This window comes from Indicator indicator, chromosome 15, assembly GCF_027791375.1.
Source record: "Indicator indicator isolate 239-I01 chromosome 15, UM_Iind_1.1, whole genome shotgun sequence".
In the NCBI taxonomy this organism is placed as follows: Eukaryota; Metazoa; Chordata; class Aves; order Piciformes; family Indicatoridae; genus Indicator; species Indicator indicator.
The window spans coordinates 22024247-22095702 of record NC_072024.1 but is presented as its reverse complement, the minus strand read 5'-3'; the positions used below and the strand labels follow the sequence as shown (position 1 = coordinate 22095702).

The 71456-nt window shown below is 45.7% G+C and overlaps 1 protein-coding gene across 1 annotated transcript; it reads right to left on the bottom strand.

Annotated features, from left to right (window-relative positions):
• Positions 1-18176: 18176 nt before the first annotated feature.
• On the bottom strand, positions 18177-47865 carry PPARG (peroxisome proliferator activated receptor gamma). The gene is made up of 6 exons (XM_054387232.1): positions 47646-47865; positions 43545-43678; positions 41627-41765; positions 34822-35012; positions 29586-30036; positions 18177-18424 (listed from the first exon to the last, which is right to left on the bottom strand). Exons 1-6 carry the CDS (start codon positions 47863-47865, stop codon positions 18177-18179), a joined length of 1383 nt encoding a protein of 460 aa, XP_054243207.1.
• Positions 47866-71456: the final 23591 nt, after the last annotated feature.

Here is a 71456-nt window from a genome sequence, read left to right as displayed (position 1 = left end):
GTACTAACAGTACCCAGACCATGCCAATCTCCCACCTAGGATGGAATCCTGTTCACATTGGGTACTAGCAGTACCCAGACCATGCCAATCTCCCACCTAGGATGGAATCCTGTTCACACTGGGTACTAACAGTACCCAGACCATACTAATCTCCCACCTAGGGTGGAATCCTGTTCACATTGGGTACTAGCAGTACCCAGACCATGCCAATCTCCCACCTAGGATGGAATCCTGTTCACATTGGGTACTAACAGTACCCAGACCATACTAATCTCCCACCTAGGATGGAATCCTGTTCACATTGGGTACTAACAGTACCCAGACCATACTAATCTCCCACCTAGGGTGGAATCCTGTTCACATTGGGTACTAACAGTACCCAGACCATACTAATCTCCCACCTAGGGTGGAATCCTGTTCACATTGGGTACTAGCAGTACCCAGACCATACTCCTCACTCACGAGCTGTGGGCAGGCTGGCTGTCTGCAGTGAGATGTGGAGCAGTTGGGGAAGCCCTGCACACAGTGCTACCAGCAAAGAGTGCCACAAGTTGAGATGTACTCCCCAAATCTGCTCTGGCCTGCTTGCAGAGTAGTTCTTTATACATGACTGAAGAGTGAGTGGTGATGGTCAGAAGCCTGAAACTGGTTATTGCATCTTCTCTGGAGGCCATGCTACAAGCAGTCCTGGTTCAAAGGTGATGCCCTGGGGGCTGTGCACTGGCAGAAGCACTTTTGTGAAGAGAAGCAGAAGTGAGCAGGGACAGGAATATTGTTAAAAGTGATATATCTGCAGTTGTTCTGCCTTGTGCCCTCTTCTTTCCTAGCAGACTCTAACCAATACTCTGGAGATGGATGGAAATGCAAGAAGGGATGGAAGATAAGGAAACATCCAACTGAGGCTGAAGACCTGATTCTAGTGGTGGGTGAACTGAGTGTGCCCAACTCTGAAACACTGAAGCCAACTGGCATAAAACAGTCCATGCTCCACCTGCAGTGCTGAGTCCAGCTCTGGAGCCCCAAGCACAAGAAGGACATGAAACAGTTGGAGCAGGGCCAGAAGAGGCCACAGCAGTGACAGGAGGAATGGAAGCTCCCTGCTGTGAGGCCAGGCTGACAAAGTTGGGGTTGTTAGAATGGAGAAGAGAAGGCTCCAGGGAGACCTTAAAGCAGCCTGGCAGCATTTGAAGGGGGCTACAGGAGAGCTGGGGAGGGACTTCTTACAAGGTTATGGAGTGACAGGATGAGAGGTGATGGCTTCAAACTGGAAGAAGATGGATTGAGATTAGACATTAGGAAGAAATTCTCCCCCAGGAAGGTCATGAGGCACTGGAAGAGGTTGCCGAGAGAAGCTGTGGAGGTTCCAAGCTTGGAATTGGTCAAAGCCAGGTTGGATGGGGCTTTGGGCAACCTGTTCTGATAGGTGTCCCTGCCTATGGGGGGAGGGTTGTTGATCCTTAAGTTCTCTAGATGATCCTTAAGTTCTCTAGATGATCCTTAAGTTCTCTAGATGATCCTTCAGTTCTCTAGATGATCCTTCAGTTCTCTTAGATGATCCTTCAGTTCTCTAGATGATCCTTCAGTTCTCTTAGATGATCCTTCAGTTCTCTTAGATGATCCTTCAGTTCTCTAGATGATCCTTCAGTTCTCTTAGATGATCCTTCAGTTCTCTAGATGATCCTTCAGTTCTCTTAGATGATCCTTCAGTTCTCTAGATGATCCTTCAGTTCTCTTAGATGATCCTTCAGTTCTCTTAGATGATCCTTCAGTTCTCTTAGATGATCCTTCAGTTCTCTAGATGATCCTTCAGTTCTCTAGATGATCCTTCAGTTCTCTAGATGATCCTTCAGTTCTCTTAGATGATCCTTCAGTTCTCTTAGATGATCCTTCAGTTCTCTAGATGATCCTTCAGTTCTCTAGATGATCCTTCAGTTCTCTTAGATGATCCTTCAGTTCTCTAGATGATCCTTCAGTTCTCTTAGATGATCCTTCAGTTCTCTAGATGATCCTTCAGTTCTCTAGATGATCCTTCAGTTCTCTTAGATGATCCTTCAGTTCTCTTAGATGATCCTTCAGTTCTCTAGATGATCCTTCAGTTCTCTTAGATGATCCTTCAGTTCTCTAGATGATCCTTCAGTTCTCTAGATGATCCTTCAGTTCTCTTAGATGATCCTTCAGTTCTCTAGATGATCCTTCAGTTCTCTAGATGATCCTTCAGTTCTCTTAGATGATCCTTCAGTTCTCTAGATGATCCTTCAGTTCTCTTAGATGATCCTTCAGTTCTCTTAGATGATCCTTCAGTTCTCTAGATGATCCTTCAGTTCTCTTAGATGATCCTTCAGTTCTCTTATATGATCCTTCAGTTCTCTAGATGATCCTTCAGTTCTCTTAGATGATCCTTCAGTTCTCTAGATGATCCTTCAGTTCTCTTAGATGATCCTTCAGTTCTCTAGATGATCCTTCAGTTCTCTTAGATGATCCTTCAGTTCTCTTAGATGATCCTTCAGTTCTCTGAGATGATCCTTCAGTTCTCTTAGATGATCCTTCAGTTCTCTAAGATGATCCTTCAGTTCTCTAGATGATCCTTCAGTTCTCTTAGATGATCCTTCAATTCTCTTAGATGATCCTTCAGTTCTCTAGATGATCCTTCAGTTCTCTTAGATGATCCTTCAGTTCTCTTAGATGATCCTTCAGTTCTCTTAGATGATCCTTCAGTTCTCTAGATGATCCTTCAGTTCTCTTAGATGATCCTTCAGTTCTCTTAGATGATCCTTCAGTTCTCTAGATGATCCTTCAGTTCTCTTAGATGATCCTTCAGTTCTCTTAGATGATCCTTCAGTTCTCTTAGATGATCCTTCAGTTCTCTTCCAACCCAAGCCAGTCTGTGCTTCTCTGATTCTATGTATCAAGGATTCAATGATTCTATAATTCTGTGATTCAAGGTGCTCAAGACCATTGTGTGGAACATTCCTTATGAAGCTTGCACTTGCAAGTCCAGTGAAGAAAAGAGGAAACTATTAACTGCTTGGTAAATTAATACCTTTTCACGTTTATTTCTTTTGCAGTTGTTAGTGGAGAGAGTTAAAATGTACCAAAGAAATTAGAAAAGGAAAATTAGGTTAGTGTGAGTTTCTTACCTGCACTTCTGGGGGGACTCTACACAAAGTGATCATTGCATTTATCATTGTCATGCAGAGGTCCAGAGCCTGCTTGGCAGTGGGATTCAGATCTGCTATAATATTATTAAAGATAATGGTTTCATGCCAAAATGAAATCACAGGGGATGAAATCCTAGAGTCATAGAATCAGAGAATTGTCAGGGTTGGGAGGGACCTCAAGGATCACCCAGTTCCAACCTCCCTGCCTGTGGCAGGGAGGTTGGAACTGGGTGATCCTTGAGGTCCCTCCCAACCCTGACAATTCTATGCCATGGGCAGGGACACCTCACAGTACTACATCAGGTTGCTCACAGCCACATCCAGCCTGGCCTTCCAAACCTCCAGGCGTGAGGCTTCCACCACCTGATGGACTTGAAAAACACAACAGGGTTGTGAAGCTGGTAGGTAGGAGGGATTTAGATAATGCAGGTCCTGAGGAGGGTACTTTGGCACTTTGGAGTAGAAATCCTCTAGTCATAAAGTGCTTGTTTTCTGGTGTAGCCAATTTTGGGGTCCTCAGAAGCATCCCCTTTAACTTGCTCTTAGCAGGAGGCTGTGAGGAGCTTACCTGCAAGGCACAGGAGGAGTGCAGTGCATTTCTACCTCGTGCTGCCACAGTCAGCTGCCATTATTTGAGGTTACACAGCTTCATCTGCATGTTATGAGGGAGGAAACAATGGGCTGTAAAGCAGCCACTTAGAATGTTGATGAGTAGCCTTGAGGTTGCCTCTTCACTGCTCTTCTGTTTGTACACAGCAGAGCTGTGTAACCTTAATTACCAGCAAGCCAGTTAACCAGGTTGTACAGAGTGTGACTGACAAACTTCTGAACCCAAGGGAAAAATGGCCAGATCTGACAGCCAGCCTCACACAGAGCAGCTGTTTGTGTTCAGAGAAGAATCACACTTGTATGGTATGACAGGAGCTAAGTGCTCCTGGGTTGGATTCCAGCAGCTCTCAACCAGACAAGATTTTGAGTTTACTGAAAGGGAATCATAGACTCATAGAATCATAGAATTGGTTCAGAATGGATGGGACCTCAAAGATCATCTGGTTCCAACCCCTTGCCCTGGGCAGGGACACCTCCCACTAGACCACATTCCTGGTGGCCCCAGCCAGCCTGGCTTTCAACACTTTCAAGCTTGGAACCTCCACAACTTCTCTGGGCAACCTCTTCCAGTGCCTCACCACCCTCCTGGGGAAGAATTTCTTCCTAATGTCTAATCTCAATCCATCTTCTTCCAGTTTGAGGCCACCACCCCTCATTCTGTCACTCCATAATTTTGTAAGTAGTCCCTCCCCAGCTCTCCTGTAGCCCCCTTCAAATGCTGCCAGGCTGCTCTAAGGTCTCCCTGGAGCTTTCTCTTCTCCATGCTGAACACCCCCAACTCTCTCAGCCTGGCCTCACAGCAGAGGGCTTCCAGCCTTCCCAGCACTGCTGTGGCCTCCTCTGGCCCTGCTCCAACAGCTCCATGCCTCTGCTGTGCTAAGGACTCCAGAGCTGGCCCCAGCACTGCAGGTTGGGTCTCAGCAGAACAGCGCAGAGGGGCAGAATCCCCTCCCTCCATCTGCTCCTAATGCTTCTGAGGAATCAGCCCAGGACATGGTTGTCTTTCTGGCCTGCAGGAAGTCCAATATGAAAGTCCAGTGTTCCTTGAAGCTGGCAGCAAGGCTCTTGTTTGCTTTATGGTAACAATACAGAGACCCCAAACACAGGTTTGCACCTTCAGCTTTGTGTGCAGAGTCTGGAAGCCCAAGAGCCTGCATCCCATTTTATCTTCCCTGTAGAGCCCAGCTGTTCTGTGTTTGATTGCCTAGCAGGCTGGAATTGATCTGGCAAGAAACCTGCTCTTGTAAAATGCAGAAAAATGTGAAAACCACGGAAAAAGGAAGTATAAAGATGCATGGAAATGTTCAGCTGAAGAGCTACTAGATCTTGTGATTACGTTTCAGCTGAGAGATAGTGATTGCAGGCTGAATTCATAGAATCACAGAACTGTCAGGGTTGGAAGGGACCTCAAGGATCATCCAGTTCCAACCCCCCTGCCATGGGCAGGGACACCTCACACTACAGCAGGTGGCTCACAGCCACATCCAGCCTGGCTGCAAAAACCTCCAGGGATGAGGCTTCCACCACCTCCCTGGGCAACCTCTGCCAGTGTCTCACCACCCTCATGGTGTAAAACTTCTTCCTAACATCCAATCTGAGTCTATCCACTTCTACTTTTGCTCCATTCCCCCCAGTCCTATCACTCCCTGATACCCTAAAAAGTCCCTCCCCAGCTTTCTTGTAGCCCCCTTCAGATAGTGGAAGGCCACAAGAAGGTCTCCTCAGAGCCTTGTCTTATCCAAACTGAATAGCCCAAACTCTCTCAGTCTGTCCTCATAGCAAAGCAGCTCCAGCCCTCTGCTCATCCTCATGGCCCTTCTCTGGACACCTTCCAGCACCTCCAGATCCTTCTTGTACTAGGGGCTCCAGAAGTGGATGCACTACTCCAGGTGGGGTCTCAGCAGAGTGGAGCAGAGGGGAGAATCCCCTCCCTTGACACAGTGCTAGGAGACTGGTGGCACATCAGGGGGGACAGCAGGATCCACCTGTGACTGCATGGCTCCAAGCACTCCTTTCCTTACCATGCAGTCTGCTGTGAGGCTGAGCTGTGAAGAGCTTTTGTGAGACAATCTTCTTTCTAACAGGACCTCTCCATATAAATATGGGATTTCAACAGCTTTGCATTTCTGTGTGGGTCTGCAAAGCCAAGAGTTTGGAACTCTGCCTCCATGCTTTGGGTCTGGATCATAGAATCATAAAGGTAGGCACAGACCCTTAAGATCATCAGATCCAACCATCAACCCAACTCCACCATGCCCACTAAGCCATATCCCAGAGTGCCATGTCTACAGTGTGGAACACCTCCAGGGTGATGACTCCACCACCTCTCTGGGCAGCCTGTCCCAGTGCCTGACCACTCTTGCAGGAAAGAAATTCTTCCTAAGATCCAACCTAAACCTCCCCTGGCACAACCTGAGGCCATTTCCTCTTGTCCTCATACAAAAGAAGAAGGAAGCCTAGCAACCAAAGAACAGCTGGGTTGGGGAGATTTCATTCAACAGTTCTCTAATAGCGCCCTAAATCCTTTTCCTTTTTCTTTTTTTTTTTTCTTTGGGTCTAGAACCCAAACCTTGCCCTTGCTCTCTGAGCCAACTCCTTTGCTCTGCTGGGATTTTTTTTTAATTATTTTTTATTCATTATAACTGGAAGCAGAGAGATCTCCTTTGCCAGCAAGCAGAGCTCCACAGAAACGATTTTATGAAGGGATCAATTGCAAAATCCCTCCTCGCTGCAAGGCTTTGCAGAATCAGATGCCCTCTGTCCTTCCTCCCAACCCCGAGCTCAGTGGCCAAAACTTACATCCAAAATTATTGCTGTAACGTTTTATAGTCACTGGGAAAAAAAAAAAATTAATCAATAACAAAAAGAAAGAAATCCATTTGGTCTTACAGAATGATGTGAAATGAATCTCTGGGCTCAAAAAGAAAAAAAAAATTAATAAAATAGAAGTCTATTAAAAGCAGCTCTTTTTTTCCCCTCCTTCCTCTCTCTCTCCCAGGCCCCTTTCACTCCCCTCCCCCCTCCTACCCCCCTCACCCCCCCAAAAAAATAAAGGATGTTTTGGAACAGCCTTTTCAGGAAACATTTCCCCAGCAAAATGCAGCATCATTTATAATATTTCAAGCTACATTTTTGTCGAGATGGCTTGGCAGGCTTCGCTTGCAAATCTGGCAGGATATGGCCAGCTGAGAGTTAGCACTAACAAACTGAGGAGATGCTGACACAACAGAATGCTTTAATCATCATTGCAGCAAGCAGGACAAGATCTTCCCCTGCACTGCCAGCTCTTCCCAGTGTGAGAACCAATGGTGCTGCAGATTTCTCCTTCCCTCCCCTGCCTCTGGAGAGTAGAGTTTTCCCTTGCTGTTTCCACTGAACTAAAACATCCTTGTTGGGTAACAGCAGCTCATGTAATGAGCAATGGATATCCCTCTTGGCCAAGGCTGTTGTGAAAATGCTGCCCATTCCAGCACGGTAAGGAAGCTTAATAATTAAAAAGCAAAGCCCTTAAACAATCTGTGTCTCAACACAAGGGCTATTTCCCTTTGCAGCTGGAGCCCTTCTTCTGCTTTACTCTCCCTGCCCTTTCCAAAAGCAGAGCTGGAAGTTCTAGGCAGTTAGCAAAATGAGAATTAGAAACCTGTGCCGTGTGGGAGATGAGGACTGATCTTAGCCATCTGCAGAAGTCTAGTGAGGTAAATCAACTTGCAAATCACATTTAAAAGAAGTCCTGAAGAATGTAACCCTGAAGATCATAGAACAGTTTGGGTTGGCTGGGACCCTAAAATCATCTTGTTGTAAATCCCCCCGCCATGGGCAGGGACACCTTCCACAAGCCCAGCTTGCTCAAGGCTTCATCCAACCTGGCCCTGAGCACCTCCAGGGAAGGAGCATCCACAACCTCCCTGGGCAACCTGTTCCAGTATCTCCCCACCCTCACCACAAAGAATTTCTTCTTCATCTCCAGTTTCAATCTCCCCTTTTCCAGCTCAAAGCCATTGTCCCTCATTCTATCACTACAACCCTTTCTCAAAAGTCCCTCCCCAGCTTTCTTGTATGTCTCCTTCAGGTACTGGAAGGCTGCTCTAAGGTCTTCCTGGGCCCTTCTCTTCCCCAAGGCTGAACAGACCCAGTTCTAATACACTGTCGTGAGCAGGGTTTGCCCGGAGAGTTCTGGCTGTATGATCTGGGTAAGCTACAGCACAGGGACTGGCTGCTTGCAATAATTTAGCACAGGATTTGATACATCAAATGAGAAAGACCTGGGTGATGGAAGAGGCTGTGAACTGAACTAAACATTCATATAGGGCAGCAGGTCAAGGAGGGTTCTCTTCCCACTCTGCTCTGCCCTAGTAAGGTCACATCTGGAGTACTGGGTCCAGTTCTGGGCTCCACAGTTCAAGAAAGTCAGGGAGAGAGTTCAGAGGAGGCTACAAAGATGCTGAGGGGCCTGGAGTGTCCTCTGTGAGGACAGAAGGCTGAGAGCCCTGGGGGTGTTGAGCCTGGAGAAGAGCAGCCCCAGAGGGGATCTGAGCAATGCTCAGCAAGAGCTAAAGGACCTGTGGGGGAGCTGGTAAGAGAAATGGGACCAGACTCTTGTCAGTGGTGCCCAGGGACAGGACATGGGGCAATGGGCACAATCTGGAACCCAGGAGGTTCCATCAGAACAGGAGGAGAAACTTCTTTGGTGTGAGGCTGCTGGAGCCCTGGAGCAGGCTGCCCAGAGAGGTTGTGGAGTCTCTTTCTCTGGAGAGATTCCAAACCCACCTGGACTTTGTGATCCTGGGCAAGCTGCTGTGGGTGCCCTGCTTTAGCAGGGGGGTTGGACTGGGTGATCTCCAGAGGTGCCTCCCACCCCCACCATGCTGGGATTGTGTGGTTTTGGGAACCTATTGTTGTCTAGATGCTGTTCACTGGCTTTGTTACACTAAACCATCTTGCAAACCCCAAGTGTCATGAGACAGTTGGCTGTTTCAAAGTGGAAATGTGACACTTGCTAAAAGGCAGCCTAAGCACTTGGGTTGAGTACTGAGCTGGGTGTCCTTGCCTGGGTCCTGACAGCCTGCAACTCACTTACTGCTCCCTCCCCTCATCTGCTTTGTCTTGCTGCTTGGAACAGTGCTGGTGTGTGTAAGGCCAAGTAGAGCAGGACTCTCTAATCTCATTTAGGAACTTTAGGTGCCTTGCATACAAAGCAGTGTGATTAGGATGTGTTTCCAAGTCCATCTTGGGAAGAAGAGTAGATATCTTCACAAGTGTGTTGCTCTTCTACAGAACACCAAGGTCCAGAGACTAGGACACCATGAACAGGGATACTCTGTTACAGTCCTGGAAACAGCAGATGGATTTGCCAGGTCTGAGGAATGTGCAGACATAGTACAGCTATGCTATCTCCATATCCCAAGCTCTGGCTGCTTGAACCTTTCTCCAACCCCACACTGAAACCTGAGAAAATATCTATCAGACAGAAGCTCACACAGAGGAGAAAGCCTGCTGAATTTACATGGCTTGAAAGTGTGTATTTAAAAGCTATCTAGGTCTGGTGCTCAAGGATATGGTGTGCTAATGGCCCTGAGAGAGTTAGTTTATGGTTGGGAGTTGATGATCTTTAAGGTCTTTTCCAGCCATAAGAAGGAGGGGACACAGTCTCAAGCTGTGCCAGGGGAGGTCTAGGCTGGATGTTAGGAGGAACAGAGAGAGAGATTTGCCATTGGGATGTGCTGCCCAGGGAGGTGGTGGAGTCACCATCCCTGGAGATGTTCAAGAAGAGACTGGATGAGGCTCTTAGTGCCATGGCCTGGTTGATTGGATAGGGCTGGGTAATAGGTTGGACTGGAGGATCTTGGAGGCCTCTTCCAACCTGGCTGATTCTATGATTCTGTGAGAGCAGGTGCTGGTGAAAGAGAAATGAGAAGTAGTGGCAATGCAGGTGGGTCAGAAGCTGAAAAACTTATATCTAAATATGACAGAATCACACAGACTCAGAGAACTCCTTCAGTTGGAAAAGACCTCTAAGATCATCATGTCCAACTCTCAACCTGAGACCACCGTGGCCATAAAACCATGTCTGGAGTGCCATGTCCATATCCTATGGATGTGTATTGGGGCAAATCTCCAAATGTCTGAACAAAAAGATAACAGAGAGCATCTACTTCTTACTGCCTGGAGTTCTCTCACCCACAGATGACTAGGAGTGCTTTGTGACTGGGGATGGTTTCTGGCTGGGGATGGTTTCTGGCTGGGGATGGTTTCTGGCTGGGGATGGTTTCTGGCTGGGGATGGTTTCTGGCTGGGGATGGTTTCTGGATGGGGATGGCTTCTGGATGGGGATGGCTTCTGGATGGGGATGGCTTCTGGATGGGGATGGCTTCTGGATGGGGATGGCTTCTGGATGGGGATGGTTTCTGGATGGGGATGGTTTCTGGCTGGGGATGGTTTCTGGATGGGGATGGTTTCTGGATGGGGATGGTTTCTGGATGGGGATGGCTTCTGGTTGGGGATGGTTTCTGGCTGGGGATGGTTTCTGGCTGGGGATGGTTTCTGGCTGGGGATGGTTTCTGGCTGGGGATGGCTTCTGGATGGGGATGGCTTCTGGATGGGGATGGCTTCTGGATGGGGATGGCTTCTGGATGGGGATGGCTTCTGGATGGGGATGGCTTCTGGATGGGGATGGTTTCTGGATGGGGATGGTTTCTGGATGGGGATGGTTTCTGGATGGGGATGGTTTCTGGATGGGGATGGTTTCTGGATGGGGATGGCTTCTGGTTGGGGATGGTTTCTATCTGGGGATGGTTTCTATCTGGGGATGGTTTCTGGTTTGTGTAGCTCTACTGTAAATGAATGTAGTCCCTGTCCTTGCCTGTGTGCACACACACATATATAATAATGATATTATTATATTATATTATTGAATCATAGAAGCATGGAATGGTCTGGCCCAGAAGGAACCTCCAAAGGTCATCCAGTCCAACCTCCCCACAGCCAGCAGGGACATCCTCAACTAGATCAGGTTGCCCAGAGCCCTGTCCAGCCTCACCTTGAATATCTCCAGGGAGGGGGCCCCACCCATCTCCCTGGGCAACTTGTTCCAGTGTTTCACCACCTTCATAGTAAAGAATTTGTTCCTAACACTCAATCTAAATCTGCTCTGCTCTAGTTTGAAGCCATTGCCCCTGGTCCTGTCCCTGCAGGCCTTTGCAAACAGTCTCTCTGCAGCTTTCTTGTAGCCCCCTTCAGGTCCTGGCAGGCTGCTATGAGGTCTCCCTGGAGCCTTCTCTTCTCCAGGCTGAACACCCCCAGCTCCCTCAGCCTGTCCTCAGAGCAGAGCTGCTCCAACCCCCTGATCATTTTTGTGTCCTCCTCTGGACCCTCTTCATCAGGTCCATGTCCTTCCTGTACTGAGGGCTCCAGAGGTCTCATCAGAGCAGAGGACAGTGGCAGAATCACCTCTCTGGCTCTGCTGGCAGCACTGCTTTTGATGCAGCCCAAGCTGTGCTTTGCCTTCTGTGCTGCAAGCTCACACTGCCTGCACATGTCCAGCTTCTCATCCACCAGCACCCCCAAATCCTTTTCCACTGGGCTGCTTATTGTTATGTTACGTTTATGTTTAGTTATGTTATGTTATGCTATGTTATGTTATATTATGTATGTTATGTTATGCTGTGCTATGCTATGCTAATGGTATGTTATGTTAATATTATAATATATTATCTCACCTGAAGCCTTGGAATCTCCTCCTTCCTTCCTTCCTTCCTTTTGTTGCTGGGTCAGTCACTGGCTACTGACTTCTCTGGAAGCCAGCGAGCAGTATTTAAGACTTGCTCCTTTGCCACTCTAATTTCATAGTTATCCTCTGCGGAGCAAAATAGAAACCCAGAAACTGCTTTTCCTGCAGTTCTCCATGTCCCAAGGCCTAGGTAGTGCTGCTCAGTGTGCCAGTGTATTGCTGGAGTCATCTAGCTGGAGACACACCTCTGCAGCTGATCTTTAACCACCTCAAGCAAGGCAGCTGGAGTGGGAGGGGCTTTAGATCAGGCCCAGAATTTTTTGCTCAAGCTTTGGAGAAAAACCTGAAGCATCTGATGGGTGTGTGATTGATCTGCTGATCCAGGAAGCTGCTTTGCTGGGATTTTTTTTTGTTGTTGTTCTTCCCTAATTTTCCTTTTTCTCCTTCTATAAATCTCTAAGCTGCAGCTTTGTGTTGCTGTGTGTTTACAAAGGTGATGCTCCCTCCTTTCAAGGGAAAGATATTACTTCTTCATTCAAAGGAAGAAGAACCATTAAATTGCACTCAAACTTCAGGACAGAGTTTACAATGGCAAATCAAATACTCATTCCTGATCTCCCAGGGCTTAACTGTACGAATGGTGGATTGAAAAGCAGGGCATGCATGGTAAAATACAAGGGCAGGGCAGGCCTGTGTAAAGCTTTGCAGCACAAGTCAGGGCAACAACCATCAGGAAGTTCATTTTTTAGGCTTGGGTGTTTTAGATTGCTGAAGGGCTGTCTGCCTTAGGAGGAGATTATGTTGGGAACACAGAGCTCAGCTGCTTCCTTTCACACAGTCAGTTACCTGCATTAGGAGAGTAAATAGTTTTTCCTTGCTGTGATTAAAACAGGCTCAGCTGCCCTTGTTATAAGAGTGGTGGGGCTGGAAATCTTGTCCTCTCATCTAAGTTTTCATTGGAGCTCACTCACAGCAATATATGCTCTAGAAGTGGTCACCAGTGAACTTTGTTTGAAGGCAATTTTTTTTTCCTGTTAAAAAGAGACCTCTTGGCTTCTACAAGAAACATTTTGATAACCAGCTGAGGCTTGACATGCTGAGGGGAAGATGCAGGTAGTTGCTGGATATGTGCAGGAATACCAAATGATCTTCCCTGGAGGTACCCATCTGAGGAGACCTCAGACTTCCTCTAGAAGCCTCTTCTTTGGTTGCTAACTAACAACAGGACAGTGGCCTCTGACTGCACTATGGGAGGTTTAGGTTGGATCTTAGGAAGAATTTCTTTCCTGCAAGAGTGGTCAGGCACTGGGACAGGCTGCCCAGGGAGGTGGTGGAGTCATCACCCTGGAGGTGTTCCACACTGTAGACATGGCACTCTGGGATATGGCTTAGTGGGCATGGTGGAGTTGGGTTGATGGTTGGATCTGATGATCTTAAAGGTCTGTGCCTACCTTTATGATTCTATGATCCAGACCCAAAGCATGGAGGCAGAGTTCCAAACTCTTGGCTTTGCAGACCCACACAGAAATGCAAAGCTGTTGAAATCCCATATTTATATGGAGAGGTCCTGTTAGAAAGAAGATTGTCTCACAAAAGCTCTTCACAGCTCAGCCTCACAGCAGACTGCATGGTAAGGAAAGGAGTGCTTGGAGCCATGCAGTCACAGGTGGATCCTGCTGTCCCCCCTGATGTGCCACCAGTCTCCTAGCACTGTGTCAAGGGAGGGGATTCTCCCCTCTGCTCCACTCTGCTGAGACCCCACCTGGAGTAGTGCATCCAGTTCTGGAGCCCCTAGTACAAGAAGGATCTGGAGGTGCTGGAAGGTGTCCAGAGAAGGGCCATGAGGATGAGCAGAGGGCTGAAGCTGCTCTGCTATGAGGACAGACTGAGAGAGTTTGGGCTATTCAGTTTGGATAAGAGAAGGCTCTGAGGAGACCTTCTTGTGGCCTTCCAGTATCTGAAGGGGGCTACAAGAAAGCTGGGGAAGAGCTGTTTAGAAGGGGTTGTGGAGATAGAAGAAGGGGCAATGGTTTGAAACTGGAGCGGGGTAGATTTAGGCTGGACATCGGGAGGAAGTTCTTCACAATGAGGGTGGAACAAGTTACCCAGAGATGCAATTGAGGCCCCATCCCTGGAGACATTCAGGATGAGACTTGATGTGTCCCTGGGCAGTCTGATCTAGTTGGAGGTGTCCCTGCTGATTGCAAGGGGGTTGGACAAGATGACCTTTGAGGGTCCCTTCCAACCCAAGGCAATCTGTGAAGACATGGCACTTTGGGTTTAGTGGTTATGGAGGTGTTGGATGGAAGGTTGGACTTGATGATCTTAGAGGTCTTTTCCTACTTAGTGATTGTATGATTCTGTGATTTACCTCTGGAAAAAAAAGTAGACTTGTGTAAAGTATAAGTCAGAATAAGAGTTCAGATGTTTTAAACCTGTGGAACTGTGCTGGCATCTCACTCAGCACATCATCTCTGGAGATGTTGCAGTGTTGTGAATGGATGACTGAGGAAGGACACTGAGACACAAGCAAAATGAAGCTCTACAAAGGCAGGCACATAGCAGCCGGTTCTGTTTCTGAGCTGTCAAACGGGTTTGAAGTAGCATTGAAGATCAAACCCCCAGTTGTTCATTTAGGGCACATGGCCCACCCTAACCAAAACTCCAGAGAGCCTGAAAAGATTGCTGTCTACTTTTAAACTCCCATTAGCAAGACTTGGTTTTGTTTGTTTGTTTTTAATAAATAAAGTCTCATAGAAACAAGGAAGTATTTACAATTGATGAAAATTCTGCATATAATTCACCAGAGAGAAAATGCTATTTTGGTTGGTTTTGGTTTTTTTTTTTTTTTTTGAGCAAATGTTTTCATATCCTCAGAACAGTCATTTGTTCTAAATTAGTACAGAGCAATTGTCCATTAAATGAGCATTTTCCCCTCAAGATCCATTCTTGTCAAACAAGCATTTTAGGCAAAGCCTCCTAACTGTGATGTAACCATTTAGAATCAGAACATTTCTGTGATTAGTAATTCACACACACACAAAAAAAAAAAAACAACAAATAAACAACAGCAACAACAAAAAAACCCCAAACCCAAAACAACCCCAAAACCAACCCCCAAGAAGACCATTTTCCATGGCTTGAGGGAAACACACTGAGTAACTATCAAAATGTAGTAGCAGACAGGCTGTAGGGTGAACAATATATTTTATTAGAGCAGCTTATACATTTGAAAGAAAAGTGTAGGCTTTGGGGCATCCAGTCCCTGCATCCCAGGGGAAGGATAACATCTGGTCCTGCAAAAGTGTCTCCTCTTTTGTCCTTAGACCATTGTGACAACCATTACACTATCACTCTCAGATTATGTGGGCTCTCTATGTCCACATTGGACTGAATCACAGAATCATATAGAATCACAGAATGGGAGGGGTTGGAAGGGGCCTCTGGAGATCATCCAGTCCAACCCCCCTGCCAAGATAGGTTCAGCTTGAGAAGGTCACACAGGAACATGTCCAGGTGGGTTTGGAATGTCTCCAGAGATGAAGACTCCACCACTTTGCTGGGCAGCCTGTTCCAGTGCTCCATTACCCTTAAAGAAGTTCCTCCTCACGTTTAGATGGAACTTCTGATGTTCAAGTTTGTGTCTGTTACCCCTTGTCCAGTCACAGGGCACCACCAAAAACTGGCCCCTGGCACCTACCCTTGAAGTACTGATCAACATTTATGAGATTCCCCCCCCCTCAATCTGCTCTTCTGCAGGCTAAAAAGACCCAATTCCCTCTGCTGCTGCTGAGCTGCCACTTCCAAAAATACTGCAATGAAGTCAAACTCAGCTCTTTCTTTGAGCTAATTTGCTGTCTGGGTGCACAAAGTAATGAACTTGATTTCTTTGTCAGTGCATCTCTTCCACCAGCCTTCTCTCAAGTGAATGTCGACATTACTTACATAAGAACGGGCCCTAGAATTTGTCTGTATTTAAAACTGATGCTGAACTCCCATTTCTAGCAAAGCCAGGGGGAAATTGGATTGGATAAGGAGTTGGACTGCAAAGGCAGGCTCAGAAGAATGTTTTTTTCCTGTGTGTTACTGTTGCAGGAATTCAGTGTTGGAGCTGGGCTCCTTCTCAGTGCCAGTTAATCTTTGTTATGTCCTCCCTACAGAAGAGGATGAACTCAGTGATTAAATAGAGGTTCTCCCATCTCTTGATAGGTGGCAAGCCTTCAAATGGCCAGTGGCCAAGTGGAAAGCAACTGAACAGAAGAAGAGAGAGAATATTGTCTTGTGAATTGTAAGCCCCACAAACTGGTGTGTGAGATCCCTGTCACAACCAGATGCCCAGCTTGGGGTGATGTGTCCAGCCTGGACTGTGCAGGGAATGTGCAGGCTGGAACATTAACCTGCAATACTCCCTTTGCTTTAGGGCAATCATCTGTGAGTTACCTGAAATGATCTCATTGTGAACCTGGTGAGGATCAAAGCTCTTCACTTCAGCCTCCTACTGACTTCATTCCAGTGCAATTTCACCTCTCAGCTGGAGACCTGAAGGCTGAATGATCCACTCTACATCTGCATGAAAGGAGGTTGAGGTGAAGCCTGTGCTGGCCTCTTCTCCCAAGTTACTAATGGCAGGACAAGAGGTAATGGCCTCAAACTGTGCCAGGGAAGGTTTAGGTTGGATATTAGGAAGAATTTCTTTCCTGAAAGAGTGGTCAGGCATTGGAACAGGCTGTCCAGGGAGGTGGTGGAGTCACCATCCCTGGGGGTGTTCAGGAAACCAGTAGATGTGGCACTCTGGGATGTAGCCTAGGGGCCATGGAGGCGTTGGGTAGAAGGTTGGACTTGATGATCTTGGAGATCTTTTCCAACCTGAATGATTCTATGATTCTATGATCCAATTCTCCAAACTTCCTGGTGCCTTACTGACCATAGAACAGAGGTTAGCTGAAAGAAGTGGCAGGAAACATTTTTAGGTGTAGAAAGCGTGAGCTTAAGGGTTGATTTTCATAGAATCATAGAATTGTTTTGGTTGGAAAAGACCTTCAAGGTCATCAAGTCCAACCATTAGTCCAACTTATTTGCCTCCCTCAGCCTCTTTATTGCATCATTTGCACCAACCTAGGAGTCAGGTCAGTTTATTCTTCCTGACAATCCAGCTTACTCACACAGACACTCACACTGCCTGCTGGCCCACTCCCCTGTCCCCACTGCCCTTGCCTCACCAAGGGTAAGGCACATGTTCTCCTACAAAAAGGAAAAGTAGCCACATGGAAGAAAATAAGGCCATGTGATTGAGGAGTGCTCCTGATTTCAATATGGGTGTTACAACTAGTGGCTTTTCCCCCCACAACGTTCCCTCTTGGGGCCCACCAGCTTGACTTTGTCAGGGGTCACAATCACAAGCTGTAAATGTGGGCAGGCTGAATGCCAGTCTAGGGGACCCTCAGAGCAGGACTGACACACCAAGAGAGGACAGTGTAAGTAAATTTACCTTCTGGTGAATTTATTCACTCTCTCATGTTTGGCTCCCTTAGGTGACATTGGAGGGCAACTTCTATAAGAAAATGAACAGTCTTTAACAGCAGTGAACATCTCCAAGTGTTCTTGTTCCCAGTGACCAACAGAGGAGGGTATCCATGACAGGTTTAGGTCTGAGTGGATGAATTCAGACCTCACTTTTGTTCAGAAGGAGCCACGTTCTTCCAACTTCCCAGCCCATTTTGGCATGGAAACATGCTGACCAATGCTAGTTCAGCAAATAATTTGGGAAGGTCTCAGGCCAAGTGGTTTGTATAAACCTATCCCAGGTGCAGACTCAGTGGAGTGCCTGAAAGCTTTCTCAGCACCAGTTGCTGTGGCATGTGCCTTGGAGGCCATGGCAGGAGCAGCTGCCTCCAAGTTGCATGAGCAGAGTAACCAAAAAGTCTCTGTTTCCTGAGAGTGAGGAGAGGTTCATATTCCTTACCCAATGGATTCCTGGAATGGCAATTTGGACCTAGTTCTTACTTACACCAAGAGCATTTCACAGAGCTCCATCAGTGTACAACAGGCAACAGGCACAGATCTCCTCAGCTCTGACATTTCTAACTCCTGCCTTCAGACTAATCTGTGATTCACTTTCACTGCTATTTTGCTGCTGCCTTGGGGGGGAAGCAAAAAAAAATCAAACATAATACTTCAAAAGTTTTCCTGGAATTGGGGTTTTGGGTTGTGGTTTGGTTTTTTTATTTTTTTTTTTTAAGGAGAAAGATTGGGGTTTGGTTTTTTTTAATTATTATTTTCCCAGTGGAGAATTTAACTGCAACTTGAGGGAAGCATCGATCCTGTCAGACAGGCAAGCTGAAGAAATAAGATAGGTAAAAAAAAAAACAAAACAAAAAAAAAAAACAAAAAAAAAACCCCAACCCAACAACACAACCCCAAATTAATTCTGAAAATACTGCCAACGATTTCATGAGATATAGATAGAGATATATATATATTTTAATATTAAAAGTAAATTGTAAATGTGTCTTTATAAACAATATGCATAAAATATATCTGCTATACTAAGCTCTCTCTCTCTCTTCCTCTCTCTTTAAATGCTGTTTCACAGTAATTTCTTAGGTATGCAAAGTTTTCCCTCCAAGAAATAGTGCAATCTGAAGAACATACATCATGTCAGCTGATCAGAGCTCCTGGGGTCCCTAATATAAGTCTTTGTAGATCTCCTGTAGGAGTGGATGCAGGCTCATGTCTGTCTCGGTTTTCTTTATGACTTGCAAGAGCTGCACGTGCTCTGTGACAATCTGTCTGAGGTCCGTCATTTTCTGAAGCAACTTTGCAAACAGCTGTGAGGATTCTGGATGGTTCAGCTTTAGCTGGAGCTCCAAGGCTTGCAACAGGTTGTCTTGGATGTCTTCAATGGGCTTCACATTTAACAAACCTGGGCGATCTGGGAGGGAAAGTAAAGGCAAGTTGTGAGGAGTATGGAAACATCAACCAGCTCTGGTCATAGAATCATAGAGTTGTTTTGCTTGGAAAAGACTTCTAAGGTCATTGAGTCCAACCATCAGCCTAAGACCACCATGGCAACCATCAGCCTAAGACCACCATGGCCATCAGACCATGTCCTGAAGTGCCAGGGCCACAGGTTTCTTGAACACCCCGGGACGGTGCGTTCATCACCTCCCCGGGCAGTCTGTTCCAATCCTTGACCACTCTTGTAGGAAAGAAATTTTTCCCAATATCCAACCTAGACCTCCCCTGGCACAGCTTGAGGCAATTTCCCATTGTTCTATCAGCTGATCCTAGGGACCAACCCCCACCTCACTGCAGTTTCCTGGCAGGGAGTTGTAGAGAGCAATGAGGTCTCCCCTCAGCCTCCTTTTCTCTGGAGTGAACACCCCCAGGTCCCTCAGCTGCTTCTCACCAGCCCTGTTCTCCAGTCCCTTCACCAGCTTCATTGCCCTTCTCGGGACCTGTTCCAGCACCTCAATGTCCTTCTTGTAGTGAGGGGCCTAAAACTGAACCCAGTCTTTAAGGTGTGGCCTCACCAGTGCTGAAAATTCCTTAAAGGTTTCATAGGATATTGAATGGCACTTCCTGAGAACAGTTTGACCATTCCTTGATGTACTTATTGGGAAGATTTTACTAGAATGTTCTCAGTTTTAGATCTAGTTTCAGAAACAGTTCAAACATTTGTGTGGTGCAGATAAGGGGAGAGGTTTGTACGATACTACAGGGCTTGCTCCACAGTAAACTGGGAGTAAACAGGGAGTAAACAGGGAGTGTTTATAGAGAAGTGGGAGATCTGTTAGGGGGATAAACAGCATGTATTGGATAATTCACAACACCTACTCAGGTGGAACTGCTTGTGGTTTGTCCCATTAAAAAGGTTTCCTTCTAAGCGGGATGCTGAACTATCAAAATTAAAACAAACAACAAAAAAAAGCAGCTGTAAATTCAACTCCTGCAGCCACACTATCCTGGGTTTGGTTCCACTCCACATCCAAGTTCCACTTGCCATTAAGAAGTCTCACAATAGCTTTTGGCATTGGCTCACCAGCTTAGCCACAGAAGCTTATGGCAGCAGAGGGCTGATAGATGTGGCTCATGTAGAAAATGCCTCTTCTGGGCTCATGCCAGCAGAGAGTTCTCTGTATGGAGGAGTCTGGGCTGAATCTCTACAACCAAAGTCATCACTGCCACAGCTGTGACAGCCCAGGATTAGCTTTGGCATATCTTGTTCCTCAGCAAGAAGCAAACCCCTTCTTTCTTAGCCACTGCTATCTTGCATATTAATGGCTCTTCTGTTATTTCTGGCTGCCCCCCAGATACCTCCTTTAGCAGTTGCAGTTAGCATTTGACATAGTTTGTCACATTTGTTTTCTAACTTGAGGTGATAAATTATTTGCTTCTACAGCTGTGAAAGTTAATAAAATTGCTTAACACTGCTCAATCCTCACATGTGACAACAGCCATCAATAATTTGGTACTGCTAAACTGTTGTTTTATACTGGGTGACACATCCTGATCAGCAGACCAGGCCAGGAGAAGAGAGTCAATGCTTTAAATAACATTTGCTGTGTAGCTATGAAATGACTTTCACAGGTTGATAAGAATAAGAATAAGAATAAGAATAAGAATAAGAATAAGAATAAGAATAAGAATAAGAATAAGAATAAGAATAAGAATAAGAATAAGAAGCAGTGCCTCCAGCTAAGCCTTTGATTACTTCCCTAAGGCAACATTTCTATTTCAGAAAGGAGAATTTGTTGATATGCAATGATTCTATGATCTCTATTAAAAATGTAAAGCATTAAGATGTTATTTCCTCTGATCTTGGTAACCTTTCTGTGCAGCCACTTCTAACCCAGCTTGGCTTGTGCTTGAAAACAGGCTGAGAGAAGACAAAGCTCTTTGTAAATACACTGAGGTTTTGCTTCAAGCAGGAAAATATTGCAGTGTAAACTAAAAGGCCAAGCTGGCTGAAAACCGAGTGTACCCAAGCCCATGACCATGTCTTGATCACCTGACTGGGAGAGGGGAACTCTCCAAGAGGTGAGGTCTAGGCAGAGGTGTTCAGATCTAGGAATAAGGGCAGGTTGCAATGTTGATTTGGGGGTGCTGGTTGATGGCTGGCTGATTAGGAGCTAGGAGTGTGTTCAGGTGGCCAAGAAGGCAAATGGTATCCTAGCTTGCTTCAGGAGTAGTGTGGCCAGTAGGTCTAGGGAGGTGATTGTTCCCCTCTACTCGATGTTGGTGAGGCCACACCTCAAACACTGGGTTCAGGTTTGGGTACCTCACTCCCAGAAGGACATTGAGGAGCTGGAGCATGTCCAGAGAAGTGCAACAAAGCTGGTGAAGGGGCTGAAGAACAGGTCTGGTGAGGAGAGGCTGAGGGAACTGGGGCGGTTTACTACGGAGAGGAGGAGGCTGAGGGGAGACCTCACTGCTCTCTACAACTCCTAAAAGGTGGCTGGAGCCAGGTGGGGGTTGATGCCTTCTCACATGCAGCAAGTGACAAGGCAAGAGGAAGAAGCATCAAGTGGTGCCAAGGGAGGTTCAGGTTGTGTATAAAAAACCAATTTCTTCATAGAAAGGGTTATCAATAGTTGGAAGAGGCTATCTAGGGAGGTGGTGGAGTCACCATCCCTAGAGTTATTTAAAACCTGTGTGGATGTGCTGCTGAGGGACATGGTTTAGTGGTAGTATCTTAGCAGTAGTGGTGGGATTGTGAGGTCTAGGTGAGCTGTTGGACTCGATCTCAAAGGTCTCTTCCAACATCAACAGTTCTATGATTCTATGATTCTGTGTGTATGGAGCTGGGCATCTGTTTGTGGGTTTATGAAGTGGGTGCTCTCAGTCTCAGTGGTTGGTGACTGGACTCAGTGACCCATTTGCCCCCTCTTTCCATTTGGTGTTTCATGCTATCAAGCTGTGCTTGCCTTGCAGAGACCACTTCTTTACCCCACTCAGCTGATAAAGCATAAAATATGGTTCAGAAAGCCTGTAAGCAAATATCTGCAAGCAGAAAATCATTTCCAAGCAAACATCTCCTTTATTAATTCCCTTTGGCAATATTATCTGCTAATCTTTAAGATAAATATTAGATATTCATTTTTAGATTACCAAAACGCAACTCATGTGCTGCAAAATCCTGTTGCCTTCTTTCTGTCTTTCAGAGACTTCCCAAACTTCACTACTTCCAAGCTGGTTATAATTTTTGTCTTTGGGTTGTGCTAGCTTTAAATGTTACTTCTGTGCTGCAGATGAACTCTGAACTAGCTGGGTATGACTCAGTGCGCAGTGAGATTGAAAAAAAAATCCACAAGCACAAAGACTGTGGCCTTGATTTCCTCTGAGATTAATCTCCAGTTGCCCCCTGCTTCTTTGATGGTGGGAATTGCTAGGGTGTGAGTTGTTCAGAAGTGAAGCCCAGATGGGTACTGAGCCTAGAACTTCCTGAGGAGCACTTCAAATTTGGGTGCCCGAGGTCAGCCGAAGTTCAGTGCAACTCAAGCGCCTCAAATCCTGAAACTCCCTTTGAAAAACCCCAGGCTGATGGTTTTATAATGACCCAGTGGAGCTAGAGTCAGAAAAGATGACTCTGACAAAAGCCTAGGAGCTCATCAGATGTTATTTTTAAAGAAGCCAATTCAAGAGAAAGGAAAATTCCCACTGAAGGCAAAAGGGATTTTTCATGAAGGGGAACTTCAGGATATGGAAGTTATTTCTTTTGGGTGTTGACAGTTTGCTAAATTTTCTCAGTAACAATTTCTAACAGAAAAAAAAAAAAGGCTGGTTCTGGTCCAATAAATTTATCTAAATCAGAAAAAAAAAAAAGAAGAAGAAAAAAAGGAAATAAGAAGCAAAAGCTTTAAGGTAGAGGTATTGTGGTATAGACCGAATTGTCCAGATGCTCTTAAATAAATACATGCTCCAGGCTCCTTGGGTTACTGTACCAAAAAGGTATATTTTGTGCTGTAAAGAGCTCCAGAGAGATGTGGCTTGTAGAAGAAAACACAAGGCAAATAATTAAGTAATGATTAAGTTCTCAAGTAAGCCTGGAGAAAAAAAAATGTACAGAATAGGAAAGAACAGAAATAAGAGTGACGTAGAAGTGATGCTTGGCTTTGGAGAGGCTAAGTGAGGCAGAACTGCTGTTTGAAATCCCATGGAGAAAACTGCAAAGGGAACTGCCTGATGAGGGGAGTGAGGAGGAAAAGAAATGGTTGTAGCAGGACATGCTTATGACAAAATGAAATTGGGCTAAAAAAGGCCAAAGGAAGGAGAGCTGCAATGATTAAGGTGAGAGATAACTCGAAGTGAATTGGACTCTCACTCTCTGATACAGAAGATTGTTAAGTGAAGATCAGCTTTTTCATGTGCTGTTTATCCTGCCTTTTATCCATTCAGACTTTTTATTATGCCTTTATTTGGGTTTTCTTTAGGTTTCCATTCATTGTCATATGGGTGTCTCATTTGGGTAGAAAATTCTGTAGGAGGCTGTTCTAAGTAAGGAAATGTTCACAGTGACCAGGAAAGGTGAACAACCCTTCAGTTTTGTCACAGAATCCCAGCTTGGTGGGGTTGGAAGGGACCTCTGGAGATCATCTAGCTCAATCCCCCTGCCAAAGCAGGGTTACTCTGCCCAGGATCACAATGGCTAGGCTGGTTTGGAATCTATCCAGGGAAGGAGACTCCACAATCTCTCTGGGCAGCCTGCTCTGGGGTTCCAGCACCCTCACACCAAAGAAGTTCTTCTCATGTTCAGATGGAAACACCTGGGTTCCAGTTTGTGGCCATTGTCCCTTGTCCTGTCACTGGGCACCACTGAAAAGAGTCTGGCCCCAGCCTCTTGCCCCCCCACCCCTAATCTCTTGCTGAGCACTGATCAGATCCCCTTCTCCAGGCTCAACAGCCCCAGGGCTCTCAGCCTTTCCTCCTCACAGAGATGCTCCAAGCCTTTCAGCATCTTTGCAGCTTCTGCTGGACTCTCTGCCTGTCTCTCTAGCAGCCTACAGTCTGGCTTTGTGTAAATCAATATTCAATGCTGTCTCACAGAAACATTTTTGTTTCGTTTTGTTCTTTACTGACAGATTTGGATGCTTCTTCCATGCTAGAAATAATTACAATTTCACCCCCCCCCCCTTTTCCTCACACATGAAATTGCCATCTGCATGCCTTTACCTTTACCTGTATATTTTAGTATACATTCTAAAATCTTCATGTGGTAAAGCAGACAAAGCTAGGGCTGACTGAACAAATGTGCTGCTCCTTTTGCTGAGGCAGATGTGACTCAGCAGTTTGAGGTTTTTCTTCTGAGAGTGTCACATGTACCACAGTCACCAGGCTCTGGGTTCAAAGCTCACAGTCATCATCTGCAGCTCTTGGTCTGATGACAGTGCATTTCTTTGTTCCAACAGGTTTGCTAAAGCAGGATTTGAAACTGCTTCTTGGTCCTATGCAGTGGCATCACTTCAAATTTCCCTGGTCGGAGGTTGTGGCAGATCTATTGACCATAGTGTTTGAACAAGCAGCAGTGAGCCATGGCTCAACACTTGCTGTAAGGAACACACTCAGAAAGCAGAAAAAGTGCAGGTAGCAACATTTCTGTATTGCAATACTGGCTTGACTGTGTGTTCACTATCAGAGTGTGGGACTTTGCAGGCAGAGTCTGCTACAATTGCCAGACACCACTATATCCTGAACACCATAGAAGATCATATACAAAAGCTGAAGTCCATCCATGATACATAAAAGTGCCACAAAATTGCTTTCTGAGCCTATTTTTGATTTGACAAGAAGCTGCTTGAGTGAGTTTGCTCTGTTTAGAAATGTGGGTTATCTCTAGCAGGACTGGACTCTCAACTTCCCTGCCCCAGCACAGTTCTACTTAAACCTTCTCCTTATGATAGACTTCACTTTCAGCTCAGGGAAACTCTGTCCAGTTCTGGGCTCCCCAGTTTGAGAGAGACAGGGAACGGCTGAGGAGAGTCCAGAGGAAGCTACAAAGATACTGAGGGGCCTGGAGATCTCTGTGAGGAGAATAGGCTGAGAGCCCCAGGAGAAGAGCAGCCCCAGAAGGGATCTGATCAATGCTCAGCAAGAGCTAAAGGGTGGGGGGCAAGAGGCTGGGGCCAGACTCTTGTCAGTGGTGGCCAGAGACAGAACAAGAGACAATGGACACAAACTGGACCCCAGGAGGTTCCATCTGAACAGGAGGAGAAAATTCTTTGGTGTGAGGGTGCTGGAGGCCTGGAGCAGGCTGCCCAGAGAGGTTGTGGAGTCTCCTTCTCTGGAGAGATTCCCAACCTGCCTGGCCATTGTGATCCCAGGCAAGCTGCTGTGAGTGACCCTGCTTTAGGGGCAAGGGGTGTTGACTAGATGCCACCAGAGGCCCCTTCTAAGTCCAACCATGCTGGGATTCCATGATATATACTACTTTAGTAGATACTTCCAGTTCTTCACCATGTATACCACAGCACTCCATCCTGGCTGAGGATATGGCTCAGTGGCACAAAGTAATACAACAGGCAGGAAAAGTATTTACTTAGGAAAAAAAGAAAATTTCCCAGAGCACAGTCATCAAAGTTACCTTATGACTGTCTCAGTCAGACAGTTTGGCATTGCTGTTCATGGCATAAAGCATTTCTTCTGTACAATCAAGGCTACTCACACACACAGACTCCCTGCTTCAGCAGCACTGCCCTAGAATTTGTTTGCCATTTACTGTATTGTTTTGAAGCACAAACCACCAGCAAATGGAAATCTTCTGCTTGGTCATCATGAGTTCAGCTCTGTAACGTTTGGAATCCTTGAGACACAGAGGGAGGCTGCAGTGAGCAGCTCAGAAACAATGAAAGGGGCGAGTGTGGAAGTGGGAGTACTCTCATTTTGTTGCTGTTACAGTGACTGATCACTGTGAAATGAGCATTTGCCCTTTTCACATGTAATGCAAAAGCAACTGTTCCAATATCCAAAGGCTGATTCCTGGCAAATTCCAAACACTTCACAATGAGAAGCTTTCTACATGTAATATTCCAGCTGGAATTACTTTCTCTTTCCCTTCTGTCTTCTGTTCAGAGCTGCATAGGAGCTAACAGAGTTTCACTAGGGAATGACTGATTGATTCACTTTGATTTTTTTTTTTTCTTTTTAGAATTAGACTTTTAAAAGGGCTTGTAGTGATAGGATAAAAAGGAATGGATTTAAGCTGGAAGAGAGGAGATTTGGACTGGAGATTAGGAAGAAATTCTTTACAGTGGGGGTGGAGAGGCACTGGAAAGGGTTGTGAGTCCTCCCTCCCTGGAGGTGTTCAAGGCCAGGGTGGATGATGCCTTTGAGCAACCTGATCCAGTGGGAGGTGTCCATTCTATGATTCAGTGATATGATTCCATGAATTAGAGCCTTTGGGTAGGATCTTTTGTTTCCCAAACTGCCTTTCTTTTACAGATATTTGCACAGAAGATTTCTTGAAGCGACTTAAACATGGCAGAGTCCCTGCAGCTAGTGAGGTAATACAAACAGCTTTTGAAATCCTGCTTCAATACTCATATAATTCCTATAGACATTAAGCTTTGTAAGAACATAGCTCATGTGGAAACAAGAGCATCTGAGCAACAGGATTTCAGTTCCACACCATGTAAGATACTCTAGTCTCACAGAATGGATAGAGTTGGATATATGTCCTATCTGACTATAAATTCCATGGTAAAAGCCATTCTCTACTTGGCAGCAAAGTTTAATTGTTTTCACTTGGTTTATACAAACAACCATCATGCTTTTTTTGAAGGAAAAAATAAAAGAAGAAGAAATTCTGAATAAAGATTAAAGGATTTTTACAGGAAGGACTGATTCATCACAGAATCACAGAAACATTCAGGTTGGGAAAGACCCTTGGGATGACCAAGTCCAACCAATAACCCTACTCTACATGGTTCACCCCTAAACCATATCCCCAAGCACCACATCCAAATGACCTTCAAACACATCCAGGAGTGTACTTGGTAATGTTAGCTTCATGGTTGGAGTAGATAACCTTAAAAGTCTTTTCTATCCTAAATGGTTCCAGGATATTCATATGGATTGTATATTTATAGGGATTTCCTTCAGGGTTATTTGAGAGCTAACTGCTAAAATTTGGTAGTTCTTTATAGATCTCTCATTACAAATTCTTCTTTAAAAAAGTCTTGTTGATAAATCTGTTTCAACATAGTCAATTTTTGTTTTCCCTGTGGTTCATTGTCCTCCTGAGATCTAACCAGTAAGATTAGTTACCTCATACCTATTTCCCCTAATGTAAGCCAAACGTTGCTGAAGCATAGCAGACCCTAGCTTTGCAGATTGCACAGGTCCCTTGTTTCAGTTAGGAGTGGATTTGGAGAGGCCTGGTTCTCATCTGTCAGACTTCATTAGACTGGAAAATGCAAAATATTGGCATGTTTTGTGCAGCACCCTAAAAGCTTTGTGCAATTGCTCCTGCCCTGTCATAAGCCAACCCAAAACACACCAGTAACATTGCTTGCCCTTCCTGAATTAATTCAGACTCCTCAGGGATTGCTGTGTTCAAAGGCTTGCACAAGAAAATGTCTGCTGGGAACTGAACTTGTTTGAAATGGATTTAGGTAGGCTAATAAAGCCTCTTGTGAGACCATGCTTGTGCTGAATGAAGCACAGAATCACAGATTCAGGCAGGTTGGAAGAGACCTCCAAGATCATCAAGTCCAACCAATCACCCAACCCTATCTGATCAACCAGACCATGGCACTGAGTGCTTCATTCAGGCTTTTCTTAAACACCTCCAGGGACATTGAGCCCACCACCTCCCTGGGCAGCCCATTCCAATGGCCAATCTCTCTTTCTCTGAAGAACTTTTTTCTAAGATCAAGACTAAACTTCCTCCTGCACACCTTGAGACTGTGTCCTCTTGTTCTGTCACTGAGTGCCCGGGAGAAGAGCCCAACCCCCACCTGGCTACAACCTCCCTTCAGGTAGTTGTAGACAGCAATGAGGTCTGCCCTGAACCTCCTCTTCTCCAGGCTGAACACCTCCAGCTCCCTCAACCTCTCCTCACAGGGCTGTGCTCCAGACCCCTCACCAGCTTCGTTGCCCTTCTCTGGACACATTCCAGTCCCTCAACATCTCTCTTGAACTGAGGAGCCCAGAACTGGACACAGCACTCAAGGTGTGGCCTAACCAGTGCTGTGTACAGGGGCACAATGACCTCCCTGCTCCTGCTGGCCACACTATTCCTGATGCAGGCCAGGATGCCATTGGCTCTCTTGGCCACCTGGGCACACTGCTGGCTCCTGCTCAGCTGCTGTCACCCAGCACCCCCAGGTCCCTCTCTGTCTGTCTGCTCTCAGCCACTCTGTCCCCAGCCTGTAGCACTGCTTGGGGCTGTTGGGTACAACTCCAGAGGTAGCTGATGTGCTTTTAAGTGAAGCTATACCTCACAACACAGCTGCACTGTCACAGCCTGTTTGCTTTTCACACAATAGCATGTGGTTGTTGGGGTTGATTGCTCCAACATAATTTAATAAGAGAATACTCTGCGTTGCTCTGCAGAGGATCTGAATTCAGAGCATTCAGCACATTCCTCCCCTTGATAGCTGCAGTGCCACTCGAAGCCAAAATACACACCAATCAGTAGGGTAAGATTCTCTTTGTGCAACATCACCAGCTTGATAATGCTGGCCAGAGTAAAAACCTTCAGTGTGACCTGAAATGGATGCCTGATACCTCACATTCTTGGTGGAATGGTTTCTAAGTGAACTAAAGCTGGGTGGCAGTCACTAATTCACAAATTACAAGAGCTGCCTCACCTCAGAACCAACTAGAACACACTGACTGTCCTTAAAAAGCTGAAAATTCAGTGTCTTTCTTTTTTTTTTTTAAGGCAGTGTTAAATGCTTGTAGGCTGATACCTGGGCTTTCAGCTTCATGCTTTGCTCAAAGCATTAATGCACAAAGATTAACGCTAACAGAGCAGCTTAGTAAATCCAGAGCTGAGACACAAGGCAACTTCTCCTCAGGCATTAGGAGAGCACAGTTTCCCTGAGAAATGCATCCTTCTCTTCCCCTCCTTTAAAGGCAGACAAAACCTTGCACATGAGAAAACTCGGCAAAAAACCTATAGAAACCCTCCCCATAACCATCCTGAAAAACCAAAGGCCACCTATGTTTTGAAACAGTTCTGGACTCAAAGCTATTTGTGTCCAATTAGCCAGCCACACAATCTAATTGCAGGCTTAAAAATGCCTCATCCAGAATCTTAACTTTCAGAAATTCCTGCCAGTGCAATTCCACCCTTCCTGTTTTCAGCCAGATAATCCTGATTTGGTTTTCTCATGAAATGACCTGCTGCTTCAGCAGCATTTCCAGCTCTGTCATTGGTATCAGGTCACTTACATTTTCAGTTTCTGCCTGAAACTGAAGAAAAAAAAATGGGCAAATAACATCAAGAAAGCTGAAAACTAATAAAGATGTTCCTATGTGTAAATAAACTCACTTCCATTTTGTAGTGCTGAGCAGTTTCCTGTTCAGACAGGAGTGATGAAAAGTGTCAGTTCTATTTTTTGAACTACAGAACCACAGAATAGAATCATGGACTTGTCTTGGTTGATAAAGACCTTTAAGATCATCAAGACCAACCACTCTAATTCTGCCAAAGCTGGTGCTAGACAATGTCCCTCAGCACCCCATCTTTGAATCTCCAGGGATGGAGATTCAACTGTCTCCCTGAGGAGCCTGTTTCAGTGTTTGAGAGCCCTTTTGGTGAATCATAGAATTACAGAATCACAGAATTGTCAGGGTTGGAAGGGACCTCAAGGATCATCCAGTTCCAATCCACCTGCCATGGGCAGGGACACCTCACACTACAGCAGATTGCTCACAGCCACATCCAGCCTGGCTGCAAAAACCTCCAGGGATGAGGCTTCCACCACCTCCCTGGACAACCTGTGCCAGTGTCTCACCACCCTCATGGTGTAAAACTTCTTCCTAACATCCAATCTGAATCTCCCCATTTCTAGTTTTGCTCCATTCCCCCCCAGTCCTATCACTCCCTGACACCCTAAAAATAATATATTAAATAAGGTAGCACTTACCTCCACTTAGTATGATGACAGCTATAAATATTGCCAGGTCGCTGTCATCTAATTCCAGTGCATTGAACTTCACAGCAAACTCAAACTTGGGTTCCATAAAGTCACAAAAAGGTTTCCTCAGGCTCTTCAGAAACTCCCGTGTCATGAATCCTTGTCCCTCAGATATAAGAACTCCGTCTTTGTTCATCAGAGAAGCCAGCAGGGTGTATATGATCTCATGGACCCCGTATTTCAGGAGAGTTACTTGATCATTCAGGTCAAGATTCACAAAACCTGGAATGTTCTTGGCAAATTCTGTTATCTCCTGCACTGCCTCCACCGAGCGGAACTGGCATCGCTGGAAAATGCGGATTGCCACCTCCTTGTTCTCCTCCTGCAGGGGGGACACGTGCTTGCACTTGATCTGATCTTCTCCCATCATTAAAGAGTTCATGTCATAAATAACAAAAGGCTAAAAAAGAAAAGGAGAAGACAGTTGACTTTCAAATGTCCTGTCTAGGAACGTTTGAATCCCGAGAAACGGAAGCAGCGTACAGAGGTGCAACTCAGCAGAGGCATTTATGAGGAATACAGCAAAGGTAGTTGACCCAAAAGGGTTAAACCTTCAGAAACCTAGTAAAATAAATATCCTCACAATGATAAAATGGTTTACAGAAAGGACAAGTAGTTCTGAAGGGCTTCTCACGTCTTATGAACCTAGTGTGAGGTGTCCCTGTCCATGGCAGGGGGCTTGGAACTGGATGATCCTTGTGGTCCCTTCCAACCCTGACTGATTCTATGATTCTATGAATCCACGTTCAAAAACTTTGGCTGATCCACAGAATGTTGTCTAAAAACATCCCTGGTTTTTGCCCTCTCTTGTTTATTTGTTTGGGGTTTAGTTTAGCGTGGTTCTGTAACAGCAGAGTTCCATGTTTGGAATGCTGCTCCATGACCGATTATAATGCTGCTCCTTTTACCTTCATTTTAATGGCTTCTAGTATCATAGAATCAGCAAGGTTGGAAAAGACCTCAGAGATCATCCATTCCAACCTATCACCCAGCACCTCATGACTAACCAAACCATGGCTCCAAGTGCCATGTCCAGTCCTTTTCTGAACACCTCCAGGGATGGTGACTCCACCACCTCCCTGGGCAGCACATTCCAAGGGCAGATCACTCTTTCTGTGAAGAACTTTCTCCTCACCTCCAGCCTAAACCTCCCCTGCACAGCTTGAGACTGTGTCCCCTCCTTCTGCTGCTGGGTGCCTGGGAGAAGAGCCCAACCCCCACCTGGCTACAACCTCCCTTCAGGTAGTTGTAGACAGCAATGAGGTCTGCCCTGAGCCTCCTCTTCTCCAGGCTGAACACCCCCAGCTCCCTCAGCCTCTCCTCACAGGGCTGTGCTCCAGACCTCTCCCCAGCCTCATTGCCCTTCTCTGGACACATTCAGGTGTCTCAATATCCTTCTTAAATTGAGGATAAACCAGAATCTAGTAAGTGTTCAGTGACTTGTTGACACTTCTGATAACTCCTTTTTTTGTATTATGATTAGAGTCACATTTTGATTACTCCATATACTGTCACATTCCTTTTAACTCCTATCCTTCTAGAAAAGACTGCAATTAATATCAACATTTTTGTATTATCTGCTAAATTTAACCTTTTGCTGTTATTTCCTTCAAAAATAACAAAGTCAGGATCTATTTCAACTCAAACAACTTGTCCATGGGAAAGAAAAAAAAATAACAAATATGATGCTATGAATGGCAGCAGCACAATCCAGAACACAAGAATGAGTCTGGCTGTGAAATAAACTCAACTGGAATAAATCAGTTTTGAAAGGTGATTAGAAAAAGTAGTGCCAGGAAAACTTTTTGTTAGCATCTGGAAACAATTTGTTTCAGAATAGGCAGGAGAAGCTCCTGGCTTTAAAGCAGTGGTTAGGTGAGGATTTGTTGAATTTACCTGGTGAAATTTTGGATATAAAAATTCAGGTGAACTTTGTGAGTAGAACCTTATGTCAAATGAGCACTCTGTATCCCAGAAGAGGAGGAGAGAGTCATTGGAGTTTTGACACACTCCACTTAGCCTATCCAATCATTTTCAGTTAGTGCAGACAGCACAGCAGTTGAAAAAGAACATATCCTTTAATCCAGGCACATAGTCGGATGTTCCAGAGCACAAAGTCCACTCCAGTTCAAATAACATAGAAGCTGTAGCCACAACCTCCAGGGAGGTGATTCTCCCCCTCTGCTCCACTCTGGTGAGACCCCACCTGGAGTACTGCATCCAGTTCTGGAGCCCCTAGTACAAGAAGGATCTGGAGGTGCTGGAAGGTGTCCAGAAAAGGGCCACAAGGATGATCAGAGGGCTGGAGCTGCTCTGCTATGAGGACAGGCTGAGAGAGTTGGGGTTGTTCAGTTTGGATAAGAGAAGGCTCTGAGGAGACCTTCTTGTGGCCTTCCAGTATCTGAAGGGCTACAAGAAAGCTGGGGAGGGACTTTTGAGGACGTCAGGGAGTGATAGGACTGGGGGGAATGAAGCAAAACTAGAAATGGGGAGATTCAGATTGGATGTTAGGAAGAAATTCTTCCCCATGAGGGTGGTGAGAGACTGGCAGAGGTTGCCCAGGGAGGTGGTGGAAGCCTCATCCCTGGAGGTTTTTGCAGCCAGGCTGGATGTGGCTGTGAGCAACCTGCTGTAGTGTGAGGTGTCCCTGCCCATGGCAGGAGGGTTGGAACTGGCTGAGCCTTGAGGTTCCTTCCAACCCTGACAATTCTGTGATTCTATGAAAATATGTCAAAATAGGTGTGATAAGTTTTGGAAAACTATTTTGCTCTTTAGCTGTTCCAATAGTGACAAAATGAAAAGCCTGCTTATAATTATCAGATTCTATTTATCTTCCTTCTCACTGATACAGAAGGTTTTTATATACTGCCATTATGTACTGTCAGTGATGCTTCCAAAGCAAACCACAACTATACATATGCTGATTCCTTAATTTGCAAAGAATTTCTTGTATATTCTCCTAAAATTCAAGTTGCAGCAACACAGGATATTGATGTACCAAAAAAAAAACCCAACATGGAATCATAGAGTGCTAGAGTGGAAGGGACATCAAGGAGCCAACATTTTAGCTTGATGTGTCTTTTGAAATTAAGGCTTTTCTCCTCAAAGCTATAAAATGGTTATTCTAATCTTATCAGGAAAATATGATTAATTGCAGGTTGCCCAGGGAGGTGGTGGAAGCCTCATCCCTGGAGGCTTTTAAGGCCAGGCTGGTTTGGCTTTGGGCAACCTGCTGTAGTGTGAGGTGTCCCTTCCCATGGCAGGGGGGTTGGAACTGGCTGAGCCTTGAGGTCCCTTCCAACCCTGACAATTCTGTGATTCTATGATTATTTAGGGGAAAAAAACAGCACTAAAATAAGCATAGCATAACAACAATAATAAACAAACAAACAAATAAATAAATAAACAACAAAACCAAACACAACCCCCAAAAAACTTCCAAGAAACCCACAGGCTTCATTTACACTAAACTACAGATTTTAAAACTGACATCACAGTGGCAACACTTTTGCTGATTAAATCTATTAAAATGTGAAAAAAAATAGTTAGCAGCTAGAAACAATAACACAATAAAGGAATGATGTCTTAAGAGGTCCTTTTGATTAGATGTTAACTTGTAATCCTAAATATATTCCAGTGATTCACTTCAGAAATTGTCTTTTTTTTTTTTTTTTTTTTGTGGCCAAATGCATTTATCTGATCCAGGAAAACCCAAAGAAATGCAGGAAGTCATCAGGGCACCATGAGAATAAATATTACAGTTAGGGTATGAAAAAGAATATTTTTGGGGGGGGACAGCTGACACTGATAAGGTGCTGTGAGAATATGGCATGGCATGGATGCTTGAATAATACAGCAACCAATTCCTGACAGCTAGATGGTCATCTTAAACAGATAGTGTGGAAGATAACCTTTGGTGAAGGAGAAGGAAAACGGGAAGAGTGGATCAGAGCATACAAAAAGGTTAGGATGACCTTCAAATTCTTGTGCTGGTTTCAACTATTTTATTAGGTGAACTTGGCGTTTTTTCAAATAATGTTTACTTAGCCTATCTGAAAACATTTCCTGTGTTTCAGACACAGCTTGAAACGTGGAACTGCCAACAACAAAGTTGCCTTTTTTTCCCCCTTTTTTTTGTAAAAAAAAAAAGGAAAAAAAAAGAAAAAAGAAAGATGTGTTGTCAATGTGGTCAATATTTATGTTGGAAGAAAGAAGGAAAGGAAGAAAGAAAGGAAGAAAGGAAGGAGGAAAGGAGAAAAGGAAAGGGAGGAAGGGAGGAAGGGAGGAAGGGAGGAAGGGAGGAAGGAGAAGGATGGAAGGAGGAAGAGGAGAGTAAGAGGACGCAGGAGAGAAGCCGTTGCGTGCCCGGCGCCGGGGCAGTCGTGCCCTGCGTCCCGGTCTACTGCCGCTGCGTCCCTGCCGCTCCCTCCTTCCCTCGCCCTGCCCTCTTCCCTCCCGTCGCCCTTCCCGTGTCCGTCCCCTCCCTTCCGTCCCCCGCCCTCTCCTCCCTCCTCCCTTCCCGCCTCCCGCCCTCCGCCCCCCACTGCCTCCCCCTCCCTTCCGCCCCCTCCCTTCCTCCCCCTCCCTTCCTCCCCCTGCCCTTCCTCCCCCGCCCTTCCTCCCCCTCCCTGCCTCCCCCTCCCCCGCCCCGCCCCCTCCCCTACCTCCGCCCCTCCCTTCCTCCCCCTCCCTTCCTCCGCCCTCCCTTCCTCCCCCTCCCTTCCTACCCCTCCCGTCCTCCCTCCCTCCCTCCTTCACTTCCTCCCTCCCCGCTTCACTTCCTCCCTTCCTCACTTTCCTTCCTTCCGTCCTGACCCTCCCGCTCTTCCTCCCTTCCTCCCTTCCGTCCCTTCCGCCCTTGCCTCCCTCTCCTCCCTCCTCCCTTCCTCTCCGTCTTCCCTCTCTCTCCGCCTCTCGCCCGCTCTCCCTCTCTCCCCTCTCCCTCTCTCCCTCTCTCCCTCTCTCCCTCTCGCCCTCTCTCTCCCTCTCGCCCTCTCTCCCTCTCTCCCTCTCTCCCTCGCTCCCTCTCTCCCTCTCTCCCTCTTCTCCCTCTCTCCCTCTCTCCCTCTCTCCCTCTCTCCCTCTCTCCCTCTCTCCCTCTCTCCCTCCCCTCCCTCCCCTCCCTTCCCTCCCTTCCCTCCCCCCCACCCCCCCCCCCCCCCCCTGTCCCACCCATCTATAGTACAGACTCATATCCAGTCAATATGCCCCACGCCTTGGCTTTGGTCAGAGGGAAGGACTTTATGTATGAGTCATAGAGATGCTTGGCAAGCGCTCGCAGATCAGCAGATTCGGGGTTTAACTGCTCGATGTCGCTGGAAATCTCTGCCAAGAGCTTCTCCTTCTCCGCTTGTGGCATTCGCCCAAACCTGATGGCTGAAGAAGATGACAAGCAATTACTACAGCTATAGTTGCACCTAAAAAAAGGGTGTTTGAGTAGCTCTTAATGTCACCTTTTGTTAGGAGTTTGGATTAGAAGACTCTTTAGGCAAGCCAGCAAAAGGTGGTTTCCCCCAGTAACATAGGCAAACCAGCTGAAGTGCTTGAAAGAAATGTCATCAAACAAGTCTCAGGGAGAAAAATCTGTGTGCCCCAATGGCTGGATTACAAGATCTTGCTTAGAAATGCAAACCTGTTGTCAGCTCACCTCATAGACTTGGTGAAAACCACTGATTCTACCTCCAGGCTAAATAAAATGTAAAGAATCTTGAAGATATTAAAATGCTTAGGGGAGGAACCACCTTTCGGTCTCCTGTTGTTTTGGGCACATCACCATATGGATCTCAGCTTCTTCATTTGTTTAGAAACAAAATACCTACATGCCCTGCAGGAGTAAATTCCTAAATAGTTCAACAGAATTTAATGCAGCAAGTGCTAGAAAATGATACCAGAGGAATTAAGGAATGAGAAAGAAGGTTGTGTCGGGAATAAAGCAAGCCAGAAAAGGTGGAGTTCCTTGTGATGACTCTATGGAAGGACAGGAAATAGTTCTGCCTGGTTGAATGATCTCCCATTTGCTCAATACCAACCTCAGGCAGGTTGTAGAACTGCTTTTACACCTATAGACTTACACCTGTGTACTTACACCTAGGTACTTACTATCCAAGACACCAGGGAGACTTTAGAGCAGCCTTCTAGTACCTGAAGGGGGCCTACAAGAAAGCTGGGGAGGGACTTTTGACAAGGGCTTGTAGTGAGATAAAATGAGGGGGGATGGCTTTGGGCTGGAAGAGGGGAGACTGACACTGGAGATGAGGAAGAAATTCTTTCCAGTGAGGGTGGTGAGACACTGGAACAGGTTGCTCAGGGAGGTTGTGGATGTCCCCTCCCTGGAGGTGTCAAGGCCAGGCTGGATGAGGTCTTGAGCAAGCTGGGCTGGTGGGAGGTGTCCCTGCCCGTAGCAGAGGGGTTTGAAACTAGCTGATGTTTAAGGGCCCTTCCAACCCAAACCATTCTATGATTCTATGATTCATGTGGAGATTGACTGGGAACTTGTTTCAAATGAGCCATCACGATCAAGGCTGATTTCTCATGGGGTATTTCAGTAATCAGAATCGATCTTCTAATGAAAGGAAACCAGAACGAAAGAGCATCCACACAAAAGCTTGAAGGAAGATGTGAAGGTTTGTGTTTTGGCCTCAGGAGGAAATAGAAATCCTACAAATATTTTTCCTGGATAAAGTAAAAGGGCTGTTAAGATCATACCTATGAATGATTATTCAAGGGATGTGTGTTTTGGAAACAGGCAGCCACTCTCCTTGCTTGCAGCATGCTGGCAGACAAAAATGAGACTTTATCTGAAGAAGAAATGATTGTGCCAGAAAACATCACAACCCTGGTTTGTCACCTGTTCTATTTATTGATCAGTTCTCTCATTTCATGGCTGCAGAAACAAGGTGGTTTATTTTTATCACTGTGCTACATTCCTCTTTCAGCAAACTCACTCTCTGAATGATGCTTGCTTAGGTATTCTTAGAGCAACATGTCAGAATAAACATCATCCTGAAAGGAAACTCCTTTAAGTAGTCACAGACTCATAGATTACCTTGGGTTGGAAAGATGGCCCTCAGAGGTCATCTTGTCCAACCCCCCTGCAAGTCAGTAGGGACACCTCCAACTAGATCAGGCTGCCCAGGGCCATATCAAGTCTGATCTTAAGTGGGATGGGGCTTCCAACATATCCCTGGGCAAACAGCTTTTCACCACCTTCATTGTGAGGAATTTCCTCCTAATGTCCAACCTAAATCTCCCCTGCTCCATTTTCAAACCATTGCCTCTTGTCCTACCACCACAAGCCCTTCTAAACAGTCCCTTCCTGTAGGTCCCCTGTAGGTGTGGAAATGTATCTCTAAGGTCTTCCCAGAGCTGGACTTTTTCAATAATAAAAGAATCAAAATGTTGGCAGCATAATAAAGTAAAAATATTATGACATGCATGTTGTAAGAAGTTGTTGGAGGGGCATATAACTAAAATAGGGGGTCAAGAAAGTGTTAATAATATAGCTACTACAAATTCTTAAAGCTGAATTAGAAGTCCATGTGGAGAAGTGCAGCCAGACATCCCTTAAATTCATATTTTCATTAAGAGCTGCTATGTTCTTCACTACATTTGGTTTCAGATTAAATAGTAATTTAGTATTTGTGATGTTCATAGGAGTTACATCTGATTAACCTGTCCACTTATCAAATGTGCATTTTGCAGTAGCTTCATCAGTGGAACAAAAAATAATCACAGAACAGAATCATAGAATCCACCACTTTGCTGGGCAACTTGTTCCAGTGGCTCACCACCCTCACTGGAAAGAATTTCTTCCTAACCTCCAGTCTAAATCTCCCCTCTTCCAGAAGCACTACTACCAAATGTGACACAGAATTATGAGGAAGTCTTAGAATACCAAGCTTACATTGAATGAAAATGAGCAGGTGTGCTGTTAGGTAGTGAACTGGGTACAGGCATTTACTTCTATTCTTGAATGCTTGCATGCTGCATTCAGAACTGAGCTAGCTGGAAGAAAGGAAGCTGACTCCTAGCACAGAGAGCTATGACATCAATGTCAAATCAGGCCAAACTACCTGTTGTTATCACAGAATGCACTAGCTGATTAGCTAATCAAAGCTGCAGGGGATGGGGGGTGTTATCTCTTGCTGGCCTGAAGTACCCATCCTTGGTTGAACAACCCATGGAGGTGTGGTTGCCAGCCCTTAGCTCACACCTCTGGCTCTCACTAATATTAGCAGAGTCTGCAAGTAGCAGAAAGGGCTAAAATGTCTTCTACACAGATGAACCGACTTCACTAAGAAAGGAAATGAGATCTTACTGCACTATATTTTGTGGCCAGCAGGACCAGGGAAGCGTTTGTGCCCCTGTACTTGGCATCGGTGAGGCTGCATCTCCAGTACTGGGTTCAGTTTTGGGTCCCTCACTACAAGAAGGACATCGAGGTGATGCAGCGTGTCCAGAGGAAGGCAACAAAGGTGGTGAAGGATCTGCAGAACAGGTCTGGTGAGGAACAACTGAGGAAGCTGGGGTGGTTTAGTCTGAAGAAGAGAAGGCTGAGGAGAAACCTCATTGCTCTCTACAGCTCCCTGAAAGGAGGCTGCAGTGAGTTGGTGGTTGGTCTCTTTTCCCTAGTATCAGGCAATAGACCAAGAGGAAATGGCCTGAAGTTGTCCTAGAGGAAATTTAGGTTGGAGATTTGGAAAAATTTCATTCCTGCAAGAGTGGTCAGGCATTGGAACAGGCTGCAGGTGGTGGAGTTACCATCCCTGGTGGTAGATGTGGCATTTCTAGACATGGCTTAATGGCCACAGTGGTGTTAGTTGAAGGTTGGACTCAATCTTAGAGAGATTTTCCAATCTGGTCTCGTAGGAAGTGTCCCTTGCTCATGGCAAGGGCTTGGAACTCGATATTCTTTAAGGTCCCTTCCAACCCCAAATCATGCTTTGATTCTGTGATTCTATGAAATCCTCTGCTTAGTGGTACATCAGAAGACAATCTGAGGAACTAAGGGTTAAACACAAAGGAGTTCTGTGGCTAGAGAAGGAAAGGAAAACAATATTTGAAGCATGAGAACACTACTGTCTTTTTTAACCTTCACCCAAGTGGTATGTAGCATTTATACATGAAAAAATGTGGCTGTAGCTGCTAAGTGTCTGCCTGCATCCCCTGGTTTTGTGAGTGCCTGTCCATTTGCAATGAAGTATCTGTGCAAAGGCAGCCATGGGTTGGAACCTTCAGGCACAAAGAATCCACATTCTGCTTCCAACAATTTAAGTTTCAGTACTCAAATGGGCAAACTTGAACCTGCAGATGTAACATAGAAACATGTCTCAGTGTCATTGACTGCTGCACTTCTCTGCATGCTCCTTTATATTCTTCCCTGGGGGTGGCTGAACAGGAAGACATGGCAGGTGAAATGTTAATTTAAAGAACATTTCCTGGGCCCTTCATGTCACTAAGCCAGGGAGAACAGTCTTGTCCTTCCCCTTCTTGATAGAACTGCACATGGTTCCCATTGACTTAATTTGGAGCAGTGTTGCTAAGTTATGAGAGAATTTGGCATGCACCTTGAAAGGAATATTAATAAAGCCTCCTGAATTACTATTAAAATGCCCACAGTAGCATTTCAGAATTAGATTTATTTTTAAGTGTTGCTGCTGCATCCCAGGAACTTGAAAACCATATTTTTCTATTAGGAAAATATTTCTCAGAGCAATTTACATTCAGTTCATGTATGAACTTTGCAAACCACAGTTGAGTTTTCCTCTTGGGGACTCTGCACTCCTCTTTTTTTTTTTTTTTTCCTTTTTATATTGAAAATAATGAATGTTCTAAAAAAAACCACAAAGACATTATTTTCCCAGTCATGTTTGCAATTCTTTACCCTCAAAATTACATAAGTCTCTATGTTATGACATTTAATTCCTGTTTGTACTCTGCTTTGCCAAAGCAAGGCAGAAAAAAAGACAAAAAAAAAAAATCTTCATTATGTCTTTTTGTCCAAATATTTGTAAGTATTTCCAGAGGAACTGAGACATGAATTTTAAAGTTAAGAGGGACTTTCTTCTAGGTGCTGTGCAAGACAGGAGTATCATAGAATCATAGAATCAGTCAGGGTTGGAAGGGACCACAAGGATCATCCAGTTCCAACCCCCCTGCCATGGGCAGGGACACCTCACACTACAGCAGGCTGGCCAGAGCCTCATCCAGCCTGGCCTTAAACACCTCCAGGGATGGAGCCTCAACCACCTCCCTGCACAACCCATTCCAGGCTCTCACCACTCTCATGGGGAAGAACTTCTTCCTCACGTCCAGCCTGAATCTCCTCACCTCCAGCTTAATTCCATTCCCCCCAGTCCTGTCACTACCTGATAGCCTAAAAAGTCCCTCCCCAGCTTTCTTGGAGCCCCCTTCAGATTCTGGAAGGCCACAAGAAGGTCACCTCGGAGCCTTCTCTTCTCCAGACTGAACAGCCCCAGCTCTTTCAGTCTGTCCTCATAGCAGAGCAGCTCCAGCCCTCTGCTCATCCTGGTGGCCCTTCTCTGGACACCTTCCAGCATGTATCATGATATGCTCAGTGCTGTCTGCTCACCTACTGTGCAGAAGGCAATCACAGAACCAAACACCACAGTTGCAATCGAAGATTACAACATATTCAAGATGGAAATGCTGCCAACAGTTCACAGATGGGAAGGGGTTATCACCTCTGGATGGTGGAGGGGGCAAGACAGTGCATATTACACAGGAATCACAGCTAGACACACTATATGATGAGAGGCTGAGAGCTGAATGAGCATGCTGAGGAACACTATGCTCCTACTTACCACACATTGCAATCTATGCCCAGATGTGGGTATCCTAGGAAGGAGGACAGGTTGGTTTGAAAACAGTACAAGGTCTGGCCCAGTCATTAAAAATATGTTGTGTTCTAGGCTGAGGAGGTGTTAACTAAGTGATGCCAACAGCCCATGCATCACATTCAAGTTGTTAATATTCACAAAGTTTCAGCAAACTCCCTAGTCCATTGTTCATAGTTAAATTTAAGTTTTCTGCTTACAGGAAAGGGAGCTACAGCATGAAAAAGAGTCTCACCAGAAAATAGGACAATGAACTGAAAAATAACAGTAACAGGAGTATGGGTCAGGAAGAACAAGCAACAGTGTAATGACCAAGAATGATGGAGAGAAAAACCAGCTTATATAGTATGGATTATATTGCTAAGTGCAGATCCCTCCCTGTCTGATTTTGTGTGGCAGTTGTAGGCTGATGCCTAGGAAATTTTCCACAGCTCTTGAGTAGGAAAGTGGTAGAATGTACATAAATTGCCATTGGATGCAAAAGAAAAGCAATGATGAGGTCTGAATAATCCCATTGGTCTGATAACTAACATAAAGTTTGTTGTATAAACTATTTTTCTCTCTTTTTGGCTTCTTCGCTCTAGCAGATACTAACTGGTTGCTGGCTTGCTGACCTTGGCTGCATTTCTTTGTTGTGGCTAAGTACTAACAAACTACTCTCTGCTTTTCCTCTCTTTTTCCCTTGCCTGTGCAGGAGGAGAGGGAGAAGCTGGTGGGAACCCCCTGGTTTTGTCTAGGGGGGGAGTGTCTCATGTTGTTTATAAATCGTAAATACCTGTAAATATTGTACATTTTGTACATCTTCATTGCATTTCATGTTTCTAGATTTTTAGCTCTGCTTGTAAATATAGCTCCATTTGCTTTCCAGCTGAGCTGGCCTGGCAATTTTATTTTTGGGGAAGGGAAAGGGGAGTGGGTAGGATAATTTCAACCCACCACATATTGATGTTGAAAGCAACCTCGAAGCGTTATACCTCGCCTCCTAAACTCCCTCCTTCTGATGCCCATTTCTAAAGTGCCTAGTGTCAAGAAACAGAAGGCTGTGGGTGTCCAAGCAGCACACTGAGTAACCAGGGTGATGTTTGCTGTCTGAGCTGAGCCAGTGCTGCCTGCAGCTCTGCTGTGGGCACTCACCGTTGTGCGACATGCCGACGGCGAGGCACTTCTGGAACCTGCAGTACTGACATTTGTTTCTGCTCTTCTTGTGGATGCGGCAGTTCAGATCACACCTGTCATAGATCAGCTTTAACCTGATGGTTCTTCGAAAGAAGCCCTGGGCAAAACACAAAACCACGTAAAAGGTGGCACAGAAGACCAGAAGGCAGCTTGGACTCTGTCAGGAATGGTGTGGCCAGCAGGACAAGGGGTGGAATTCCGCCCTGTATTCAGCACTGGTGAGGCCTCAGCTCAAGCACTGTGTGCAGCTCTGGGCCCTCACTGCAAGAAAGATCTTGAGGTGCTGGAGCAGGTCCAGAGGACAGCAATGAAACTGGGGAAGGGACTGGAGGCAAAGTCTGATGAGGAGAAGCTGAGGGAGCTGGGGGTGTTCAGCCTGGAGAAGAGGAGGCTCAGGGGGGACCTTGTCACTCTCTACAACTCACTGAAGGGAAGGTGCAGTAAAGTGGGGGTCAGGCTCTGCTCCCAGGCAACTTGTGACAAGAAGGCATGGCCTGAAGTTGCAACAGGAGAGGCTTAGGTTGGGTGTTAGGAAGCACTTCCTCATGGAAAGGGGAATTAGAGACTGGAAAGGACTGCCCAGAGGGCTGGTGGAGTCACTGTCCCTGGAGGTGTTTAAGGAAAGATTGGGCATGGTCTGGTCAATGTGGTGGTGCTGGGTCATAGGCTGGCCTTGATGATCTCAGAGGACATCCAGAGAAGGAGAATCCACAACCTCTCTGGGCAGCTTGTTCCAGTGCTCTGGGACCCTCACAGTGAAGAAGTTCCTCCTCATGTTGAGGTGGAACCTCGTATACTGTAGTTTATATTCATTGCCCCTTGTCCTACCACAGAGTGCAACTGAGCAGAGCCTGTCCCCTCCTTCTTGGCCCCCAGCCCTCAGATATTTATAAACATTATTAAATCCCTTCTCAGTGTTCTCTTCTCCAGACTAAAAGCCCCAGGGGTCTCAGCCTCTCCTCATCAGGCAGTGCTCCAGTCCCTTCATCATTTTTGTAGCCCTCCCTTGGACTCCCTGGAGCAGATCCCTGTCCCTCTTGAACTGGGGAGCCCAGAACTGGATGCAGTATTCCAGGTGAGGTCTCACCAGGGTAGAGTAGAACCTCCCTGGATCTGCTGGCCACACTCCTCTTAATGCAGCCCAGGATCCCATTGGCCTTCTTGGCAACAAGGGCACATCGCTGACCCATGGATATCTTGTTATCCCCCAGGACTCCCAGGTCCTTCTCCACAGGGCTGCTCTGCAGCAGATCACCTCCAACCTGTACTGCTGCAGTTTGTTCTTCCTTCCCAGATCATAGAATCACAGACTCACAGAATCAGTCAGTGTTGGAAGGGACCACAAGGCTCAGCCAGTTCCAACCCCCCTGCCATGGGCAGGGACACCTCACACTAGATCAGGCTGGCCAGAGCCTCATCCAGCCTGGCCTTAAACACCTCCAGGGTATGGGGCCTCACCACCTCCCGTGCACAACCCATTCAGGGGCGCTCACCACTCCATGGGGGAGAACCTCTTCCTCACTCCAGCCTGAAATCTCCCCACTTTGCCAGCTTTAATTCCTTTCCGCCCCATGGGGTGAGTCCAACGACTAGGAATTAATTAAAAATGGATTAAAAAGTAATAAAAATGAAGGATATGGTTGAATTTTGGGAAAGAAAATAGAGGATAAAAAGGATTGTATTGATTGATTTAGTTAAAAGGTGGTTTTAGTGAGGGTGGGGGGGGAGGTGGGTGGTGGGGGGGGTGGGAGGTGGGGTGGGGGGGGGGGGGGTATATATAGAAGAATAGGTAATTGTGTTGTGAAGTGAATTATGATGATTAAAGTAGATGTAAAAGGATGGAATTTAGAAAAGGATAAGAAAATAGGAAATAAGGTGGTGAAGATGAATTTCCCCAAACACCGAACTCGATCGCCATCAGGGAGTTGGACGACTCCTCGTGGGGTTTGTTGTACAGCTGAACCTTTTCTGAGAAGTAGGGTGGGGAAGGAGGCTCCATTTTGATTGCACCTGCGTGTGTAAAGAGGGTTGAAAGGCTCAACTCGAAGTGCAATTAAACGCAGAGAAGACACAGCAAGGAGTAACCAGAAGCAACCACAGTAAACGTGGACGGACTCGTGGTCTGCTGCTCAACACAAAGCAAGCCTGAAGTAGAAGATGCAAAGGGATATAACCTGCAAATAGCTGTTTCACTGGCACCATGTGGGCTCAAAAACCTTGCACAAGCAGATTCTGCAGTAGAAAGTGTATTACAGACTCACTTTTCAGCTCTGTAGTGTGGAAGGACTTGAAGATAAAGGCACTGAGAGCACCCTCAGCAAGATAGCTGACCACACCACACAGCAGACAGCTGGAGGGAAGGGATCCATCCAGAGGGACATGGACAGGCTTGGAGAGGTGGGCACAAGCCAACCTCATGAGGTTCAACAAGACCAAGGGCAGGGTCCTGCAGCTGGGTCGAGGCAATCCCAAGCACAAATCCAGGCTGGGCAGGGACTGGCTGGAGAGCAGCCCTGAGGAGAGGGACTTGGGGGTGCTGGTGGACAAGAAGCTCACCAGGAGCCAGCAGTGAGCACTTGCAGCCCAGAGAGCCAAGCAGAGCCTGGGCTGCAGCAAGAGAAGTGTGGCCAGCAGGGCCAGGGAGGGGATTCTCCCCCTCTGCTCCACTCTGCTCAGACCACACCTGGAGCTCTGGGTCCAGTTCTGGAGCCTCTATTACAAGAGGGATCTGGACATGCTGGAAGGTGTCCAGGGAAGGGCCATGAGGATGAGCAGAGGGCTGGAGCTGCTCTGCTATGAGGACAGACTGAGAGAGTTGGGGTTGTGCAGTCTGGAGAAGAGAAGGCTCTGAGGTGACCTTCTTGTGGCCTTGCAGTATCTGAAGGGGGCTCCAAGAAAGCTGGGGAGGGACTTTTTAGGCTATCAGGTAGTGACAGGACTAGGGGGAATGGAACAAAGCTGGAAGTGGGAGGATTCAGGCTGCACATGAGGAAGAAGTTCTTCCCCATGAGAGTGGTGAGAGCCTGGAATGGGTTGTCCAGGGAGGTGGTTGAGGCCCCATCCCTGGAGGTGTTTAAGGCCAGGCTGGATGAGGCTCTGGCCAGCCTGCTGTAGTGTGAGGTGTCCCTGCCCATGGCAGGGGGGTTGGAACTGGATGATCCTTGTGGTCCCTTCCAACCCTGACTGATTCTATGACTAAAAATTTACATGTGGAGAAGCCACACTTGCCAGGCCTTACTTTTCTCACTGCCTGACCTTGCTGTATTGCTTTTAAAGTGTTCAGAGGAGATGCTGCAGGGAGATGGACTGGAGGCTCTAGTTAAAAAAAAAAAAATACAATAAAACCCCCCAGACCTATACATTTGCATAGTCCTAGGTTCATAGAATGGTTTGGGTGGGAAGGAACCTTGAAGAGCATGGGCAGGGACACCTCCCAGCAGCCCAACTTGCTCAGGGCTTCATCCAACCTGGCTTTGAACACCTCCAGGGAAGGGACATCCACAGCCTCCCTGGGCAACCTCTTCCAGGGTCTCACCACCCTCACTGTAAAGAATTTCTTGGTGATCTCCAGTCTTAATCTCCCCTCCTCAAGCTTCAGTCCATTGCCCCTTGTCCTATCACTACAAAAAAGTCCCTCCCCAGCTCTCCTTCAGGTAACTGGAGGGCCTCTGTGAGGTCTCCCCAGAGCTGCCTTTTCCCCAGGCTGCACAGCCCCAAATCTCACAGCCTGACATGGAATGATGTATTATTGGATTACATATATTGAATATTTAAAGCAATTTCCCTCTCTCCTGGGAAACACTGTTCAGCTTTGGATGTGGCTCAGAGACACATTTTCTTTTCTTTTCTGAGAGTTTCTAATGATGAGAGAAATTTGTAATACTGATCAAGCTCAAACAAATCAAGTATCTTTAAATCAGTCATGACTGATCATAGCAGAAAGTTGTGGCATTTGGCTCTGTAATACTGCTGATCTAGTTGGAAATGTCCCTGCTCACTGCAGGGGGGTCAGACAAGGTGACCTTGAGGATCCCTTCCAACCCAATGCAACCTGTGAGTCTGTGATAACCTTACATCAGATCCCATCTTGGGAGTGATGTAACAGACAAAGTGCTACAATAAGGTGAATATTTTTCTTTCCCAGATTGGTTACACTGTGCAAAGTTTTTCTTCCTTATATATATACTAGGAAGAAAAAAAAGAGAAGTGGAAAATTATGCCAGTAAAGATAAAAAGGATTTATTCTATTCCCACTCTGCTGCACTCTCTAGCTTGTTATTGAAGTGCTGGGAACATTTCTAGTTAAAACAAAGGGGAAAAAAATTCTTAGCTTGAAAAATGTCTTTTAGTTCTGAAGCAGCTCAGAGGTGCACACAGCACCTCCTTCTCTGTAGAGCTAAAACTAAATACCACAAATTCCCTAGCAAGAATTCCCTGAAAGCATTCCTGCACAGATTACTTCAAACCAAAGTGATGTCAGATCCCTGCTGGAGAAGAGGAGCTTTAAAAAGATTCCGGCCACAGCTAACCTCACACCCCTGCTTTGAGCAGGAATGCAGTAACTTATTGAAGAAGGCATCATTTCCTTTCTTGAAAGGGAGAGTTCTGTGCCATTTGTGGTTTGGTTATTTTATTTTTTTTTTTTTTGAACTGCCTGGCCAAAGAGCAGCATTTTTCCATAGTACATAAATAATAACAACCCATGAAGCTCCAAGGTTGTGCCTGGGTTAGGAACACTGATAAGAATGATGCCAACGTTGTGACTCAGAGGTAGGAAGGATTTTCGACTCCATCAGGTTTTTGAGGCAGTTTGGAATTTAAAAGCCACATATATTAATAACTAATATGCTACGCATGCTGGGGCATTTTTTTTTAAACATCCAGGCCACCCAGAGAGGGACCTGGATGTTAGGTGAGATTGAGATTCAACATTAGGAAGGAATTCTTCCCTGCGATGAGAGTGGTGAGGCACTGGAACAGGTTGCCCAGAGAAGTTGTGGAGGCTCCAAGCCTAGAAATGTTGAAAGCCAGGTTGGACAGGGCCTTGAGCAAGCTGGTCTAGTAGGAGGTATCCCTGCCCATGGCAGGGGCTTGGATCTAAATATTCTTTAAGTTCCCTTCCGACCCAGACCGTTCTATGATTCTGTAATTCTCTGACTCTTTATTCTGCACTGTGTGCATAGAGCTTCTAAGGACCATTTACATACAAGACACATGAAGAGGAGATCAGAGGTTTGAGAAACCAATGGTATGGTTCATGTGTCTTAACAAGAAGTGTTTCATCTCATTTTGGACACTTTATGATACCTCACCTGATCTTCAACTGCTGCTCTGGATGGGTGAATGTCTGCTGTATGTATTCCATTTTTTTCTATCTGCCCTGCAAGAATATCTTGTAGACATCTCTGATGAAGCAGGACACCAGCATTTAGACATCTAACTACTTCTAAATCCTTTCACTGTGCACAGGATCACAGGATGTCAGGGGTTGGAAGGGACCCAAAGAGATCATTGAGTCCAACCCCCCTGCCAGAGCAGGACCATACAATCCAGCCCAGGTCACACAGGAACACATCCAGAGGGGCCTTGGAAGTCTCCAGAGAAGGAAAGTCCACAACTTCTCTGGGGAGCCTGTTGCAGTGCTCTGTGACCCTTTCAGTAAAGAAGTTCCCCCTTGTGTTGAGGTGGAACCTCCTGTGCTGCAGCTTACATCCATTGCTCCCTGTCCTATCCCAGGGAGCAAGTGAGCAGAGCCTGTCCCCTCCCTCCCGACCCCCAGCCCTCAGATATTTGTAAACATTTATAAAGTCCCCTCTAAGTCTTCTCTTTTCCAGACTAAACAGCCCCAGGTCCCTCGGCCTCTCCTCATCAGGCAGTGCTCCAGTCCCCTGATCATCCTCACCCTGGTAGAACACGTCCCAGAGACTGGAGCAAATATCAACATGAAGGGAAATACTGAACAAAATTCAAAGCCTACTTTGGCAATCCTGGAGCTTGATATCGTATTTGTAATCAATGCTTGTCTGATCCATTCTTGCCAGAGGAACATCTTCATAGTGAGGTGAAGAAATGCTTGAGAAATCAACAGTGGTGAATGGCTTTATGTCAAAGGAATGTGTGTGATCATCCATGGCAGACAGGTCCACTGGGCTGATTCCAAAATTCATGGGCCAGAACGGCATTTCTGTGTCAACCATTGTAAGCCCTGCAGACAGACAGAGAAACAGAGGTTTTACAAGGAGCTGGGTCTCTCTTCAACAAGTTCAAGCTCAAGCTGATGTCCTCTTGGCCATGTTCAAAGGCTTGAGAGGCAAACTCACAAAAAGGCACAGGCTTGAGTTTATCCCCATGCAATGCATTAGACTGTATAGTAACACTGTCCGTGAGGAGCAGCTGAGGGAGCTGGGGTTGTTTGCTGTGGAGAAGAGGAGGCTGAGGGGAGGCTTCATGGCTCTCTACAGCTCCCTGAAAGGAGGGTGGAGTGAGGTGGGGGTTGGTCTCTGCTCCCAGGTAACAAGTGATGGGACAAGAGGAAGGGACCCTCAAGTTGCACCAGGGGAGGTTTACACTGGACGCTATGAAAATGTTTTTCACTGAAAGGGGTCTCAGCATTGGAAGAGGCTGCCTAGGGAGGTGGTGAAGTCAGCATGCCTGGGGGTGTTTGAGAAATGTGTGGACAGTGCACTTTGGGACATGGTTTGATGGCCATGGTGCTGTTAGGTTGAAGGTTGGACTTGATGATCATAGAATCAGCCAGGTTGGAAGAGACCTCCAAGATCCTCCAGTCCAACCTATCCCCCAGCCCTATCCAATCAACCAGACCATGGCACTAAGAGCCTCATCCAGGCTTCTCTTGAACATCTCCAGGGATGGGGACTCCACCACCTCCCTGGGCAGCACATCCCAATGGCAAATCTCTCTCTCTGTGAAGAACTTCCTCCTAACATCCAGCCTAGACCTCCCCTTAGAGGTCTTTTCCAACCCCCAAAATTTTATGATTCTACGATCCTGTGATTGCATGACTCACACTGGGCAGGTGACCCAGCTTTGAAATTCTTCTTAGGAAGGCTCTGATGTCTCATGTTATAGAAGCAAATGAGGTTTGAGACCATTCAGGGTTCAGACTGATCTTTAGAACAGAATGGCTGTCTTTGGTGTGCTAGAGACTGAACTGACCTGATCTGTCCTTCAGAAGGGGCAACAGTTAGATGAGTCATTGGCAAAAACATGTGTGAAAATTAACCACTTAAACAGTTAAGAATGGCCAGATGAAATACAATTGTATTTTAATGGTGTATTTTATAGACAGGACCAGGGGCAATGGCTTCAAACTAGAGAAGGGCAGATTTAGATTGGATATCAGGAAGAGGCTCTTCACTACGAGGTTGGTGGAACACTGGAACAAGTTGCTCAGGGAGGTGGTTGAGGCTTCTGCCCTGGACATATTCAAGGTGAGGCTTGATGAGGCCCTGGGCAACCTGATCTTGTTGGGGATGTCCCTGCTGACTGCAGGGAGGTCAGACTGGATGAGCTTTGGAGGTCCCTTCCAGCCTGGACCATTCTATGATTCTATGAGCTTTAGTAAGCACAAAAGTATTTAAACCTCCCTCCAAAGCCTCAGTGAAGTTAAGGCAGCCTAATTAGACAAAAAAGATATATGTTTTTTTCTGCCAGACAGATAATACTGACTTTAGTATCATCTCAAATAGAATTAGAAGTCTTCCACAGTGAATTTTTCCATTTTTGCAAATTCTAACCATCATACTTCCCAAGTGCCTGAAAATCATAAAGTTTTTTATATTAAAATAGGAAAAAATAAAATCAGTTGGCATTAAATAATGCTGAGTTTCCTCCAAATAACCAGAATATTTGAAATCTTTACTCACTCAGATAAGTGAAAAGTTTCATCCCAGACTCTTAAACCCAAAAGCTCCAGGAAATCTAATTTGTGACATTCCAGACTGTGTGTTTTGGTGTTTAAGGCCAGGCTGGATGAGGCTCTGGCCACCCTGCTGTAGTGTGAGGTGTCCCTGCCCATGGCAGGGGGGTTGGAACTGGATGAGCCTTGAGGTCCCTTCCAACCCTGACTGATTCTGTGATTCTATGAAACTCCCTATGTATTCATGCAATCTTGAGAGCAGTAAACAAATCAAAAGCTTCCACCTGCAAAGATCTTCAGCAAATCAAGTGAATTCAGACTGAGATACAGAAATCTAAAATTAGCTGAAGCACCACCCTTGATTTAGACATATTTCAGCTATGACAAAATCTGTAGGTAGCAGCAAGTGTAAACCAGTGTTTGGTAACTGGGGTCTGCTTTTCATTTTCCATGCTTTATAAAAAGACAATTCTAACCTAAAAATAGAGCAGCTGTTAGGGAGCTGAAACAACTTGGTCACTTTGGCTGTTTCATTTGGACTTCAGACCCAATCAAGTAAGTAGCCTTTAACCTCTAGATAACAGCAACTTTGATTTGATCTACTTTGAATCAAAACTACTCTGTCACACTGTCACAGCTCCTGTGGCAAAATGAGTACAGTGGAATGGTCCTCCTCTAGATGTTTGAGACCATTCTGGTTTTGTGACAGGCCTGCAGGTAAGTAACACAGGGACTGTCATAGAATCATAGAAACAACCAGGTTGGAAGAAAAAAAATACAGATGCTACTCTTTGGACTTCTGTCTCAGTTTTCCACATGTACAGTGCGAGAATATTGTATTTCATCCCCCCCAACTCCTTCTCCCCCCCTCACCCTATTTTTCATGTTAATCATGGAATCAACCAGGTTGGAAGAAACCTCCAAGATCCTCCAGTCCAACCTATCCCCCAGCCCTATCCAATCAACCAGACCATGGCACTAAGTCCTCATTCAGTCTCTTCTTGAACATCTCCAGGGATGGGGACTCCACCACCTCCCTGGGCAGCACATCCCAAGGGCAAATCTCTCTCTCTGTGAAGAACTTCCTCCTAACACCCAGCCTAGACCTCCCCTGGCACAGCTTGAGACTGTGTCCCCTCCTTCTGCTGCTGGGTGCCTGGGAGAAGAGCCCAACCCCCACCTGGCTACAACCTCCCTTCAGGTAGTTGCAGACAGCAATGAGGTCTGCCCTGAGCCTCCTCTTCTCCAGGCTGAACACCCCCAGCTCCCTCAGCCTCTCCTCACAGGGCTGTGCTCCAGACCCCTCCCCAGCTTCATCGCCCCCATCAGTTCTGCTGAAGTGCTAAGGCAGGGATGGATAGAAATGGTTACAGTTCTCTTCATCTCCCCTCAGGGAAGTCACCGTTGCTCTTCCACCTTTTAGGACTCACAGCACAACCCTTCAGTGCTTCTGCTTTGAGCACTGACAGCACAGGCTGGAAGATTTCTTTGTTACTCTTCAGTTCCAGATAAGAAATTCTTACTGCAGTGGGAACAGGAGATGCTACTCTACCCCATGCTGTACAACACCCAGGGAGCAGGAGACCATATAGCTCCTGCCTGCTGCCATTCCTATTGCTACATGACTGATAAGAGTCCCACAGAGCAAGCAGCATCTAAGGATGAGGGGCAATGGCTTCAATCTAGAGAAAGGCAGATTTAGGCTGGATATCAGGAAGAAGTTCTTTACTATGAGGGTGGTGGAACACTGGAACAGGTTGCCCAGGAAAGTAGCTGAGGTCCCTTCCCTGGAGATATGCAGGGTAAGGCTCAGTGAGGCCCTGGGCAGCCTGATCTAGTTGAGGATGTCCCTGCTGACTGTACGGAGGTTGGACTGGATGACCTGTGGAGGTTTCTTCTGGCCTGGATCATTCTGTGATTCTATGAGACAACCTCATGTTATCCTTAATGAAAGTAAGATCTACCTATGAGTAACCAACAGAATTTCTAACTGCCATGGGTGAAAATCACCTGGTGAAAGTGCATTATAGGTTGTTGTGGTACCTTGATGTATCTTCCAGTCTATTTTTCTGCAAGCAAGTTCCATACTGGGAACTGTCTTCCTTCACCAGATTTCCAAATAAAGCAAAAAAAATTAGAAGAGACTCCTTGAGAGTCCATTTTTGTAATTAACCTGAGTCTGCTTGAAAAAAACTAAGGTTAAAAACCACAGACATCTAAAATCTAATAATTGGTTTGTATCTCTTTAAGTATATGATGCTGAGAGTTGTGTCCACTTTGAGTCTGGAGGGCTGCCTCAAGGGTGAAGAGGAAGGATGGCTACATGCACAGCCCTGAGTGCATCCTGTGGAGGCCATAGGACTCCATATGAGGAGGTGCACCCATGAGGTTACTGTGTGGCCAAGAGACAACTGCAGGCAGCCACATCATCAGAAGGAAGGAGGACTCATACTAACAGCTGTCCTGGCACAGACATCTTCCCTGCACTAGAAGAGCAGCTGAAGAGGCTTGAGTACATGCAAGAGCATGCTCAAGTCACTCACTGAACAGAAGTACACTCAAGCACTTGCCACTGATTTCAGCTTTTGCAGTGCACACATAGCAGATGTGAAAATTACACAGGTTTCCTGCATCATCTAGGAAGTCTCTATGAAAATATTCTCACAGTCTTGAGGCATCTTCACTTTCTATTTTCAGTTTAAAAGGCTTCAGTTTGCAAACCCCTGTGAGCTAAACAGCAAGGGAAAGCTACTCTAGATTGGACTTTTTACAGCACAGATGGAGTCTCCTTCCCTGGAGGGATTCCAAACCCACCCACCTGGACATTGTGATCCTGGGCAAGCTGCTGTGGGTGACCCTGCTTTAGCAAGGAGTTGGACTGGGTGATCTCCAGAGGTCCCTTCCAACCCCCCATGCTGAGATGTGGCAGTTCTGTGTTGTTTTGGAGAGTTTGGTTAGGTGTAAGAGGAGTATTATGAAAGTCCTGAATTACAACACAGCCTGTGCAGGAAATCCACCACATCCAGGTGTACTACAGCTTAGAAAGACTCAGACAATCATTGAAGTGCAGAGGCCTGTCTTGCCAGGCAGAGATTCCAAAAGCTAAGAGGGTATGGTTATGCCTTATCAGGAACTTGCTGCTGTCACCACCAGCACAGCTAACCTGTTTCAGCCAGAGCAGTTTTGGTCAGGCATTGGAACAGTCTGTCCAGGGAGGTGCTGGAGTCACCATCCCAGGAGGTGTTCAGGAAACTTGTGGACATGGCACATGGGGACATAGTTTAATGGCCATGGTAGTCTTGGGTTGAAGGTTGGACTTGATGATCTTAGGGGTTTTTTTTCCACCTGAAACAATTCTGTGATTCATGGTAGAACTATTTCTAGCCCAGGACTGCAGTGCTTTAGATTTTTACCACGCTGAAGAAGCAGCAAAATAAAAACACATACATCAAAAGTAATCTGTAACTATCTGTAACTATCACTTAATATGAGAAACTGTGTTTCACACTTTGCTGTTTTTTCCTTTGTTAATTGTGGTTTTTTTTTTTTTTTCTATGCCTGTGTTCACATCACACACACACACACATCCTGCTTGCTGGGAATAAAGGAAATAAAAATGCCAAGATTACACTGAAGAGAAAGCCAGGGAACTGTGGGTGCACCTATCAGCTACCACAGGTCACAAAGCAATTTCATTTTATGCTACTCATATTTCTGTTCTAAGGCAATAAAATCTGGAATCAGCACCCATTAACAGTTATATAGGCTCTGAGAAAAGCCTATATAAACTCCACCCCTTCCAGAGGTTAACTTTGAACAAATCACAGGATCAGTTCTTCTGATCTTCAGGAAGCTAAAAAGGCTTTGTTAAATCATTCCACTGCAGAAGAAATGCCTTAGGTTCAAAAACTCCTTGTGTTCTGCAGGTTATAATTTTGACTGAGAGGTCCACAAAGGCATCTAGCAATGCTGTTGTACAGGTACACACACACACAGGTGTGTGTAACTGAAGGATTCTGGTACTAACAGAAACCCAGCATGGTGGGAGGGACCTCTGGAGATCATAAAGTCCAACCCTCCTGCTAAAGCAGAGTCACCCACAGCAGCTTGCCCAGGATCAAAATGTCCAGGCATGCCTGGAATCTCTCTAGAGAAGGAGACTCCACAACCTGTCTGGGCAGCCTGCTGCAGGGCTCCAGCACCATTGCCCCAAAGAAGTTTGTGCTCATGTTCAGGTGGAACTGCCTGGGTTCTGATTTGTGCCCATTTCCACTTGACCTGTCACTGGACACCACTGAGAAGAGTCTGGCCACATCCTCTTACCTCCCACCCTTAGGCTCTTGCTGAGCATTGCTCAGATCCCCTCTGGGGCTGCTCTTTTCCAGGCTCAACAGCCCCAGGGCTCTCAGCCTTTCCTCCTCACAGAGATGCTCCAGGCCCCTCAGCAGCTTTGTAGCCTCTGCTGGACTCTCTCCAGTAGTTCCCTGTGTCTCTGGAACTGGGGAGCCCGGAGGTGGAGCCAGTGCTGCAGATGTTTATACATCTGTGTCTGTGTCTGTGTGGGGAAGAAATGGAGAACCTACCATTTCTGCCTAGTCTTGGTTTGCCTCATTGCTGTACAAAACAAAACAAATTCTGTGCTTTCCCTGCTGTAGGGATTATATTTCTATTGCTTGCTATGATATCTGTGGTAAAGGATTATTTACCTCCTGGATTTCATGCTCACAGAAGGCCTAAAATATTTGACTTTCTCTCATTCCACACACATTTCTGATTTGGTTGGTTGGAAAAAACCCAAAGCAGCAGTGTGACCTTGTATGCAGCTACACCAATCCATAGCTATTTTGCAGAGCTGCCAGGATCTCAGAGCAATCTTGAAGATGTCAGTGTGATAGATTCTGTGCTGCAAGAATATCTAAGGTCAAATCAATCACAAGGCAGCTGTTTTGTGCTTCCTTTCTCTCTGTCTGGGTGACAAGATGCATATTAGAGCATTCCTTTGTGCAATAAAAACAGCCAGGCAGCAATGATGCCACACTGGTGTTCTTCAGAAACAGTTTGGAATTGAGAGTTGTCAGGGTTTGCTCAGGTTTTGAGTGTTAAAACCTAAGTATTTCCCTACAGCAGTGAAGTTTGAGCCTTCACATAGGACTGCTCTGAGTCAAATTATAGATAACTCATTCAACTTAATAACATTGGCTGTTAACACTGGAAACAAACTGAATTTTACTGTTCAGACTAATTTATATTCCAAAAAGGTTTTGTTCAGTCCAGTATTTCTGTGCCAGTTTTATTCTCACATTACTGAAAACTGAAAGGTGTAAACTGTTCCCCTCTCTTTAATAGCTAGTTTACAGATACTTCTATTTTGCTGTAATGTTCCTTGATTTCTGCTGTGTATCTTTTTTTCTCCACAAAAATATCAATAGTTTTCCTCTGAAAAAGAATAATATTTCATTGCAGCCTTCTCATGGCTTGAAAAAAAACCCCCACCCTAAACACTAAAACATTCAAAGCACCAGTATGATCAACAGACTACTCCAGAATCCTTTCACAAAACTCACACAGGGTCATATGAGATCCAGGTAATAAAAACATCACCAATATTGGTTAAAAAAAAAAGATTTTTGTGGGTAAAAACCATTCTCAGCCAGCAAACAGGCTCTGCAGAGCAGGAGCAGAGGTGTTATTCAGGTGAAGTCAGATGAACCTGCTTTCACATCTGATCATCAAAAAGACCAGCAGTGTAAAAGAGAATGCTGTGGAGATAACAGTAAAGCACTGAGATAGCAAACTAATTGTTCTAACTCCCTTCAGCTGCATTTGATCTCCTGCAGCCAACTGCTAGCTATTATCTGCAAGGAAGTAAAAAATGGCACAGGAGCTCATCTGATACAACCCTGCTGGCTCACAGTTAGTTAACCTGGTGCTGATTGTGAGTCCTCTCACAATCATTCACTTACACCCTCCAGTAGCAATTGCAAATTGAGTTGATTTCCAGTTCCTAAGGAAGTCATTCAGGGTGGTTTGCATCTTAGGAAAACATAAAATAGAGCAAGAGAGATTAGCATGGTATGAAAAACATCTTGGATCACAGGCTGCTCTTTACCATAAACACTACCTGTGCTCAGTTAACCTGAAAGGCCTGTTGCACTACATTCTAGACACACTCTTTCCAGACAAAACTACCAAAATATGAGCCTAGAGGTATTTAATGAAGCAACCAGAACATCCTCATCTCACAGGAGTTACAGAAAAGCAGAAAGAAAAAAAAAAAAGAAATAGAATCATAGAATTGTGAAGGTTGGAAGGGGCTTCAGGGATCATCCAGTTCCAACCCCCCCTGCCATGGACAGGGACACCTCACACTAGATCAGGTTGCTCAGAGCCCCATAATAGTTAAAGCCCCAAATAGTTAAAGCCTCTCAGCTTTGAAATGTTACTAAAAATCAAGGCAATGGCATAATTGTAATCCATGGACAAATATATACAGAATTTAGATGTTGGGATTGGGTTTGGTTGGCTTGAAATTGAAACACTTCTCAGGGAATAGTTTGAATTTCATCTCCTGCCTAAATGTGTCAGAGTTTGTCAAGTAAACTCACAGGCAAGCACTGCAGGACTTAATGGGGCTTTCACCAGTTGATTTAATTAAAGCAGGCTCGGATTGTCTCTGAAAGACTGCCATCCAGAAGTTGGCTAAGAGCACATAGCCATGTCTAGCTTTTCAGAAAGCTTTAGAGGTGGTGAAGGGTGAGCTTGATACTCCTGTATAGTTAATTTATTTATCCTACTTCAGGGGAACAACAACAAAAGGTTTTATGTGAGCCTTGCCAAAATACATCTGTCCTGAATGACGGCACCACATCCCCTGAATTAAAGACCTTCACTGATCTTTCAGAAGAGAGCGCTGCCAAAGGACTCTAAGAAGAGAAAGGAGTCTTGTGAGACAACAATTGCATTCCTCTTTCAATAACTCAGCACTCTAATTGCCTCTGACACAGAAATTGAGTGTGGCAATGGACGGGCAGCTTGAGCCAACATTGTCATCAGTGCTGGGGTTTTTTTAGGTCCTGAATGTGAGGCATAGGGTCTGGTGATACACCGTGTCCAGAAAGCTGATGATGTCTGGAAGGTGGAGATGGTCATTAGTTCTAGCCAGACCTGGTGAAATGGTACCACTTTGTCCTAGTCATTGTTCTTCTGGTTATTTAGAGACAATTGCATCAGCTTACTGCATTTATTTTTTCCTGGAGGTAAAAAAAAAAAAAAAAATACAGATGCTACTCTCTGGACTTTTGTCTCAGTTTTCCACATGTCCAGTGAGAGAATATTGTATTTCATCCCTCCCCATACCCTCCTCCCCTCACCCTATTTTCTATGTTAATCATAGAATCAACCAGGTTGGAAGAGACCTCCACTTTGAATCAAAACTACTCTGTCACACTGCCACAACTCCTGTGGCAAAATGAATACAGTGGAATGGTCCTCCTCTAGAAGTTTGAGAGCATTCTGGTTTTGTGACAGGCCTGCAGGTAAGTAACACAGGGACTGTCATAGAATCATAGAATCAACCAGGTTGGAAGAAAAAAAAATAGAGATGCTACTCTCTGGACTTTTGTCTCAGTTTTCCACATGTACAGTGCGAGAATATTGTATTTCATCCCCCCCAACCCCTCCTCCTGCCCCCCCCACGCTATTTTCTATGTTAATCATAGAATCAAGCAGGTTGGAAGAGACCTCCAAGATCCTCCAGTCCAACCTATCCCCCAGCCCTATCCAATCAACCAGACCATGGCACTAAGTGCCTCATCCAGGCTTCTCTTGAACACCTCCAGGGATGGTGACTCCACCACCTCCCTGGGCAGCACATCCCAATGGCAAATCTCTCTCTCTGTGAAGAACTTCCTCCTAACACCCAGCCTAGACCTCCCCTGGCACAACTTGAGATTGTGTCCCCTCCTTCTGCTGCTGGGTGCCTGGGAGAAGAGCCCAACCCCCACCTGGCTACAACCTCCCTTCAGGTAGTTGTAGACAGCAATGAGGTCTGCCCTGAGCCTCCTCTTCTCCAGGCTAAACCAGCAATCTTCTTCAGCAGGGATGATATTACTGTGCAAAATGTTAATTTTCCTAATTATGCCTGACTAGTACTGAGCTTAGTTTAAGCCTTCAGGAGATACCTCCTCCTTCAGTCTCATTTTTCATTCATGGTATGTGTTATTGTAACGGACTTTATCTAATAGCTGCTATTTGCATAAAAAACAAAGGTATTTTGGCTTTGGATAAACCAAAGTATGGGATTCCCTCCTCCCTCTATTTCAAATGGTAACTCAGAGCTGTTGGACATAGTCCATTTAATACATTAAAGCAGCTGCTGTGTGGTCTGCAGGTTCTTTAATCCATAAGGCAGGGCTCGCACGCCTTCGTGCTCTGTTGCTGCAGAGTCAGCAGAGGGAGCACAACATAACTAAAATAAATAATTAAAAAAAAAAAAAACACCTCTTTCCAAGAACTCTGCTGACACAATCGGTGATGCTCTTGGACAAACAAACAAGCACAGAAAAAAAAGCACCTCTGGTTCAGGGCTGGACAAAAAAAATCAGTCAGCTTCGAACTGCAGCAAGACAAACAAAGTAACAGCAGGAAAAAAGGAAAAAAAAAAAAAAACTTGAAAAGATTGCTTTAAAACTTCCACTACAGAATGTTGCATTATGGTGTTTGCATTAGTAAGAAGCAGAGATAAAAAGTATTTTTATTTTTTTCATTTTATCCATGTGCCTATTCAAAACACTGGTATAATTCAGAGCAGGAATTGTTTCGTTCATGTGGTGACACTGAACAGCAATATATTGGTAGGACTTTAAGTAGTTAACCAAAGCAGTCTCTTTCCAAGCCAGTTACCACTATGATTGTGGAGGAAAGGGCCCAGGCTTACTTAGGCAACTGATAGAATAAGCATTGACAAAGTCTTGTACTGTAAATTCAGTATTGCCTTTCAGCACTCCCGCCCTAGAACTGTGTGTTCTAGCAGGAGCAGTACTTCTGCATGCACCTCCAAGTCAAGCACATTCCTGCTCCCACCACTGGCTCAGCAGAATTTCCTTTTCTCTCTTCAGGTATGAATTCCTCAAAAATATTGACAGGAATGAAAACTGAGTTCACTGCAGAACAAAAGAACAACTCTTTTATGCATGTATTTCAATCAGACAACTCTAAGCTAAAGCTCCTTGCCCTCCTTAATTTACCTGCAGAACCAAAGACAATACCTAGTGCCCTCTAGCAAAAGTTGAGTCTCAGCTCCATGGGAACAAGGGACTTAGTGAAGAAGTAGGTTCACAGATGATTTGATGCTCTGCTACTAATGTAGCCCTGAATCCAAACACAAGATCAGGACAATGGATGACATTTTCTTCTCTGCTCCTCAGATTCAAGCCATCTAAACACAGCCCCCAAATGTCCATGCCCATTAGGAAAAATGCCTAAAAAGGTGCAACAGAGATTGCATATTTTTGAAAGAATGGGAATAAACATACTGTAAGAAGCAAAACGTAGTGGTTCTAGACAAAATGAGTTTGTTACATCTTTGGGCAGAGGAGGAGGAGGAGGAGGAGGGATGTATCACCACTGAGGCAGGGTGCAGGCAACAGGCACACCTCAGGGGTTAATCACTGAGTGGGAAGGGTATGAGCTGATGAAAGTCTCCTATTACAGTCTGCTGTCCTAACCTGCAGAACCAGCACAGGACCAAAATCCTGATAGTGAAAAGAAAAGCAGCAAGCTGGGGCTGAGTGGAATGTTAAGGTGTGACAACACACCAGAAACTCCCAGGAACTTCTTGAAACACTGCCATCAGACACCAATTTGTGACACAACTCCCCAGTGCAAACTGTGGAGGAGTGTTGAGGACTGGATGTCTTACACACCAAGCTGAGAAATCCAAGTGGTGTACTGTGCAAAGGGCTGCAGAGAGCAGGGACACAGAGATCCTTCAAAAAAGTCAACTCACTCATCTCAGCAAGACTGCACAGGAAAACATCAGAAGGAACCTGAGAAACGGTGCAAGTCCAAACACTGGGAAAGGCTGAAAGCAAGCAACTCGCAAATCAGTAGGAAATGGATTTAATTCCTGTAACTGAATTAGAACTACAAGCTGTGATCACTACCAGCATAACATTTACTGCAATGTTTAGGAAGTAGCTGTTAATAGAAACAGGGGCAAGGGAGAAAGGGAGAAAGGGAGAAAGGGAGAAAGGGAGAAAGGGAGAAAGGGAGAAAGGGAGAAAGAGAGAAAGGGAGAAAGAGAGAAAGGGAGAAAGAGAGAGAAAGAAAGGAAGAGAGCAAAAGAGAGCGAGGAGAGAAAGAGGAGAGAAAGAAAGAGAGGAGAGAAAGAGGGAAAGAGGGAAAGAGGGAAAGAGGGAAGGAAGGGAAGGAAGGGAAGGAAGGGAAGGAAGGGAAGGAAGGGAAGGAAGGGAAGGAAGGGAAGGAAGGGAAGGAAGGGAAGGAAGGGAAGGAAGGGAAGGAAGGGAAGGAAGGGAAGGAAGGGAAGGAAGGGAAGGAAGGGAAGGAAGGGAAGGAAGGGAAGGAAGGGAAGGAAAGGAAGGAAGGGAAGGAAAGGAAGGAAAGGAAGGAAAGGAAGGAAAGGAAGGAAAGGAAGGAAAGGAAGGAAAGGAAGGAAAGGAAGGAAAGGAAGGAAAGGAAGGAAAGGAAGGAAAGGAAGGAAAGGAAGGAAAGGAAGGAAAGGAAGGAAAGGAAGGAAAGGAAGGAAAGGAAGGAAGGAAGGAAAGGAAGGAAGGACTATTCAGGGAATAATAGATTTAATTTAAAATACATTTTCTGTCCTGGTCCTATGGACCCACACAAACCAGTAAATGTCCTGGGTTCTCATTTGACCCAGCAGCATTTCATACCCTTGCAGCAACACAAACCATTGTAAATGTAAATGCAAATGAGAAACAAGCTCAGAAATGCCACAGGCTATGCAGATATGCTACAAATCCTACCATCCTACTTCAGTTATTTAATGTAGGGTTTGGTCCATTCTGACACTGGAGAGTTATCAGCGAAGCTTCAAGTTGTTTCAGGATGTGAAAGAAATCGATTGCAAGGCGGTGCTCAAATAACAGCATCACCAGAAATGGAGAATTTTGGACAGTGGAAGAGAGCTGCATGAGAAATACTGATTTATGTATCTGGAGAAGTTGGTGGCCAGAGAGAAATAGTTCAGATTCAGGAGGAGCAGCACTTCAAAATCATGGGGAACATAATGCCAGCGACGTGGGAATGACACAGCGGCGGCAGCAGGCTGTCTACACCAGAAACGAAAGTGTTCTGCTGCTGCCACCACACTGACAGCACTCAGGTGGAGAGAGAATTTCTGTACTGGTAACTCACATGCAGACTTTGTGGGAAAGGACCCTGAAGCTGTTCTTAGAAATACCTAAGTGAAAGAGGAAAACCAACCACACAACCAACCACAAACCCTGCAGTTTTGTAGTTACAGGCAGCTGCAGTTTGTGCTTTTTGAAGTGTCATGTAGTGAAACTAAAATGAACCCTGATGACAGACTTCCAATGCTTTTCATTCCAAAATAGCTTAAGACTACTACCTCCCACTCTTCAAAATGAAAATGAATATTATTATTATTATTATTTCACTCTGTTGGGTGGTTCACAGTGATAAGCCAACGAACAATGGGTTCAAACTTGAACATAGAAGATTTCTTCTCAACATGAGGAGAAACTTCTTTACAGTGAGGGTGACAGAGCCCTGGGACAGGCTGCCCAGGGGGGTTGTGGAGTCTCCTTCTCTGGAGACTTTCAAACCCCACCTGGATGCATTCTTGTGTGGACTATCCTAGGTGATGCTGCTCTGACAGGGGGGCTGGACCTAATGATCTCGAGGTCCCTTCCATCCTCTGATATACTGTGAGACTGTGACACACTCCACTGAACAAAACGAAAACAAACACCTCCAGAAGGAAAGGAAAAGGAAAAAGGAAAAAGGAAAAAGGAAAAAGGAAAAAGGAAAAAGGAAAAAGGAAAAAGGAAAAAGGAAAAAGGAAAAAGGAAAAAGGAAAAAGGAAAAAGGAAAAAGGAAAAGGAAAAAGGAAAAAGGAAAAAGGAAAAGGAAAAAGGAAAAAAAGAAAAAGACTCCCACAACAAACCAAAACTGAAAAATCAGATTATCACCTGATTGCCAGTATAGAAACCAGAGATCCTGCAGAAACCAGAATTCAGATTTTGAGAGTTCTAATGGGCCAAGGTCCTACATGGCTGTTTACAATATACCTGCTTGCCTTAGTAGAGCTCACATCTGGATGATTTTGGGGGTTTTGAGGGATCTAGGGAAGGCAGAAGCAAACAGCATGTCTCTAACTCGCACTGGCGATACGTCGAAAGCCTCTTGTGCTGGAAAACGTAGGCGTTGCTCTCTATGAATCACTGTGACTTAAAAAAGGATCCTGATAGATAGGCAATGAATCATGTTCAATTTTGTAATCAGAAAAAGCTGGTGACTCAAGAGAGAGAGAGAGACCTTTGCCCCCCTTGGCACAGCCTGATAAGGAGGATGTGCCAAGCCACTGAGGAGGAAGCCTTCCCTTGTCATGGAAGCAGCCTCACAAAGCTTGAAGGAAGCAATTGATTTTAAAACATACCCAAAAAGGGCTGTGTTGTACACAAGCAAAGCTTCATCAACTCCAGTCACAGCTCCATTCAACTGAGAAGAGGGGAAACACTCTCAGAGCTGTGCTTGGCTCCAAGACTCAATGTACCTTTTTTAACTGGCATGTATTTATACTGGGCGGACTTTCATTGAATCATGGAATTGTTGTTTTGGTGGGAAAAAACCTCTAAGATCAAGTCCAGCCTTCAACCCAACACCACCATGACCATTAAACTATCTCCCAAAGTGCCATGGCCACACATTTCTTGAACACTTCCAGGGATGGTGACTCTACCACCTCCCTGGATAGCCTGTTTCAATGCCTGACCACTCATGCAGGGAAGAAATTCTTCCTAGTATCCAATTTAAACCTCCCTTGGGGCAATTTCAAGCCACTTCCTCTCATTCTATCATCTGATACTGGAGAGAAGAGACCAACCTCTGCCTCACTACAACCTCTTTCCAGGCAGATGTAGAGTGTGAGAAGGTCTCCCTTCACCTTTCCTTTCTCTGAACAACCCAAGCTCCCTCAGCTGCTCCTCCCCAGCCCTGTTCTCCAGACCAGCTTTGTTGCCCTACTCTGGACCTGCTCCTCAATGTTCTTCTTACAGTGAGGGACCCAAAACTGAACTCAGGATTGGAGGTGTGGCCTCACCAGTGCCCAGTACAAGAGCACAATCACTTCCCTCCTGCTGTTCACCTGTATTCCTCAGGTCTAGTGATGATTTTACTAACTACAGGAAACCTACATAATTAAAACCCTTCATCCTTATGCAGCTTAATCTACACTATTTAAAAAAAAAATTATTACTCTCTTTTATTTTTGTTGTGCCACTGACTCAATAGGGCAGAACACTCTGCTTCCAGCAGCTTTGAAACTCAATGGTGTGGCTAAAACAGTGTTCCAGAAATCTTTCCATGCATCTCAGAAACATTCAGTAAGGCAATAGGGTTTGAAACCATTTTTTAAAGTAAACTGTCATACCATTTCATGGCTATAAACTCTTTTATTTGTAGTAGCAACCCCAGAAATCATGACTGTAAGAAATATTATGGATATAAGAAACCCCAGAAATCATGGATATAAGCCAAATATGGATATAAGCCACCCCAGAAATGTCAAAGGAGTTAAGAGAACTTTTTCTTCTCTCAGTTTCAATCAGGTTTATAAGTTCAGTGCGTGGCACAGAAAAGTATTTTAAGAGCAAATTCCTCCCCCAGAAGTTTTCTATGCAGATTTAGCCATAACCTGTGACTCTGCTTTCAGATGTCAAACTTGTTTTGAAGTCAACAGAAAGTTTTATTGCTTCAATAGAAATTCTGTGTTTAGGCCACAAACACTCACTTGGATGCTTTATTTTGAATATGATGTTGTAGCTAAAGGTATTTAAACCTCTACACATCTGAAAAAGCAGTTGCTGGTTAAGGAAGGACTTCTTTAGCCCAACATAACTTGGGCTATGTTATTCAGTTACATATCAGACACCTGTACACACAAATAAATCAATGTATATGGTGATACATGGAATCACAGAATTGCTTCAGTTGGAAAAGACCTCCAATATCACCAAGTCCAAGCTTCAGCCCAACACCACCATGGCCATTAAACCACGTCCCAGAGTGCCATGGCCACAGGTTTCCTGAACACCTCCAGGGATGGTGACTCCACCACCTCCCTGGGCAGCCTGTTTCAATGCCTGACCACTCCTGCAAGAAAGAAATTCTTTCTAATCTCCAACCTAAACCTCTCCTGGCACAATTTCCTCTCATTCTCTCACCTGATACTAGGGAGAAGAGGCCAACCCCCACCTGGCTCTCAACTACAGTTTGAGAGCTGTAGTTGTAGTTGTAGAGAGCAATGAGGTCTCCACTCAGCAGCATTTTATCCCCACTGAACACCCCCAGTTCCCTCAGCTACTCCTCCCCAGCCCTGTTCTCCATGCCCTGCCCCAGCTTTGCTGCCCTTCTCTGGACATGTTCCAGCCCCTCAATGCCCTTCTTGTAGTGAGGGGCCCAAAACTGAAGCCTCTATTTGAGGTACAGCCATAAGAAATGAGGCTCTGGTAAGTGCCATATTGCCCATATAAAATTACTCACTAATCACAGGGAGAATGTGATGCCCAGGGTTAATAAAGCAAAAGAAACTCACAGCTACCAGGAAACCCAAGCTGCCATGCTGAGCAAGATGCCTGCTGTATGTTTAAACAGGAAACAGCACTGTCCCAAGGAACCCAACTGGAGTCAGAACACTGACCAGTACATTCATACTGGGCTCACACATGCTTCAGTGGATGAAAATTTGGAGATTCCTCCCTGGCTTCATAAACCTTTGTGAGCTCAGCAAAGATTTCAGCAGGTAAGATGGCAAAATATGCACGTGGGAGCACTGCAGCTATTTACAGGGCAATCTTCTGCTCCATTAATTTGGTCTCATTAGGTCATTCTCATTGTGTCTTTTAGTGTGTTTTAATATCCTAATGACAGACTCAGTTTAAAAATGGAGCTTAGCCAATGATCATCAACTGAGGTGGCCATTAAGCAAAGCGTTTTACAATGGGTGAGCTCCACTGGGGGATTCCAATCTGCATACAAAGTTTGTATTTCTTTTTGAAATGTTAATAACTTTAATCACAGAATCCTTTGCTGGTTTGGGTGTAGTAAAAGGTTAGTGGATAGCAGGAAATTGAATTCCTATTTTATTGTGCCACCTGCTGCTTCTTTTATAGAATCATAGAATGCATCAGCTTGGAAGGAACCCTCAAGGTCACCTTGTCCAACCCCCCTGCAGTGAGCACAGACACCTCCAACTAGATCAGGTTGCTCATGGCCCCATCAAGGTTGACCTTGAATGTCTCCAGAGGTGGGATCTCCACCTCATCTCTGGGTAGCCTGTTCCAGTGTTTCACCACTCTCATGGGAAAGAACTTCCTTAATAGTAAATAGTGGATGTTATGTGCACAATATCCAGTGAGGTTTCTTCATCTAACATATCTATGAAGACAGGCTGAGAGAGTTGGGGTTGTTCAGCATGGAGGAGAGGGAGAGGGGGAGAGGGAGAGGGAGGGGGGAGAGGGGGAGAGGGAGAGGGGGAGAGGGAGAGGGAGGGGGGAGAGGGGGAGAGGGGAGAGGGGGAGAGGGGGAGAGGGAGAGAGGGGGAGAGGGGGAGAGGGGGAGAGGGGGAGAGGGGGAGAGGGGGAGAGGGGGAGAGGGGGAGAGGGGGAGAGGGGGAGAGGGGAAGAGGGGGAGAGGGGAAGAGGGGGAGAGGGGAAGAGGGGAAGAGGGGGAGAGGGGAAGAGGGGGAGAGGGGAAGAGGGGGAGAGGGGGAGAGGGGGAGAGGGGGAGAGGGGGAGAGGGGAAGAGGGGAAGAGGGGAAGAGGGGGAGAGGGGGAGAGGGGGAGAGGGGGAGAGGGGGAGAGGGGGAGAGGGGGAGAGGGGGAGAGGGGGAGAGGGGGAGAGGGGGAGAGGGGGAGAGGGGGAGAGGGGAAGGGGGGGAGAGGGGAAGGGGGGGAGAGGGGAAGGGGGGAGAGGGGAAGAGGGGGAGAGGGGAAGAGGGGGAGAGGGGGAGGGGAAGAGAGGGAGGGGGGAGGGGAAGAGAGGGAGGGGGGAGGGGAAGAGAGGGAGAGGGGGAGGGAGAGGGAGGGGGGAGAGGGGGAGAGGGGGAGAGGGAGAGAGGGGGAGAGGGGGAGAGGGAGAGAGGGGGAGAGGGGGAGAGGGGGAGAGGGGGAGAGGGGGAGAGGGGGAGAGGGGGAGAGGGACCTTAGAGCAGCCTTCTAGAATTCGAAAGGGGGCTACAGAAGAGCTGGAGAGGGACTTTTACAAAGGCATGGAGTGACAGGATGAGGGAGGAATGGCTTCACACTGGAGGAAGGTGGATTGAGATTAGACATTAGGAAGAAATTCTTCCCCATGAGGGTGATGAGGCACTGAAACAGGTTGCCCAGAGAAGTTGTGGAGGCTCCAAGCCTGGCAGTGTTGAAAGCCAGGTTGGACAGGGCCATGAGCAAGCTGCTTTAGTGGGAGGTGTTCCTGCCCTCGGCCGGGGTAGGAAACAGATGATCTTTCAGTTCCCTTCCAACCCAAACCATTCAATGATTCTGTGATCTTAGGTGCAATAAATTTTACACTGACACTGAAAGATTTTGATACTATTAATGCTTAAATCACAACATGAAGCTTTCTCTATCCACTTAGTAGTAGCAGAGAATTTATTGAGATCTTTTTATGGGTGCCTAAGACTGTTGGTAAGAAGCCTGGGATTTTTTTTTTTCTTCCCTCAGACTCTGTCATGTCACTGCTTTTTAATGTTCACAAGACAGTAAACTGAGCCTTGGTTCCAAAAGATGAGCTAATGAGGCTTACAACAGTAATAGGGTAAAACACACTCATTAATATCCTAAATGCCATTCCTTGCCATGGCAGAACACTGAATACTCCCACAGGAAGAGGAGAAGGAGGAGGAACAAATGCAACTCATTCCTTGAATTAAATCCCACTTTTAAAGTTTTTCCTGGCAGTCAAACACATCATTGCAAGTTATCCATAAAAATGCTTCCTTTCCTATCAAGATGAGCCATTTTCACCACAAAAATCATCTTCTCAAATACCAAACAAACAAAAAAAATTAAAAAAAATAGTAAAAATGGATTTTAATATGGCCAGAGTTTATGTAGGGGCCTTATAATTTGATTGAGAACCATTGTTGTTGGGTTTCACTGAAATATTTTAACCTGTGGGACAATCACTAACTGCTAACAGTTAAAAGACTGCTGCAAGAGTTGAACATCCTTAGAGTCATTTGTGCATTAAATACTGGAAATACCTCAGCATAACAGGGAACAAACTTTCCTGTATAGGATTTTTCTTATCTATGACTATCAATTTCTGGTATATGGCAAGCAGAAGGGAATAGTCTCTGTGCACAGCAACTAAACTCTGTGATGTCATGCTAGTTGAAACACAGCCCTCAAACACATTCCCCTCCTGCTCTGCTCTGCTCTCTGCTGAGACCCCACCTACACTACTGTGTCCAGCTCTGAAGCTCCCAACACAAGAAGGACATGGAACTGTTGGAGCAGGTCCAGAAGAGGCCACAAAGATTATCAGAGGGCTGGAGCACTTCCCCTGTGGTGACAGGCTGATGGAGATGGGCTTGTTCAGCCTGGAGAAGAGAAAGCTCCAGGGAGACCTCAGAGCAGCCTTCCAGGATTTGAAGTAGGCTACAGGAGAGCCTACAGGGAGGGACTTTTGACAAAGGCATGGAGTGACAGGATGAGGGGTAATGGCTTCAATCTGGAAGGGGCTGGATTTAGATTAGACATTAGGAAGAAATTCTTCCCCATGAGGGTGGTGAGGCACTGAAACATGTTGCTGAGAGAAGCTGTGGAGGCTCCAAGCCTGGCAGTGTTGAAAGCCAGGTTGGATGGGGCCTTGAGCAAGGAGAAGGTGTCCTGCCCCTTGCAGGGGGTTGGAACTAGACAATCCCTTCCAACCCAAACTAATCTATGATTCCATGAAAGCTCAAGCAAGAAGACAATTACTACCCGAGAGGATTTAGCACTCAGCATTCTCCTTTTCCAAATGCTCCTCACATTACTGCAGCACAGAATATGCTCAGATTTTGTGTGGAATACAGTTATTCACACAGTTGCTGAAGTGCATTTTCATGAGCTGCTGAAACTCCTCTGCCAGCCCTTTCTAAACTGGGAGTGGCACTGCCAGCCAAGTGTGTGCTGTTAGGCAGCACTGCCTGGCACAGAACTGAGGGACCCTCCTCTTTACTTTGTCTAAATGGCTGGGTTACTCTGAGAAGACAAATCATGGAATGCTTTGGGGTGGAAGGGACCTTTACAATTCATCTAGTCCACCCCCCCTACAGTGAGCAGGGACATCTGCAACTGGAGCAGGTAGCTGAGGCAAAATCGGTAGCCCACTTTGATGATGTTTAACAGCAGGCTCTGTACCAGTCTGTAGCTAAAACAATTTTCATGTGAAGACACATGAACTTTTGTACACCCATCATCTGTTGCACAAATGTCTCTTTCATGTTTTAAATTAGGGGAAAAAAAAAAAGAAAGAAACATAACCTTCTCAACTGCACAAAGTAAGAAGCATATAACCTGCTTGGCCACTTTTCAGTGACAGAGCAATCTCTTGTCATCTGACTGCTGTACTTTTGACCCTCCAAAATATTCCCAGCTAAAAAGATGTTGACATGTTTTCACATGTGATTCAATAATTATTGTTCTCCAGAGTGTAGGATACTTATCACCTATTTAAATCAAGGTTCTCCACATCTCCTGTGCTCCATCTTTCTAGATACGAACTCCTCCAGGTAGCTTTAAAACTCTTCCATCAAGGTGACTCCAGGCTGCCTGCACAAGGAGTGCAGAAGCAGGTAATAAGCTTGCTTTTGCAACTGAAATTGCAACACCCTGCAACACTCTCAGAAGCATTTAATGAACACCAGGCAGTTAATTATGAAGTGGACTCTAAATTTAAGCTCCCTCAAGTTCCACTTCTGAATCTTTATTGGACTACAGGACAAGACCATCTAGAGAATCTTCCCTATTATTGGGGTTTTTTGAGGGGGTTGGTATAAACTATGACACAATCACAGAATCAGTCAGGTGGGAAGAGACCTCCAAGATCATCAAGTCCAACCAATCACCCAACCCTATCTAACCGACTAGACCATGCCTCATTCAGTCTTTCCTTAAACACCTCCAGGGATGTTGAGAGCACCACCTCCCTGGGCAGCCCTTTCCAGTGGCCAATCTCTCTGTCTGTGAAGAACTTCTTCCTAAGATCAAGCCTAAACTTCCCGCTGCACAGCTTGAGACTCTGTCCTCTTGTTCTGTCACTGAGTGCCTGGGAGAAGAGACCAATCCCCACCTGGCTACAACCTCCCTTCAGGTAGTTGTAGATTGCAATAAGGTCTTCCCTGTATTCTGTATTTTATTGCAGAAGAAAAAATAGGTGGAAACTTTCTGAAGGAAATACAGCCTGAAAACTCACTATCAAAAGAGCTAGATACAAAAATCTGAATTTTAAAGCCTGCCTGTGACTAAAGAATAGCAATCTGAGGAAAAAAAATGCTAAAGTATCAAGGATAAGAACTCAGCAGTGAGTTAGCACCAGCTCCTTTCTTACTTTTAACACAAACTGCAGGCATTTCCTTGGGAGTTTTTTATGTGATGTACTAGAGAAAGACTTCCTGCAGACTGTAACTTAAATCTGTAACAACTACTGAATAGACAAAAACATCCCAACAGCTTCATAGATGCACAGGTTGCATTGGGTTAGAGGGGATCCCATAAGGGCATCTTGTCCAACCCCCCTGCTGTCAGCAGGGACATCTCCAACTAGATCAGGTTGCCCAAGGACTCATCAAGTCTGATCTTGAATGTCTCCAGGGACAGGGCCTCAACCACATCCCTGGGCAACCTGTTCCAGTGTTTCACCACTCTTACTGTCAAGAGCTTCCTCCTGATGTCCAACCTAAACCTACCCTGCCCCAGTTTCGAACCATTGCCCCTTGCCCTATCACTACAAGTCCTTCTAAACAGTCCCTCCCCAGCCTTCCTGTAGGTGCTTTCAGATATTGAAATATAGCTACACCGTCTCCCCAGAGCCTCTTCTTCTCCAGGCTGAATAGCCCAAATTCTTTCTGCCTCTCTTCATATGTGAGGTGCTCCAGCATTCTGATCACGTTTGTGGCCCTCCTCTGGACCCTCTCCAACAGGTCCATGTCTCTCCTGTGTTGAGGGCTCCAGAGCTGGACAAAGTATCACAGTCTCACAGTATATCAGAGGCTGGAAGGGACCTCCAGAGATCATCAGGTCCAGCCCCCCTGCCAGAGCAGCATCACTTAGGGTAGTCTGCACAGGAACACATCCAGGTGGGTGCTGAAAGTCTCCAGAGAAGGAGACTCCACAACCCCCCTGGGAAGCCAGTTCCAGGGCTCTGTCACCCTCACTGTAAAGAAGTTTCTCCTCATGTTGGGGTGAAATCTTCTGTGTTCAAGTTTGAACCCATTGTTCCTTGGCTTATCACTGTGCACCACCCAAAAGAGCCTGGCCCCCTCCCCTTGACCCCCAGCCCTCAGCTATTGATAGACATTGATCAGATCCCCTCTCAGCCTTCTCTTCTCCAGACTAAACAGCCCCAGGGCTCTTAGTCTCTCTTCACAGGGGAGATGCTCAAGTCCCCTAAGCATCCTCCTGGCTCTCCCTTGGACTCTCTCCAGCAGGTCTCTGTCTCTCTTGAACTGGGGAGCCCAAAACTGAACACAGTATTGCAGGTGTGGTCTCACCAGAGCAGAGCAGAGTGGCAAAATCACCTCTCCTGACCTGCTGGCCACTCTTCTTTTGATGCAGGCCAGGATGCCATTGGCATTCTGGGCTACAAGTGCCCTTTGGTGGCTCGTGTCCAGCTTCTCATCCACCAGCACCTCCTTGTCCTTTTCTGCAGAGCTGCTCTCAATTTCATCATCCCACAGCCTGGATTGACATTGATTGATATTGATAAAACAACCAAAATCATGCAAGCAAACAGATCCTAGGATGAAAGCTGTTGTGAAACAGATGATACCAAGAAGCCCTAGAACAGAACTGTGTTGTCTTGAGTTCTACACTAAATAAAAAGGCTTAAAATCCTAAGTTCATGGGGAGCAATTCCCTGAGCAAACTCTTAAGTAGTCCTGGATGTTAGCCTATAGATTGGGCAAATCAAACAGTTTTCAGTCATGCCATTTCTGTGCCTAAAATCTAATTCTAACAAACAAAACTGCTTTAACCACTCAAAAAGACCAAAAAAAAAAAAAATAGAAAAAATAAATCATCACAATATATGCACTTGGATAATGATTATCAGGGCAGCACTCTATGAACATTCAGAAGAAGGCACATGCTCAGCTGTTCCATGAGATTATTTCAGCCTTCTGTCACGCATCCCTCAGTACCCTTCTGAGAAAAGGTCCCCCCCTGTTACAACTTTTTTCCAAGAATTTGACTTGAGTCTTTGGGAGTGGCACAGAATTTCATGGAGACCTTTAATCATTTTCTGAATGTAATTTTCAAGGGGAAAAAAAAAAAAAAGATAAAATAAGGCACCTTTTCTCTTCAGGATCTAGAAGTAACTTACTAAGAACACAATGGGCAAGTGCTGCTTGAACCTGAATGTGAAGATGAATACTCTCCCTGCAGCACTCTGATAAGGAAAAGAAGACAAAATATTTGTGGGGAAAGA

What these genes read in the sequence shown, in the direction of transcription:
- PPARG (XM_054387232.1), bottom strand. Translation starts at nt 47,865, where the DNA reads ATGGTTGACACAGAAATGCCGTTCTGGCCCATGAATTTTGGAATCAGC. An exon ending in CAAGCTCCAGGATTGCCAAA is followed by an intron (nt 43,679 to 47,645) that starts GTAGGCTTTGAA and finishes TTACACACGCAG; the next exon opens with GTGCAATCAAAATGGAGCCT. An exon ending in TATTGACTGGATATGAGTCT is followed by an intron (nt 30,037 to 34,821) that starts GTACTATAGATG and finishes TTTCTTTTTTAG; the next exon opens with CCTTTTGTTATTTATGACAT.